This window comes from Rhopilema esculentum, chromosome 15 (assembly GCF_057945365.1).
Source record: "Rhopilema esculentum isolate cy_ngs chromosome 15, ASM5794536v1, whole genome shotgun sequence".
NCBI classification, from domain to species: domain Eukaryota; kingdom Metazoa; phylum Cnidaria; class Scyphozoa; order Rhizostomeae; family Rhizostomatidae; genus Rhopilema; species Rhopilema esculentum.
Genome location: NC_142829.1, coordinates 10,942,390 through 11,013,731, shown reverse-complemented (window position 1 = coordinate 11,013,731; position 71,342 = coordinate 10,942,390). Strand labels below are relative to the sequence as shown.

The window sequence follows — 71,342 nt, the reverse complement described above, 5'->3', positions numbered from 1 at the left end:
TTAAAAGGTACCCCAAGTTTTGCATTCAAGATTTCTTACGATATTTTTTGTTCCTTTTACAGCTTTTTAGACAGCGATTCAACGTCACAGCTTTCTAGACAGCGATTCAACGTCAATTCTCCTAATCTTTTACCTTAAGAAAACTTTTTACGGTTGCAAACTATTCAAAGCTACTTCTTTGCCAATAGATTGCTTGACTGGGTTGACAGAGACTCAAAGCGAAGCAAATTTGATCGAATTGTTATCCTGAAACATATGTTTAACGACAAGGAATTCGAGGTATGACAATTGTCTCCACTTCACAACTTTTCACGAATTCCTTTATCACGTCTGTTGTGCGTACGATAATCTTCAATCGCATTTTGATTCACGATAAATGGCTCGTACACCATTGTTTTTCTGCAAAAATGTCATTCTCCAAGTCGTTGATTTTCATATTAACGATTTAGATTTTTTTTTCTGCATGCTTTTTGTTTGTTTGAGATGTTAATGTCAGATTTTAAGATGAAGTAACTTTCATAAAGCTACTTTTCATTTTCATGCTTTAATTACTACCATATTTAATTTTTAGCACCCTTTTGGTACTTCATATATTAATTCTTATACATTCTTACAACTATTTGTTTTTCCAGAAAGAGCCACAACTTATTATTGACTTGCGTGAAGAAATATCCTCGGAGTGTGAAAAGTTTGGCACTGTTAAGAAAGTGTTGATTTTTGACGTAAGCCAGGCTGATGACGTTATAAGATGTCTTCTTGCTAATGAATAAGCACCTCGTTTGTCCTTAACTGCTTTTCTCTTGGCTTGTAGACCTAAAATAAGGAGCCTGTTTTGAAACATGAAAAAAACATTACAATCATTGATTGCTTCATGTCTCCTTTTGTTTGGCCCAACACTTTCATGAATGTTTGCTCTAAGACCCGTTTACACTGTGCCGGATAAATTTTATCCGCATCAAAATTAGTTCAGATTGGCCTCGCGTTTACACTAAACCCACGCTTTCCACGCGAATTTGAGAGCGGCTATCCGAACAAAATTAGTTAACCTAGGAAAGTTGATTAAATTAGTTCGGATAGCTATGTGGTACAGTGTAAACGGTTTTATACGGATAAATTCTATCCACATCGTATCTTGCTCGAAAGCGATTGGCTATTTCTTCGTATTTAGTTTTCACTGTCTCCCAATCTAGACCTTTTGCCATCTTGGCTGCAATACTCTTGTTAAATATGCAGCATCTTCATCAATCCACGTAAAACTGACATCCTTGTCAGCTTTCCCCACTTTCTTTGCTATTTCAGCGTCATTTTGTTTCAGAGAACGAATTATCTAGACAAACTTTGCCTAATTTGTTTCGACAATATCTTCGGACTATGTCTGAAAGAGAAGCAGATGATTCTGAAGAGAGAATTAAAAGTCTTTTTACGTTGGCTGGAATTTAGTTGTTATTTTATTGCCCAGAGATGAGTTCATTTTGGGCGTTCTGTGCACAATTTAGGTCACGTGACTGCAGTTATCCGGCACAGTGTAAACGGGGTCTAAATGTTTAAAGGTATCGTTTAATCATTGCTCTGAGGTTGGCACTTTTCGGAATAGTTTTGTGTTGAAGATTAACTCTCTAGTTGGGGTAATATTCTATATTTAGTTTTACTGATTATACCAATCTTCAGCCAATGAGACTGATTTGATACCCCATTCAACATTTTACTGTTAATTTTTTCACTAATTTACATTTACTACTAATTTATGTTTGGTTTAATTTTGAAATATCAGGAAGGACATATTACCTACTTATTGATACATTAAACATCCTTGTCACTCTTGTAAACATCCTCAATTATTTTCAGAGGCATCCAGACGGAGTTTGTTCTGTCCTCTTCCAAGAGCCCGAAATGGCCGATGCGTGTATTGAGGTAACTCTTTAGGTTTTTTGCATGTTATGATTGGCCTTTCTCGAACCGCAACTTGGTATATATTTTCTTTCTTGATCTTTTTTGCCCTTATTCTATACTCTGAAGAGTTTCAGACGAAAATTCTTGCTGTAAAATGTTTTCAAAATTTGTACTGCCGAAAACTTTGGAATTTTGATTTATTCGTTATTTTTGATGCATATGCGAATTGGCTGAACATTTGAACTTCTCGTTACAAATGGCCATGAAAATTACATCGATAGCAACGGCAGGACACAACTGTCAGAAAACACCATGCTCTCCACTGGTGTTAACCACTGTGGAACATGCCTTGCTTGGGAAATCAGTTTTACGTAAAAGGAAGGAAAGTCTCCTCAAATAGGGGAATAACCATTATAGAAACTGTGATGTAAAGAAAACCACTGACACCTCAAACAGTCGACTGTAGACTGGTTTCGCCCCATGTCAGGGCTCATCAGCACAGCTTGACTGAATGAGGACCCAATGCTGACCTAGGGCCAGCAATTAGGCTGTCAGTGGCAATGCATGTAGGAAGTAGTAAAGTGTGAAAAAAAGTACGCAAGCGTCTTAGATACTCAACAGTCCCTTTAAAGCAATATCACCAAGAACCGCACCGCAAAGCATTGCTAGGGCGGCTTTAGGTCCTCATTAAGTCTAGCTGTACTGATGAGCCCTGATATGGGGCAAAACCGGTCTACAGCCGACTGTTTGAGGTGTCAGTGGCTTTCTTTACTTTACACTATTACTGCAACTTTGTGGGATGGCATACAGTCCGCCAAAACCTCAGCACTGCTTTGCGGTGCGGTTCTTGGTGATATTGCTTAAAGAGACTGTCGAATCTTTAAGACTCGTGCGTACTTCTTTTCAAATTATAGAAACTCTTTGCTTGGTTTATCAAAGATTTGCTGATTGAATCCTACATGTTAGATTTTATAAATATAACTTCTATTGTTTTAAGAACAAACATATGTACAAATATATAGAGATTGAGGTAAAGATGAAACAACTTCATAATAAGCATCTATCATAAGCAATAACAAGCGGAGTTTGCCAAAATGCTAAGCAATTTTCTAAAAATGTCCTCTCCATATTGAAATGCTATTTAAAAAGGTAAGTGATGCAGTCATTGACATAATAAATCAACTTAAGTTATTGTTGTTTTAGTGTCATATAGCCGCCCAATAAAAATAAACTGGCCAAACAACGCAATAGAAATTTAAAAAAATGCTAAACATTGTGGGTCTTGGCTTCGAGCCGGTGTCTTTTATGAAAAATGTGTATCTTGGTCACTTTTTCACTTCAAGAACTAAGATAATGATTTTGAAAGGTGCCCTTTCTCGTTAAATTGCAAAATTTTGAAGTTGTGTCCAATGTAACCACCATTACTGAAAACCGCTATTGTCTACTTTTGAATTCTATAACATTCTAACATCATTAAATGTATTTGAATATCTTTGCATGCATTTGAATATCGTTGCATATATTTGAATATCATCACAAACAGTTCAATATCATCGCAACATTTAAATATCGTTGCCTAGACTTGAATACCATTGCGTACATTTAAGTAGCATCGCCTACTTTGAATAGCACTGCATACATTTGTGTATGCTCTAATCGTTGAGAGGGAATGAAGTTTTTAACGTTCCTATCTAGGCTTTAAACGATCGATGGTTTGGAGGGCACAAAATCACCGCAGAAACCTATGATGGTGCTACTGATTATCAGGTGAAAGAAACAGATGAAGAAAGAGATAAAAGAATTAAAGAATGGGAAGACTTTCTTGCTCATGAGTCTTTTGGAAACGAAACCCAAACGACCAAGGCGCAAGAATTGAAAACAGCGGCGGAGGTAGTTATTTTTGCTTATGTTCTCCTCTTCGCACTGTTATTTGCTTTTATCAGTTTTGTCAATCAATGTTGCAACATTGTCGAAAAGTATGTCGCCTTCTTGGAAAGCTGCATATTGTCACTGACACTGCCACATCATAATATAATGAACTGCCATATGTATATCTTGATTAGTCCCTTGTATATTATATGACCCAACATGAAATTTGCGCAGAACCGCAGTTGGATACGCAATTACAAGGAAAATTTCAGACCACACCTCACCAATGAGTGCTGCAGGGTGTTGCAAAGTGTCGCTGGGGCTAGAAAACTGTTCTCATGTTATCAAATATAGTTACAGCTTTTTTACCATTTGCAAAGGGTACTTTTTAATCCAGCAATGCATATAATTTAAGCATTGCAAGAAAATGAATAAGCAATGCATGTAATTGATACGAGTCCTTTCTTTCGGTTTTAGCAGGCGCAAACTACTGACCTGGGGATGGTATAACCAGCAAAGTTTACGCTGTGCATCGCTTAGACTCAGGATCAGAGCTGTAAAGACGTCTGTAAATTGGATTCAGTGGAGGGATACCTTACAACTGCTTTTCACCTTGAAAGATTGATGAACCATTTTAACCCTGAATTTACAAGGCAAGTTTTTCGAATCCATATCATCGACACAGAATTATGATTTCTTGCAGAAAGTATCTGTTTTCTAGCCAATGGTACTTCTCTGGATTGTTTTTGAGTATGTATATAATCGCTGAAAACGCAAATCGATAATGCTGAACCGAAGTTGTCGTTTTTCTTTGCATAATCCTGGCAACCATCCACAGAATGGATGCGGCAAATTCATCCAGTGCTAATCGTATTAATTACATTTATAAACATTAATTTATGCCCTTAAAGATCGAGAAGCCGTGCCCAGTTATTGCCGAAAATTGAATTAACCGATTGATAGATATAGCTTGTTGTAAAAGAATTTCACAAATGCAAGCAACAGAAATATTTATACATTTACTGTTGCTTTGTCAATTACCTATGTCATGAAGGTTTAAAAATAGCTTTTTGTGGAAAATGATGCCTGTAATTTGTTGATATTTTCAATTTGCTCGGCTTTTATCAAGCTGCTTCCATAAACCCGTTTGCTGTTTTTTCAAACAAGACAGTTTCATTCATATTCTTCCAAATCTCTCACGTCACACTCCTTGGCTGCCTCCTCTAGAACAATAGGATTTTTTTCTCCACATTTCTCCTCCCCACAGCAGACATATTCTCTTCTCGAGGCTCCGCTAACAATGTCAGTTTTTCGCCACTGTACTCAGTACGCTGATGTGGGCTATCGTATTGAGTCCGAACCTCTTTTTAATTCTCCCCTCTATTGGATCTTTTCCGAAACAGTTCATCCCTTCGGATGCATACCTGTTTACATTTTCTTTGTCTTCCATTTTTAGTAATTGCCCACACAGTGATCCTTGAGTACGCTGGAAGTATTGTTGTATTTGCATATGAACTTTATACTGGTATTTCCTTCAGTCTTCTGAATTTGTTGTTCTACAAAAGTGAGGAAAAGTTTACAAAACTTGACCAGGCTCTAGATGCCACTTTCTGGTGGCGACATCTTGACCATGTTATTTGGATAGCAATATTTGTTGGTTCCGATTTTGCTCGAAACTGTTAAGAACTTAAGCCAAAGATGCAGTTATTTACATGTATTCCTAGACAGCGAATGCATGTGGTGCTTTCAATTTCATTCCATGGCTTGATAGTAGGAAGATGAGCTAGAAGACTTCAAAATGTTACCAATATTGTGATATTTTGAACTAATGACGTAATTTTATATAATGTTAAAATCGAAAGCATTTCGCAAAAATGATGTAAGACTTGTACCCTTCGTCATTTGACTTGTACCCTTGGATTTCAAGTCTCTGTTTCCAGGAAAGTAGTTGAAAGCGGACTTAACACTGTAGCTCAAATACTGTTCAATTCTAGAAGGTTAATAAATATTAAGTTTGAAAAACACGACCAGTTTTTTACTGACAGATTTGTGTCAAAAACTGATTGTCTGTTTTTCAAAGATTGATTCATTATTGACCGTCAGTATGTGACTGAAGAAGTTAACATGTTCAACTTTGTCAGTTCTCAACTGATGGGTTTTCTGTTCGTTGGTGCAGACTCTCCTGTTTTAAGCTGGCGCCGCTATGATGCCTTAACGCAGGTGCATGTTAACAACAAAGTAAAAGTTTTAGATTCGTGGAGATAGGACAAATTATTATGGAATGTATAATCTAACCTAAGAGTAGATTTCAGAGGGCGAATAATTTATAAAAGATATTTGTCCGCTTTTCGGTATCTTCGCCTTTTCTTGACAACACATGCAGAAAAAATACGGTTGTTAGTTACCTTTTGGTGGTACAAAACTTGAAAATGGCTTTGAAAAAAGCAAACATTTGAGTAAACTAAAACTTTTCGCCTGACACCCTTCAGAGTTTAAACGTCAGAAAATAGATCGAAAACTCTATGCTAAGATATATGCTAAGAGACAACGCAATCTGGAATGCTAAGATATATATATATATACCCAGTTGTGGATCGAATCCAAATGCTTTCAGTCAAATACTGAGCGTGTATGAAGGACATCAGTTTTTAGACTGATTGCTGAGCTTAAGAAGGCTGTCATCGATGTCATTTCAAAGTTTTGCTTGATTTACATTAATAAATTAATTTCTTACAGATGTCACTTCCCTTATTGACCTACATGAGCCAATCAATAATGTTCAATAAAAGAAAAAAAATTAAAGACAAAAAAACTCTGGATCTATAGTTAAATTCTAAAGCTGATGGAGAAAATAATATATTCCATTGTGAAAAAATTCAGGAATGGAGAAACTAACGAAGTTTAAGGGAGCAGAACCCGTTATTACCAAAAGTTATTTTGCCACAAAACGTGCACAAAACATGAAAATAGGGTCCGGAATAAAATCGATAATGTCATATAAAAATTGAAATTTCAATTATGTAAATAAGACTAAATTAAAAATGGAAATGCGCCATCTAATTTTACTAACATTAATTTCTCTACATCTATTTCCCCTTTAGTATTTCGATTCGTCTACACCTATTTGTCCCTTCAGTACTTTGAGATTCGTCAACATCTATTAGCCCCTGTAATATTTTAACTCGTATACATCTATTAGGTCCCTCAGTATTTTGATTCGTCTACACCTACAGCCTCTATAATATCTTGATTCGTATACATCTATTAGGTCTCTCGGTATTTTACTCGTCTACACTAATTGGTAGTATACTAATTACATGACTGCAAATTCACAAATCATGTCTCATATTCTGGCCTTGTGAATCAGTTATTCTTCAAAAAAAGGAAAGTATTTCCTCTGTTCAGAAAGGGATACCCAGAGATCACAGACTTGTTAATCCGCTGTTGCTACTCAGTACATTATATGAAAGATTGATGCACAAAAGATTATTCTTTTATGACTTCTAATGAGATAGATTATGTAAATGAGATAGAGCGTGGATTATCCGTATTGTCAAAAAATTAGCTGGAACTTGTGGAATCATTTTAAGATAAGAAAATTTTTCATACTGTTTCCTTAATGTGCAATTTGCAATTCTCTGCTCATATACTTTCTGAAGTATAGTAAAACTGTATGCGGGCAGATACTTGACATACATAGTGCCAATATTTAAATTACAAAAGGGAGCTCTCAGAGCAATATCAAATCAAACTTACTTTTCTCATACTCTCCCATCTTCCCACTTGCAAGTCTTCTAATGTAGGTGACACTTTCAAGCTTATAATTTTTACTCTTCTCTATAGTACAACCAGAAATGTTAACAACGACCTGATTTTATAACTATTTCCTGTTTAAGTCGTCCATTCAAATGAAACTAAGCAATCAAGACGTGATGATTTGCTTTTGGCTAACAGACGTACCACTAAATATGGTCTAGATTCCATTCGTTATTTGGAGGTAAAGCTTTGGAGAGAACTACCAGTGGGAATTAAAAATCTTCCCTCTAAATTTTAACTTAGAAATAAACTAAAATCCCATCTTCATAATGACGTGTAACATATTTCACAACACGTTGTGTGCATCCAAAGTTTCTTTCATTTCCCGTTGACTTAAGTTTTTAAAGTAGACGCCATATTATATCACAGATATATGGGGTCTACTTCTTGTTAGTTAGCCTACTTTGAGAGTCCGGGGGACTCTCCCTTACGTGACCTGACGGGATATGCCGCGGAACAGGGTGTACTTTTCCAATAAAAGTTATGGGACAGGGTATCAAGAACCGATCAAAACTCTTGGACAGGGTAGCAAAGTTAGGGATATTGTTTGGGATTTGGTATTCAGAAGCGGAAGCAGAAGATAGAAATTCTTTCAATTATCTTATCCCACAAACAACGCGCGTTAGGTACAGTACAGATTCTATTTCTTCTCAGGTATATTTCGGCATAATTGTGCCATAAATTTTGCTTTTCTTTTTTGTGACAGGGTATGCTTTAAGCATATTTTTTATGGAAAACGGTCAGAGTGTAAAAAGCTTCTCAGCGTACCCCAATCACCTTCTGGAAAAGTGTCCCTTGGGATTCCTTTATTGCATGAAAACAGCACGGTATATTAACACGAATTGAAAAATCTCGCGTTAATTGAAACCCCGTTAATTTCATGTCTGCATAAATTTCTCATCCGTTATGAAATGTCTAGCGTTAAATAAACGTTTCAAAACTACTGAAAATAGCCAGATTTTGCAATTACATGAGAAAAGTAGAAATCTTCCAAAACGGAAGGGCCGGAATGTGTTCTTTTCATAAGTTCTATTAAATATAAAACATTTTCTCTTCCTTTCTATTGATCATGTTTTTATCAAGGTACAAGGGAAACTAAAAAAACTTTTAATAACATTTGAATGTCCTCATTATCAACTTTTTCTGCCCGAACTTTCACATCTCCGTAATCAATTTAAACTTCCTCAAATTCCTAGTACTCTTCAAATCATCAACATACTCTCCGGTCAGGGGATACTCAACCAATTTTTCAGGCTCTTCCAACGTGACTGATTCCTTAATTTGAATCACTAATCCACCTTGACTTGAAGTTTTTATTTACTTTTCTTGTTTTCTCCGTACTGAATTTGAAGTTATTTTAATAAAAAGGTTTTGCTGACATTAAAAATTCGCGTTGATTAAATACCAATTGAATATTTGAATTTCATTGACTCGCGCTCATTAGGCCTACCACACATTTTGAAATCCAATCTCATAATTCGCACTCATTTGCGATCGCATTAATTTGTTCCGCAGTATGATCAGAAAAACATTTTTTAGACATTTTCCATGTATATTTACCAATTTCTTCCAAAAACCTAATGAATTCCTGTTGAAAGCCTCAAAAAAGTAGCTTGCACCAGAAGCAAAATTGTATTAGATAAATCATATTGCATGGATCAACCTTTGCATCTTTTGTAGATATATCTTTGGTTAACTTATATTCAATAAATTGTAAATATGTTGCTGAATTACTTGAATTCAAATTTGGTGTACCGCGCTATTTTCGTGTAAATTAGGTATTTAGTAGACTTTCCCAAAGTCTATTTTATGTTAAATCCGTAAGGCATTCGTACTACTGCAAGGGCATATCTAAACTGTGGATGAGACGATAGATAATTTCTAGATAGAAATTATTATAAAAAAGAAATTACCCTAATTACAATTCAATATTTACAATCTGAAATAATCGTCGTCGAGACAAATCGGTCGTTTCATGAGAAATGAAGCAATGAGACAAAATCTACTGACTCACACATGAGCAAGTCTCTAAAGGCCAGCAGAGCCAAAGAGACACATCGAAAATCAAAACTTTCCCTGGAAGGGGGGCATGAGTCCGGAAACCCTAAGCACAGTCTGTGTGCACTGCTGTGTTATCCACACAAAAGAATTTAACTACACTAGGTGAGCAAAAGTATTGCACCACCGTTTGGGTGGGAAATCATGGTAAATTTATCAAGTTAAAGTAATGAAAATTAAAAATGCAAATACATCCTTTGATTCTTCTTATTTTCAAGCCCTATCCAACACTGCAAAAACATGAAAACTGAGCTATGTCGATAGGAGAACCTGATATATATTTGCAACAAAAAAGGTTTCACTTTGCACAAACCTGTACGATTTTAGGAGGCGAACTTGGAAATACTTACTTTTTGCTTGGTTGCCCAAACTGTTAATTTTTCTGACTCGTATTAAAATATTTCTCAAAAGTTTTGGTCGCACGTTTTTCGTTCTGCAAAAGGCCTAATATACCATTTCGTAGCATGTTGCAAAAGGCCTAATATACCATTTCGTAGCATGTTGCAACAGAATACAATTGATAAAACATGTCAGTAGCCTTAACTCCATGTCTTCCAGCCAATTGCGATGTTGTTTAGGGAACAAACATTACAGCAATATGTTCAAAACAGCATTTCATCTCTTCGTTGAATGAAAATACCAAATATTTTGTGATAAAAAGTCGTGAAGAGTGACCCGCCAGTATTAAAAAAATTAAAGAACGTCTATAAAAGTGTCACTTTTCGATAAATTCAAGGCCAATAATGATCTTCTGGGATCTCAAACACCTAAATGTGATCTTGTCAATGTTAACTTAAATTTATCATGTGGCGTTTAAAAATTACCTGGTGCAAAAGTTTTTGATTTCAAAATTAAACTGAACTGAACTGAACTGATTGAATTTAGCGATTGTCTAATGAAAAATATGCTTTTTTGATATTTTGAAAAGACATTTTTCTCAAAATTAGAATAGTTGCTGACAGTTTATGGTTTTATTTGATTGAGTTTTAATCATGGTATGCCGCCTAATGGTTTCACAATAGTGGTTTGAATTTCAAAGGTCATGTTGTTCTCAACGCTGACGCCATTATTAATTCGTCGAAGTGGTGCAATACTTTTGCTCACCCCACCCAGTGTACGTGAGTTTCCTGACAATCCTCTAAAAAATTGATTAATTTTTTCGCCCCTGCAAACTGTACAAATGTTTTGTCTGGATAATAGAGTACTGAAGGGGCACAAAGACGTGCCCTTGAAGTGAGAATGTTCTAGGGGGTATGGGGGCGTGCGCCCCAATAAAGTTTTGGATTTTATGGCGTAATTTTGGTCTTTGCTGGCCTCCTAGAGACCTAATAACCAGACAAGTCGGTCGTATCAAACTTTTTATGAGTTTTCGACGCCCTATACAAGCGTTGGGGCCCCTATAAAAATGTCAGCTGGGGGGGCCCAGGCCGCCACTGTTAGGCACTCGATTGCATACATAAGACGTCATAAACAAACCAACAACAACAACAACAACAAATTGTTATCAAAAACATTTCCTGGCAGAGTGTTTCAAGGTGCACGTCTGTGCAGAGTTTGGAGAAATTTGAACCCCACCCATTTGCTCGGCTGATTGTTTTTTGGTTCGAATAGCGTAGCGAGCGAACAGAAACGTCCGGAATAAAAGGTTGGCAGTCTATTTTCGCAAAATATTTTCCAACTTGACGGGAAGTTTCCCTGTGAAGCAGCTGGCACATTAATTTTCTAGAGAGGGCAAGAAACTGGCTTTATCATGCTCAGAAACCTAACTTTTAAAGGCGCAAGATTACAGATCAACGCAGGAAGTCATGTCTGGAAGTTGATTTTTCCTGTAAAAAAGGGACAGATACCTTCAGAAAGAGTTCATGGCTGGCGGCAAGTAACCTCTTGTGCAGCTTTCTTCCAGGCCAGCAAAAATGGTGGGTAGCTAATTTCTCTAGGTTTCTCTTTGTAAATATAAGACATAGTAGAATAGCAGTACCTTTTTGGGGTATCTTCTAAGCTACATCTGTACCCATTCTTTGAGATGGTTGTAGCTCGGGTTACCCCTCGGTTGAAGCGCGAGAAGCTCGCAAATTTTGTAACTGTTTCTCTTTTACCACTCAGAAATGGCGGAACATTTCATTCTTGACCACCCAGGCGATAATCATAAAAAAGTAAGAAAAATTCCTACTGTGAGAGGAGCTGACATTATGAGAGACCCAAGACTTACTAAGGTTTGTCTCTTCAAACTTAAAACAGTTTCTGTTCATGCTATCTTGATTTAATTTCATTTACTAGGTATGTCTTCGTATGTCTAATTTAAATTCTTATCATTCAGCAACATATTTACAATTTTTCTAATACATATTAACAAAAGATATATTAATAAAAGATATAAAGTCCATGTTCTATCCCATTATCAATGAGAATTTGTATTTTGTTTTTTTTTTCGTTTCTTTTTTGTTTAATTTTAATTTTCACTTTGATTTTAAAAAAATTAACTAGCAGGTATCTTAATCCTTAGTTTTATCATATTTTTCTAAATTCATTATTGCTTAGTTTTCTTTCTTTTCTTTCTTTCCTTTTTATTGTTTTCCTTTTTTATTCTGTTGTTGTTATGTTATGTTATGTTTCTCTTAACATAATTCATCGATAGCTTTTCTGAGTTTTTTCAAGTGTCCTAAGCCTTACTGATTTAATATACAACTTTATTTTAAGTATATTGTAATTAAAAGCTTGAATTTGAATATGAAATATATTGAATTGAAAGTTAAAGATTGATGAATACAATAATGCTCTAGCCCATTGTTATCCAACTCTATTGTACAGGGGGCAAAAATCCAAAACACAATTTACGCTGTGGGTCAAACAGGATAAAATTTATTGAACGCACTATATAAGCACAATAATATAAGATTATCTCACAGGGGCCAGATATAATTGCCTGCTGGGCCAGATGTGGCCCGCAGGCCTTGAGTTTGACACATGCTCTAGCCCAATCAAATTTGTAGTAAGTTTCCCATGACACTGAGAGAACTAAAAAGGTTTTTAAGCCTAGTGCCCAGTGCCTATCATGAATTAGTTGAAGTTGAACTTTCATGGTGCCACATTTCATATTCTGGTAGTTTTTGCTAAAGATTGATGCAAGGTCTCTTGAAAAGTTTCAAAGTTCTGAACTGGAGTGCAGTGCTATGAAGAAATAAGGATGAGAATAAGGATAAGGATGAAGAAATAAGGATGAGAATAGGGATAAGGATCAAGAAATAAGGATGAGGGAGCTCTCATTGCAGGATAAAACAAACATGTAGAAATTGTTCACCTTTAGTTATTAACAAAAGAGTCTTTGCCCCCTGCCATTCCAAGCCTATGGCTGGAAAACTTGCATAGCAAGCAAGTTTAGCTTCTTACTGGTTATGTGGATTTAAGATATCACTCACTTTTTATATGAATGCAAACATCGTAAGCGGTTGAAAACTAATGACCATTTTGATAGATTACATGCTTTTGCAGTGGCTCTGTGTAGCCCTGTTTTCTATTCCCATTATTTTAACACTCCATTTCATTCACATACTTCAACACAGGCACCCTCTATATTTCAAAACAGGAACAAAATTTTCAAATTCAATTTATAGCAAAAAAGGCAATTAAAGATGATGAGAATGTTTTTTCCATTGTGTATGCCTATAACAGCTTTTAGGCCTAATAAGGCTGAGAGTTAGTAGGGATCAATAAAAGACTAAATGCTATATTTTGTAAAAGAAGCTTTTTATAATGCAAGTAATTGTAGAGTGTTTTTGTGTGTCAGAAAATGGTCCCCTTCACATGCATGGCCGGTAGCTTATTGACAAACTTTTTAAAGTAAATCAAAAAAGTTTTAAAACTAGTGAGAGGAGAAAACAGGTTGTTAGCCATAGACATATTGAAAGACTCTTCTTTTTTCAAGCATCAAGATTTGCTTACTGGAGCCCTATGCATTTCTTTCTAGATCCAAACAAGTCAAAAAGTGGTGTTCATCTATCTAATATAATGAAGATGACATGTCTTTACCTCTGTATGAATGATTCCTAATGTTGTCATGGCTTTGCTACACTTTTCTGAATAAGCAACATGTATTTTGGCTGCCTTTTGATAAAATACTTCCATCTAAACTTCAGAGTACTGGCTTTACCATTGAGGAAAGACAGATACTTGGCATTCATGGGCTGCTTCCACCTGCCGTCAATACCCAAGAGCTGCAAATGCAAAGGGTGATGGATGAGATCAGGAGTAATAAGACTGACATGCAAAGGTATATACAGTTATGTGCGCTCCAGGCACGAAATGAGCGACTTTTTTATAGGTGTCTGATGGAGCACACTGATGAGCTGATGCCGATTGTGTACACACCTACAGTAGGCCAGGCATGTCAAGAGTATGGGATGATATTCAGAGACCCAAGGTAATATTTGTGTACTTTGGTTAATTTCATGTAAAAGCTTCAGAAAGTGTATTTATTAAAAGTGTTTGGTTCATTTTGCTAAACATCCTTTTTAAAAGATTATTCAGATAACTAAAACCTTTTTTACAAAAACTTCACAAGTTATTCATTGTGTGGTCTAAAGGGAGGTAACAGCCTTTGTAACACAAGAATAAAATGGATACATCTGTATAAAAATCAAAGTGATTGGAGTTGCTGCCAAAGAATTGAAAGATAATTCTGGTAGAGCAGCAGGCAGAACAGCTGTTTAGCTTTGTTAGAAAAAAATGACTGACAGCCACTTATGCCTGAAGCACTGCCCTTAAAAGTGTAGAAGATGGCTATGCTGTAGGGAACTTCTAGAAGCCACACCCAGGACCACACCCATGGTCACACCCTATATATTTGCATTTGTGTAAAAATTTCTTTGTTAGGTATATGTAATCATTCATGCTCTTCAAGGACCCAAAAAAATTGATCAGAAATTGCTAATTGACCAAAAATCAATAGCAGAATAAAGGGATAGCTCACATTTTCAAGTAAGGAATTTGTTTAACCAAACATAACTGGTGGATTTTGCACATAAATTTTTTAAAATTCTCCCTATTTTTCTCTAAAAATCTTGATATCTCCCTATTTTATCTAAGTTCAGGTTGGCTGGTCTGACTTTTATAGCCTGCATTTCTGCAACTTTTAAACATTCTCTTTATTTCATCAGCTCTTTCCTTTTTGTTTCATTCAGGTTTATGCCATTTAATCTTCCCTTGTTCTGTTTTGTTGAAGAAAGTAAACCTGTTAAGCTCTGATGTTTTTGTGCTTTCATGATATGCTAATATGCTTTTAATTATTTTCAGAGGTTTATTTGTCACAATTCATGATCTTGGTAATATCCGGTCCATTGTTGCAAACTGGCCAGTCAGCAATGTTAAGGTATATATTATTTTCATGCACTATGTTCTTCAGTCTTTGGCATTCACTTCTTTTCACACCGAAATAGGATACTAAGCCTCTTTTCACAAGCACTTTTTTACAAATCTTTGTTGCAGGCTATCGTTATGACAGATGGTGAGAGGATTCTTGGTCTTGGGGATCTTGGGTGCAATGGAATGGGAATACCAATAGGGAAGCTGTCTTTGTACACTGCTTGTGCAGGAATTGATCCAAGTATCTGTTTGCCTATAATGATTGATGTTGGCACAAATAATGAGGTAAGTTGTTGCATCCATATCAGCAATGCATTGTTGATTGTTTTTGCTTCAAATATTGTTGAAAACTGCAGGATTTAACTGCCTTCTTATTTTCACAATGCTGTGACTAAGTTTCTCTCCGTGTCTACCAGAGAATTTTTGTTGTATGATTAAACAATGTTTATGCCTTCTGCTCCAGTGCAAGCCTCTCATATCAAGGAGTGTGATTGCGGGCCCGCGTCTATTCATGCACCTAGGCGAAACTAGATGTGAATTTTGTCACGCACATGCATCTCAAAAAGAAGGGATATCGCGCACCTCATCCATAGGCATTGAAGATTATGTTTTAATCAGAAACATTCTCTTGTTGCTCCGGGAATCATTTCAATTAACAGCATTCATCATTTACGGAATCACATGATACGATATGCATGTTAAACACTTGAAAACTGATTGTGTCAGTGGAGTGTGATGAAATAACCACTTTGAATCGGCATCACCACTGTTATCATTGCAGGAAGTGATTTTTAGATCGAAACATATTAATAGTCTTGGTGCGCCTGTTCAATACAGTAATGTTATGAATTCATGTTGGGACCAAAATGATAAAAGTTTTTTGTGGGTGTCTATAACACTTGAAAGGCAATAGTTATAAATTCTTTAAGCGCCACAAACATTAAATCAAACGGAGAAGCTTTAAAATCAATAGTACTGATATTACCGCTTTTCCGTGCGATTTAAACTAGAAGCTATGAATCGAGCGTTTCGATGAAAACTGTTGCTTCGAGGCGCGCGATGAGCATGCTAAAATTTTTATGGAGAGGCTTGCCAGTGAGAATCTTACTGGCACATGGTTATGGAATTTTAGCAACATTGTATCAGAGATTCGGAAATCTTTGTGAATATATTGAAGCTTTGCTTAGGTGCTCCGTCAATTTGGCTTACGTTGTTATTAGAAAATCTGCTTTTTCTTTTTTAGAAATTACTAAAAGATCCGATGTATATAGGTCTCAGACAGAAAAGAGAGCAATCAGAGAAATATGATCAACTTATTGATGAATTAATTGAAGCCTTGAGGGAAAGGTGGGTAGAATGCTATGTCGATTATAATAAGGCAAAATTATTTTCAAGAGAACACGATTTGAATTTATTGTGGATTCTTTTTCCTTTTTTTCTTGATGTCAAACCAAACACTTTCATTTTTCATTCATTTTAAAATCTTTATACACAAATTCCCTATCAGCTATAATATAAATAAACTACTTCTACTACAAATTAATTCTTTAATATATATTAAATAAAGATGTTGCTGTTCTACCTAGGGATGGTGTTTTGTTTTGGGAACTTATTAACTTTGTAGGAATCCCTCCAAGTTTCTTTTAAACATGGAAATTGTGGGGCTCATTCTGATGTTTCTTGGAATCTCATTCCATGTTTTAGCCCCAGAGTGAAAGAAACTTCCCTTTGAGAATTCCAAATTTTGCCTTGGGATGTCAATATCAAGCTGATTTCTTGTCGAAAATCTGGATATCTCTGATCTAGTGATAAATTTACCTCTAAGGCTGTCAGGGCAAAGACCATTCATCATTTTGTACGTCATTGTAGCCCTGTCGTATTGAGATTCATGTGTTTTTTAGACACCGTTCTCAGCTAAAGGGCGTTGTCACAAATATTTCACTTTTGCGTTTTTTTTTAATTTTATTACTGCACAAAACTACTAAGGCCTTTGCAGGATATCTAGCTATCTTGTTATTTCTCTCTTTCCAATATTCGGTAAAATTCTTGAAAAGCTCATATTTGATACCCTTTTTAAGCCTTTAGATGACATTAACTAAACCAAAACCAATCTGCTTTTCATCCGATGTGACTAAACAGTTTACCAAGTCCTGTCTGTAAATGGAGCATGTCCTTCAATCCAGGTCCTACTAAGCAAGAAGCCGAGGTGATTGTCTCTAAAGAGGGATTTCCCGTGAATCACCCATCCATATTCTTCAATATTATCCCTGTAAAAAGCGTGCCGGAGCTTAACCTCCTTGGCATTATGATGGACTTCAAATTTTTCTTTGCTAGTCACATCAAAGCTTTCATTTTAAAAATCTAAGCACGGAATCCAAATACCGCGACATACCCTAGAGGAATTGTTCAAACCGAATGTTCGACCATATCTAGATTATGGTGACGTCATATATAAAATCCCACATCACAGATTACGCCATTCCTCATCTGTAAATGTCTAGTTATGATTTTCGCCGACGCGCAACAAGAACTCTAGATTTCAGAGCTGCGTATCGGAATGGGAAAGGGTCGACCCTGAGATTAGGCTAGCCAGCTCTGTAAATATTTTAAAGAAAAAAATAAATTTTTCAAAAATAAAGTTGCTAAAAGTCATCCTTTATCGTCACTAATAGTTACTATTTGATTTAAATGCAAAAATTATTCTGGCGACCTGGAGTATATCCAGGCCTCCTAACGGTTTGAATAATTCAGGAACAAACACCTTTAAATCTCATCTCTATTTCTTGTGTGTTTGTTTATTTATAAATCATTTTTTGATAAAAATTTGTAATGTACGTATATGTCTAGTGCTAGGGGGCAGTCACGATATATTGCTCCTCCTCGCCGTCCTTTTAATATAGTATTGTAGCTTTTGTTAGGCATAGTTTTGTATGATGTGTTTGTACCATTTTATTTCGAATAAAAAGAGGAAAAAAATAATCTAACATTTGGGTCAATATTTGAACTTCTTGTTTGGAAAAATGCTAGGTGTTTACACAATGTTAATCCTGACATTGTTTGACAATTACCTCTTTGTGCGATATTAGCTGAATCACACCGATATCTGAACAAATGTTATGTGGCACAGACGTTAGAAGAAATGGCAGATCATTTGCAAACTAAATGTGAACAATTTTTTCTGTCTGAACCAGAGGTGGAATTGCATTTGTCAGATTGAGGGGGGAGCAAAATGTACTCCAAAAACAAGAAAATTTGCTAACAAATGACGAAATGTACTGACAAAAACACTAAAAACTACCTACAAACGAACAATTTAGCCAAAGCTGGGGCTCTCCCCCCTCACACTCCCGCAATTTATGCCCCTGCTCTGGACAGCCAATCAGGTATTGAAAAATTTTTCTCCACAATAGTAAAGAAAATAACTTTGATAAGGGATTTTTTTATGATCTAGAATTGAAATTCCTAGCAAAGTGCTAAATAATTTAATTGCGGCACATCAGTTTTATAAAAGTATTGAAAAATTTATTTTTCTTTCAGGAACGGGAAATAAGTAAACTATGGTACTATAGTGTTGGAAAATTCCAAGCTTATTGCTAAACCTCTTGAAAAGAAAGAGCTGTCAGTATTAAAAAGTATAAGTTGAACAAATATGGAACGTTGAATCTTGTAAATCTTGCATACCTACAAAATCTCAATCAATATTATTTCAGAGTATTTTACTTCAATCTAGAATCAACAGTTTGTGTGGTGACCAAATTAATTGATTCCTTTGTTTATATGGTAATCACATTTGAATCAGATGGATCCTTGCCCTTTTAAGAATCTGCTACAGTTCAACTAAAATTTAATCCAAATTAAATGTTCTCCCATTGTAAAACACTGGTCAGGTAATTTCTCCCACCAATTGAATACGAAAAATTGAAAACGAATCCCATTCGTCTACACAATAGCGGAATTGAAAACCCGAAATTCCATTTTTAGAAATTGTAGCATAATCTAGAAATGTACACCTAACGTAAACTGCCTAAAATGTTCTTAAAAAAGTCTGATCAAGCCAAAGTTCAAGATGGTATGTCGTGGTGTATTAAACAAAGTCCAAAATTAAACGTTGTCTTTTTCTCATTGGCAGATTTCCATCCACCTCTGGGAATGCATTTTGTAGCCCTTTGTAATTGTCCAGTGTTTTACGAGAGAACTGCACTGAATGTATTGAATGTCTCTGCCTCTACTTTCCTCTTCATCATTTTTATTTTTCTTTTAGGTTTGGACAAAGTACCTTGATACAGTTCGAAGACTTTGGTAACCACAATGCGTTTAGGTTTCTAGAGCATTACCGAAGCAAGATATGCACATTCAACGACGACATTCAAGGTTAGCTACCAATTTTGAGATGTTAATGTCCCATAGAACTATTAGGAACTAGACTTTGCATAGATGTTTGTACGAAATTCGTTTTTTCTACATGTTGTATGATAAAATCACCACACAGTGTACTTATTCTTTGTACACAAAAAGGAACGAAAACGTAAAATTGCTCGTCGTTTGGAACAAAGATCATGCATTTGGCAATTGGCAATGATAAGATAGATGCACGTGTTAAATCTGAAGACATTTATTGCACGCTGTGACCGAAATTATATCGTTAAAAATAGTGTCATTTTTAGAATTTTACTCCTTCCTTATTAATATACTATCTAACATGCCAGCTTCTTTTTTAAGTGTTGTTTCAATAACACTGTCGCTGTCGTTTTAAAATTCTTTTTCCTGTTTAATTGTTTTTGCTTAAATTCATTGTTTCCAAATACTCGCAATAAGATTGTTTTAAAACTGGGTTAGCGGAAAATTCTAATAGTTTACAAAATTTATAACTAGAATATAGGTCTCCTTTGACTGAATTTATCGCGATAGGTTTGTTATGAATGAAGCTAGTTTCTCACTCTATCAGAAGCAAAGGAAAATAAAATTCATCGTATGATCTGTATTCAACGATATTGAAGGATTGGTTTTAATGACTTGAAAAGGGTTAGAAAATAATGGAGCATTTCATGTAAATATGGATCCAAAGTCGGTCCTTTGCCATTTAGATTTGACAGTTCCTTCAAGAACTTGTTAAACCTAGCTAGGAATCGCAACTGCGTCCCGGAATCGCAACGTTAATTGAGGTTTACTGCAGTGGCTGACTTTATTGCTGAACGTTTCTATTTTCAAGGTACCGCAGCAGTGTGTGTGGCAGGAATCCTGGCCAGCTTGCAAGTGACCAATAGCAAATTGTCAGAACACACATTTATGTTCCTTGGTGCTGGGGAGGTTTGTTAAAATTGCTACGGTGATAGTGTCACACGTCGAAATTGTTCGCCCCCTTTATCTTTCATCATGAAAGGCAGCCATCCATTGTTTGCTATTTTATATAGCATCGTTTAGATTGCAAGTCTTTTCCATTGCCAAGTTTCTGTCATTGCTAGAGGATATTTCATATGTATACAAACTAGTTTTCTTAATGTTTCCCCGGCTGGTTCAAAGAGACAACAGACTATCTGTTCCCATGATGAGCTTCTATGTTAAACTTTTCTTTCTACGCCAACTCTCTGGCTTAGCGCATCCCGGCCCACTAAACCCTTTTTTCTTCCCGACTAGGCTGCTATAGGGATCGCTAATTTGTTGATTCTGGCTATGGAAAAGGAAGGAACTTCAAAGTCTGATGCTGCAAAAAAAGTCTGGATGCTAGATTCTCGGGGGCTTGTTGTCAAGGTAAGGTAACCTCTGATAGTCAATAGAAAAGTAAATAGACATTTATTTCTATAGCTTAGTCAATTGACTATGATCTGATGCAAGCTCTTCATTGTTTTGGGCATCATTGTAAGCTGTCGGAAGGTTGTAAAATGTAAACTGCAATGCAGCTCTGTTTACCTGTATTTTGTAAATTTACTTGATGTTATGTTCTTATATATTTGTGCGCTGTCATTCTTGCAAGGCCTATTTCTTGCAACAACCAGGCATATATAGCTAAAAGTTTCCAGCTAAGAGTTTTCGATCTAACGCTTTTTACTCATGTGTTTTAGTACACAAGCATGAATTCTTTTGAAGGATCGACCGACTGGTGGTATCACAGAACAAAAAGTTCCATTTGCTCATGAATATGAGCATATAACTGATTTTGGAGAGGCAGTAAAAAGGATCAAGCCCACATCAATCATAGGTAATATTTTGCGTCATTTGTTTTAATCATTTTTCTCTTGGTATATCATTAAAAGGTTTTTAATCCATGATAAGCTTTCTAATGTGCAGTAATCTGTTGATTAAACTATTTTAATAATACGTTGCTCTTTGCAACTCTAGGTGTTGCTGCTGTGCCTGGTGCCTTCACAGAAACTATAGTCAAAGACATGGCTGCGTTCAATAAACGTCCGCTCATTTTTGCGCTGAGCAACCCAACATCCATGTCAGAATGCACTGCCGAGCAAGCATACAATTGGACTGAGGTTTGAACCTTTCTTACATTGAGTGATTAAAAGTTCCCCGTTTTTCTTCAATTTGTCACTTTGCCTCAAAAACAACAAAAACGCGGCATTAAGGTTGTAAATGAACTAATTTTTGGCGACAAGGAACTCGTACGAATGTCTCAGGCCACTGGCTGAGAATGTAAACACCCATTTCTGGTCACGTGACATTAGAGCAAATTTTTCTATTTTATTTGGGTCGAACTTAGACCCAAGAGGAAACACTAAGCAATTGGTCTTACTTTACTCGCAATTCAGTAGGAAGGAATCTTTATTCAATGTAAGAGGTACATTATTTTGCTTAAATATTGCTTTTTCAAAACTTGAAGGCCTTCTACAGGAATTACAGGGGACAGGGGTTCCCCAGCTTCCCGTTACCTCCTGCGACCTCCCGAATAATTCCTCAAAATACCGTTCGATGTCTTCCATGCTTCATAGCTATGTAATCTTTTGGGGAGGTATTCGTCTCCTTTTCTTGTTCATACATAAATCAATCATTGTCTGTCATTGAATAGAGGGACACCAAAAAGTTTGTTTGGATGAGAATTTCAGTCATTTTAGCTTAGTTAACACGGGCTGTGAGATTTGGATCCGTCGCTAATTTTGCTGTCGTCTACATGAAAGGTCATTGTGCGTCGTGGTCATTGTATCTCTTTGTGTTTTTTATCTTTTTTATCTACAAGTTGATTTTGCTGTGCAATATTCATACTGTAACCTTCTTCGTGAAATTTAACAGCCCTTGTTCTATCCACAAAACCTAATCAATGTTTGGGTCTTTTGCTATCTTAAATACATGTATAAACGAATATCAAAAGAAAATTTAAAAGTTTGGGCTAAAATTTGCTGTCAGTGTTACTACCCGCCAATAAATCTCTGTGCTGCAGAAACGGAGGAAATGGAAGCAAACAGCAACAACACTTTTGCGCACTTTGTTTCGCGCTGCTTTTGTTCAGGTTCGATTGAAATGAATTGAGCTGCCAATCCGCGCCAAAAATATGTCAATCGCCTGCCAATCGCCTCGCCCTAATATTGTTTGGCCTTCTGGTGGTGATATAACACAATATCTTAGCTTTGAGAAAGAATCAGTTTTGATTAGTGTTTTCATCATGTTTTAATGGTTATTGATTTATTTTGACGAATGGTTCGGTCAAAATCAAGTGACTTAATTTTAGATTATAAGCCTTTCTAAATAAATAATATACTAAGCCTTACTAAATTTCCAAAACTGATTGCAAATGGGTATGTTAAATACATTGTTACTTCTTTCGCAGGGTCGCTGTCTGTTTGCTAGCGGCAGTCCTTTTGACCCAGTGAGTTTAGCCGACGGTCGGAGATTCATCCCAGGCCAAGGTAATAATGCGTATATATTCCCTGGCCTAGCCCTTGGTGTTATCTCATCTGCAACAAGACACATGACAGAAGAAATGTTCCTCACTGCTGCACAGGTTTGTTCTCTCATTACCAGAGTTTACCTTTACATCCCTGACGCAATCAGATTATCATTCGTAATCTTACCTTAATCTTATCTTAAAATGTTGCATTTGGAATTAACGTCTTCGATCCAAATTCCCATGCCTGAAATGTTCTAGTCTCGTAATTCAAACGCAACATTTTTCCTTTTCAAAATTTAAATATTCTCTATTCTTGGATTTACAAGCCTTTATATTCTTGCTTGGTGATGCTTCAATAGTTTCAATTTCTATTCAGGCCCTAGCTGATCAAGTGACAGAAGATGACCTGAAATTCGGCCGACTTTATCCTGCCTTGTCAAAAATTCAGCAAGTCTCCTTCAACATCGCCTGCAAAGTTGCAAAATGTGCCTATGAGCAACAGCTGGCTACTGTTCTTCCGGAACCTGAAGATATAACTACTTTGGTGCAGAACAATGTCTATGACCCCCGGTATGACTCTTATATTCCACAGACGTTCTCGTACCCGTCCGTAGGACAGTATATGCCTACTCAGGAGGCTTAGACATTGAAATAAAGTTCTAGTAAAAGTTTGTCAAATTTGTCTGTTGTGAAAATAATTGCTTATGAAAAAGAGTGGAAATTATGTTGCGAATGTAAATAAGTGCAAATAAATCGAATGTTCAAGTGACTGCTTTAATTTTTAGATAAATTGTTTTGAGGAATCTTTTACTTTTGTATAGAGATTTTGATAAGTTTTAACTGTCGACTCGCTACCTTCACTTTCTTACATGTAAAAATGTTTAAAGCCAGATTGTTAATTGCGATTATTCTGTTTGAGATAAAGTATAATAATCATAGAAAACGCTTGTTGAATTCTTGTTTGCTCTTTAATCACAATCTTATAATTGAACCATTTTTTTTATTTTCTATGTCGTTTTATCGTTACCTGTTTACAACCTAAACGCTGGTAAGAAACGGCCCAACGTATTCTCATACAACTTATTCTCATACAACATATTATCGTACAACGTATTCTCATACAACATATTATCGTACATCGTTTTCTAATACAACATATTATCGTACAACGTATTCTCATACAACATATTATCGTACATCGTTTTCTAATACAACATATTATCGTACAACGCATTCTCATACAACGTATTCTCATACAACTTATTCTCATACAACGTATTGTGAACGCTCGATCCCCTACAAGTCAGACTGCTTGCATGCTAGGATATCGTCTTTTGTCGTTCCAAACATCTTGAATATTGCATCCCGGAATGGTCTTGGTGATAACGATGCCCGACGTCTTCCGAGCCTTCCCATCTCCCGGCTAACTGCATTGGATCTTAGCACTTCTTGGCAAAGTCCAACAATCGCTTCGCAAATTGTTTGATAACCGCTGGAGTATACAGCTGCGGAGCACTCGAGGAAGGAGCACCCCCAGCGCTTTGCTAGCAACTGCCCTTCGCTGCTCGATACAGTCCTGTTGTGTCTCAAGTCGATCTTATTTGCAATCAGCACAATTGGTTTCCTTTTCTGTGTACAAGTAGTATCTATAATGTCTTTTAATATATTAACTTCTTTGAAACTGTTCTTGCTTGTGACAGAGTAGACGAGAACTATTCCATCAGCCCAATCTATTTTACCACGAATATTTTTCCTTGAATCCTAAATGACAAAATTGGGCTATATACAAGTTTATAAAATTTGGTTACATTTTGAAAAGTGTTTATCTACTTCGAGATTAATGCCTGGCTGCTTGTTATTTTTATGCAGTAGCTAGTTTTTAAAGCCAAGATTTGTTTACCTGTGACTGGGGGTCCAGCAGTTCCAAAGTTATATCTTGCGTATTGATGGATATTTGCTTCATGTAGCTTGCATCTTGAAAACAATTTGGTAATTTTGAAGACACGAATGAATTTAAGTTTACCACACATGAGAATAAGGATGTTATACCCTGAACTTAAACTAGAAAATATATTGAAATAATGGTACGACTTTCAATGGCAATGCAAGCTAGAATCGGCAGCCTATTGGTCAAACTGTGAAAGGTATAGTGGAGGTGAAACTGCAGTCCTTTTGGGCCGGCCTAGTTTTTGAGCATTCAACAGTTGATTGCAACGTCCAATGCAAATAGACTTACTTGGTGAACAAGCGAATACCAATAGGTTGTCTTTGAAGGTTTTTGAAAACATTGGGACTCGAGGACAATCGACTGGAAGCGGGAGCCTTTCGAAAATGACAGAGCACAATTGCAGTCTAGAGATAGGGTTAAAGTATATAATCGCAAAACAATCTATTGAACCCAGAGTTGTTAAGAACAGTAATACCCAACGTAGACCGTTGTTTCTTATAAAAAAGTGACTATAAACATTCATTTTGAAAAATCTGACTAGGAGAACTTGAGATACCTGCCGAGTTGTCGTATTCCCCAATAAATCTCTTTGTTAAAAATCGAACAAGCAAAGCTGAAACGAGAAATATAAATGCAGCCTTTTTTATAAGAATATTGTTTTTAAAATATCAGAATCATCCAATTTTGAAGAATATTGTAACTGCTGCCTAGCATCGCAGCTCGCATATTTTTGTTGTGCCTCATTTCCCTGTAGCTGTCGGTTTTGCGATGATCATAACAGAGAACAACAGGGCTGACATATATCGTCCTTTTCAAAAAGCATGGTTTCTATTCGAGGGCGAGTGATGTTTCCCTGAAACCATATCAGATTTGAAAAAATAAGGATGCTTTAAAAAACTATAAGTATTCTTATAAAACAATAAGTGTACGTTAAATTGGATTTTAATTGGTTGACATATTATTCTGAAAAATTCATAGGCGAAGTGATAACAGTTTGCAAGCTTCGGCACGTTAACCCAGCATCAAGTGCACGTGCAGAAAAATCTTCCTCATTGGCTTGACGGCTACAAACCTGGTTTCGTTCGAATATGAAACAAGCTTCATATAAAATGAGCAATCATTATGTCTTCATATAAAATGAGCAGTCATTGTGGAAATTACTAATGATTTTCTTCGAAATAAATACAGACAGCCCAGCCGAAGATAAATCTAACGGCTCTTGAGTAGTAGCGGTTCTTCTTGACTTGAAGCCCGCTTACATATTCTCTGTGTTCTATCTCGTTTACTGAATAAGTCGTATCTTCTAACTTAGTTAGCCTGATGTTTAATTATCGCCATGCTGATTATATCTCTTTTCATTGTAAGTGAAATCTTCTCTCAGGTCTCATTTGAAAGGGACATTTCCCGTCGTTCTCCAGGGCGTGGTTCCAAAAACACTTTTAAGACATGCCCCTGAGCCCTTGGTTCAGCCCCAACTTTTAAACTAGCGTACAGTGTGCATTTAAATTGTATCGAATTTGTTGGCAAAAATTAAAAACATTGCATGAAAGTACAATAACACCCAATGTAGGGATGCGTGTACAAAAAATTTGTAATAAATCCTCTTTTTTACATCCACCGAGGCAAAAGTGTACCTAATAACAACTTTTTACAAAATTGCTACCAGATATTTCTTAGACTATGCCATTAACGTATTTTCATATTTTTGGGGTTCAAGTATTGGTTTCTCATTGCCAGCTTCTTATAAAGAGAGTAGTTGCAATTTGCTGCGATTAAACATACGTAACGAAAAGAGGAAAGCTGAGTACAAATTAAAGGGACACACACTTCGTGTCAACGTGTAAAAGAACTATATAAACGTATTTATAATATAATCTCTTGATAGAGTTTGTGACAGGACATCCTTGAGACAATGATCCAGATCGGAGGGGGCAAAAGTCCAGAAGTCAAGAAAATTTGCCAAAATGAACAAATTTGCCATTTTAGAAACGTGAATCGCACGTTACACTTCCATAAGAACCAGTAAATATAAATTCAGGTTGACTGTTCTTAATTTGTTCTTAAATTAATAGGATGTAAGCACTGCGCTTGTTACCTTTTTCGTTCTAGGAAGATGTTCAGGCCTCATTTGCCAACAAAATGAGTAAGATAACCTTCATTTGCCGTCAAGTTTGAATATTCACCGAAAAAGCATCAACAGATGGATAAAAATCCTCATTTTTGAGATAAAGCGTTGTTCAGAATTGCTTTTAACAGTACCTCAACCTCAGCTTGCTCTTAATTTGTGCTTAACTTTGGGGAAATTTTGAGGCTCCTGTACTTATAAAAATTTTCTTATAAAAAGGAGTGTATACCCGTTGGTCGGCGTGCTAGATTTACTGGGTGGAAAACGTATTATTCATACCTGTTTTGCCGACATTACGGCCGCCTAGAAACAATATCCTGACATCTGGACACCTGCAAAAAATATCCTTTTTTGAAGGGACATTTAAGAAGTGGCGCCTATCCACAGAACTTGTGCTACTGGCGCAGAACCTCTTTGATGTCCTATGACCATTCTCGTTATGCGACGGGTTCTCCACGCTCATCACTGTGCCACACAAATAGGTTGAATCTCGTTTCTTCGTGTACTTGTTCCTTTATCAAGAGTTTTGATTTAGCTGTTTTTCGTCATGAAATCCTTTAAGTTGGATTTTGCACGTAAACATCATTGTAAGCAGGATGTTCGTACTAGAAAGGACGCATTGTCAACAAAATAGAATTTACTCAATTGCCCAAACGTGCTTGAAAGCTCTGCAGAAACCAACATCTCCGGTGCGTCAAGAGTACAGCGTCCTCTTTGATTTTCTTCAAAATACCTTACTAACACAATTCCAACATACTCCTTGTGTTTGAAAACTTGCGAACGCACCTCCACCGGAATTCGAGATATGCCTTTCATTTGCATTTTTTCATTCTACGCACATTTAGAATAGTGCCCGGATATTTAAAAACAACCAAATTTTGTTGACAACTTTTGCACGTGCACTAAAGTGTGATTTCTACGTATAAACATGGATGCGCTGCACATATTTCATGTTCAGAGGGCACTTTCTATTCAAAAGAGAAATTCACAACATCAAGTCAAATTAAAGAACAAAACCCCTATCAAGAGTTCTTATAAAACGTCGTCGGAGCCACAAAGAATTAGCAAAACATCTTTAGAACTAAATTAAGTACCAAATAACCCAATGCCAAAAAATTTCGGTCGGTTTATTTTTGGGGGAGAAAAGTTTGGTCATCTTTTTCGAAATTTCGGTGTAAATTTCGGTGAGAACATTTTTTCCAAAATTCAGATTACCTGCCCCTTTGTTGCTCATCGAGTTGCTGTTTTTGCCAACTGCATAACCAAAAGGTGCCCTTGAATTGCTTAGGTGCTGTACGAAATGAGCAAAGGTGTAACCTCTTATAAGTGTAGCGTATTAATTATGATCAAGAGTGCGTGGTCATTGACAAGCTATACAATTAATTATGATCAAGAGTGCGTGGTCCCTAAATGGAGTACATAGCCATCTATCTACTTTAAGTGAAGATAGTTCTTACTATGCCCAGCGTGTTTCAATATTTTTATAAATGTCTAAATTACCATGAGATCTGTACCATTTTTGACACTTACTAATGTTTCGAATAAAAATATTCGTGCCCTTTTAGTTCCTTCTGCCCCCCCCCCCCACGCCCCTGTTCAAACCTGCGGCCGGCAGCCCTATATTCCTATTCAACGCCTTAACGTACCGACTGGTTGGAAATTTATCCTAATGGGCCTTTTGGCTTGTCCTAGTGTCACCACTAGTTGAAATCGGTAAAAAATATCCTGAAGACTTTGTTTGAATTTGGTAAGCAGTGCTAGCATGCACGTGTATTTCTATGAGCCAGTATTAAAAGCTTCTGAAAGATTTTTAGCGATTTGAGTTCCTTATGAGATCCTTACGGGAACCCTGGTACAATCTGAAGTTTCAAAAGCAAGTTTTTGAAGCCTTTTTAAAGCCGAATTGCCTCGCTTCAGAAGAAACAATAATAGAGTGATATAATTCATTTTGCTCTCAGCAATATCTTTGTTATACAGATCTAGCCAAATATGAATTTCAGTTCCAAACGAAATAAGTACTCCCCAACTTTACAACTTATAAATTTTCAAGAGAAAATCTCAGAATTTTCATCATTCAATTGTACTTTTGATTTTTGCAAGGAAAATGTATGCAATATCAGTTAAATTTGATTTAAATCATATTGAGCGTTGGTAAATTAGTTGGCTTTGTTTAGCTTTAAAAAAACTACAGATTGTACCAATTTTAAATAAAGAAAGAAAAAAACAGTATGTTCAGAGGAGTTATATCCAAAAGTTTTATCAAGCCATGTAGATGGTCGTCAGAACAAATTTCGAAAATGAAGTTTGACTGTAGCCTTGATTTGAATGTATTTTTATGGGTGTTGCCTCCATTTCTGAAAGTCTTTAGGGCGTAACAACGCAAAATTTTCCTAAGGGCTACGCCCCTAGACCGACCCTCTCTCAATAGTTGGCTAAACGACGATTTCCGATCTGTCGTGGATTGTCGGTGATATTCCAAAGACCAGGCTTGTTTTCGTAAATGTGTCCACTTTTTTGTTGGGGAGCAGATTTTTTCTCTTTCTTTTCGCCTCTTTGTTCCGTCGACTTAGTGGCTTTCGTTTGCGAGTCTTATTTTTTGCTGCTAGCATCATTAATATTTCCTTGGCTTTATCGTCATCAAGGCCTTCGTCGCTGCTTGAAGAGCATTGACCTTTCCTTCTTTGTAGACATCTGAACGTTCATCGTAAATGAGGTCGAATTGACTGCAACTTTCCATTTTCAAATTATCGAAGCAAAAAACAGAAATCCGAAGATATCACGAAACAAAATAAACACAACTTTAGTGGGCAAAATTCAGATACTGCATATTGCGCATGCGTTGATTCGCAAAAGTCGAGCAGAATGTTGAGAGCCTGGCCAAAAGCATTCGACAACCTTCGACAACACCTGAAACAATAGAAATGTCGAGCGTTACCACTCGACAATTTTAAACTCGACAATTGATCAAATTTGTCTCGACAACGCTCGACAAGGCTCAACAACACCCGACAAGTTGGCCAAACGCTCTCGACATATGATTCGACAAAATGTCGAGCGTTGTCGAGTGAAATGTCGAGAGTGTTTGGCCGGGCTTGTCAAAAAAACTGAACATTTCACTGAGCAACGCTCAGTGTCTGCTCATCCTTGCTCAGTGAAAAGTTCAGTTCGTTTGACCACTTGCTCAGCCCTGCTCAGTTCAGAGATGTTTGACGGCGATCAAGGTGTTGTTGAGCGATGCTCACTCAGTTCATTTGACCACCCAACTGAACTTTGCTCAACTCGCGCTTGCCTAACATGCGTGGTGAATTCAAGTTTTGCACCTTCTCGATATCCGCACGCTTATTTGAATAAAGAGACTGGGGGGGGGGGATATTGGGTAAAAAGTGGCCACAGGCCTATGTTTACATATAGATATGGCGTTTACTGGCAACTAAACATTGCCCGAATTGGCATCAAAAGAATTCGGAAATTTGTTTTTAAACATCTTTCGTAGTCTTTTATCTCGAAAACAGGTTTTTTAAAAGCTTCTATAAATTATGGTGCTCTAACAGGGTAGGGAAATCGCCGATCGAGAAAACAGCGCACGATGAATCTCGACAGGTTTTCCTCAGCCTGAGAGGACTTAAAATTATGGGAAGTAAACACGGGTTAGCTGCAACAGCATTCGTCGCTTATGAAAACAAGGCCCCAGTCGTGAAAACAACAGCAAGTACTGGCTTCTAAATGTTCATGCAGACCATCGCAAAGAATTTCTGATGCGCCATATAAGCTTTGGATATGCAAAGAGAAAAAATCAGAGAAAATTGTTTCAGCAGGTCCCAAATATGCAATCATCCATAGCAAGCATGTCCCAAATATGCAATAATGTTACAGCTTAGATCAGAACATCTACACCATGGAAAGGGTGGGGGAACTTCATCGCAAATGAGGGGGGAAAATGTTTAAATTGCTCAGGGGTTCAGTGAAAGCCACCACCATGGTTGGTTCTGATTTTCATGAATTTCTCCGAGAAAGAAAGTCTATTCCCTCAATACAAATTCTCAGATTCTTATTTGCATCTGCATTTCATTTTGTATTATTTTGTTTCAAAGCGTTCACACTTTCGAGCTATGGATATCGATATCGAATATGCTTTTTAGCCACCGAGAAACATATAGGCACCGGTTTTCACTAATAGCCACTGGTTTCAATTTTGGCGCATAGATAGCATACTCCAAACTGTCACATCGAGTGGCTGCTGATTTCCTCGATTTTGAATTCCTTGGATACTTTGAGATAAAGATGAATTAGGAAGCTGGGCAGTGGCGGACTGGCAGAGATGCAACCCGGGCCCTCTCAACTTCATAATAACCGGGCCCTCCGTAGATAAATTCGAGAAAATAACTCTGTTAATTTCAAAGATATCTATGTTCAAGAGAATACAAGTCACAGAAATGAAGATAAAATTCTTAGAAAGAAAACATTTTAATATTGCTTACATTATCAGAACAGCTCCCAGAGCTTATCTAGTCTAGACAAACACAAATTACAAATAAAAAAATTTAGGGTCATGGATCGGGCCTCTAAAACAACCCCGCCTAGGATGGCGCCTACAGAACAAAAATATTATCTTTGAAACTACAGTGCCTGCCAAATGTCCTTGGACTACATTGCATGTGTACAACATGCATGTCTCGTCGTATCCTGCTCTTTACGTTGCTATAAAGTTGTTATGACGCTGAGCTGCACGCAAGTTTCATGTGAACGAATGTTCAGTAAGCCTATAACAGTGCCGTCGAAACGAAATTCATATTGGGGGGGGGGGGGGGGGGGGGGGGGAGGGTGGCTGCCCATTGTATTCCTTCTCAGTTAGTACACTGTTATAAAGGAAATATACTACAATCTTACAATTACTCCAGCCCCCCAGCCCCTCCCCAGTTCCGACGGGCCTGCATAAAGAGTAGACTTAGAGCAACCATTGGTCAGCCACACCTTGAATCACTGATGATTCTTTCAAGTGAAGAGAAAAACTTCCCGTTAGACTATAAACACGTAATAAATCAGTACGTACGCGTGCTCTTCGCCCGCGCTTCAAAGAAAACTGATATTTTAATGGATTTTATTTAGAGCAAGAACTTTTAATTTTGTTTTGTTGAAGTATCGGTAAATCAGTTACGATTCTTTAGAATGTAGGTAGGACTGCAAAACAAACTGATCTCAAGCAGTGGCGGATCCAGCCAAAAATCTGACTACCGCCGAAATGAGATAGAGGGTTGACCACACCCATTTCTTGGTCACACCCGGTTTTCTAAAATGATTATTGCTTTCTTTAATTTCTTATGTAGACCATTTCAAGAGACAAGCGGTGCTTTACTGAAATTTCATGTATCCTTACAACAAGCTTGGGAAGAAATAAATAATCTTATTCAATATTCTGAGGATGGACATTCTGAAAAAATTTACGGAATTTAGACGAGGAACACCATAGAATTATAAAAAAAGATACATTTGGCAGAATTTTGAAGTGTCGCCTAAAACTCGCATTTAGTCGGACAATTACTTATGAAAATCAGACCTGTTGGAAATTACAAGTTTAAAAAGCTGGATAAAATCTGCAATTATTGAGAGCAACTTTTGTTAAACAAAGAATCATATTTTTTGCGAATATTGTGGGCCTGACTTTTAATCCTGATGCCTTCTTAAATTTTAGAATATTTGAGTCTTAATATTCTTTTAAAATATATTCCTACGAATAGTTGTGTGTTGTACAAAATAATGGGTCACATCGGCTTTGAAGTTACAGTTTGCCCACTTGCAGAATATGTAGGCTTCCCCCCATCTTTCTGTAACGTTTGAGCCGTGTTGAGCGGCAGTACTACTCAACCCCCCATCTGAGCGGTAGTCAACTCGGTTGTTCATTGGTTGTCAACAAAATTTGTATGCATCCCCCCAGGTTGGCAGTGATTTCTGACGATGTGATTGGTTAAGGCAGGCTGACTACCGACTCAACCCCCCTAGTTAGCAAGCCATGATTTCATGATCCCCCCATGCTAGCCTTATATTTGCAAACATGTAGCACGCAATTTCCATAGCGATAAGGATTAAAAAATATTTCTGTCTCTGTGGAAATTTCAGGCATGTTCCTAGGAAGAAAGGCTTGGTTTGCAGCGCGATCAAATATTTTCAATAATTAAATATGGTTTAATTAAAGAAGTAGGATAAACATGATAATGATCCTTGTTTCTATAATTTTTTGAATAATCTGACTACCGCTCGAGCGGTAATGGCGGTAGTCTGGATCCGCCACTGTCAAGTGTTGTGTCATATGACAAGACAAACTCATAGCACTGATGGACTGTTGTATTGCTATTGCCCCTACTTCGCCGCTTAGCACATGCGCCCGGAATTGCTTTTTGTGGTGATAATAATTAATTCTAATGATTTGTTTTGAGGTATGGCTAGTAATAAAACTTTTGGGTTTGTAGCTCGGATAGTACGGGCTTCTGAATATAGCAACCCGACAGATTCGCTGCCAGTCCGCCTCTGAAGCTGGGAACTTTGTAGGAATCTTGTGGGGGTTCAATTCAGTATGTAAGCAGAACGACTGTAGTCAGTCAGGGAGAAATTCAGCAATTGTTGCAATTGAAATTTAGATAAAAAATCCAAGATTTACGGAGAAACATAGCTCTTAGAATTTGACTGGTTTTTTGAAACCTGTACAACCGGCCTAGATCCGCGCCTGCATTGGCTGGATTTGAATTGACACATTTTCTCTCGTGTTAACAAAACAGAAGAGATTTTAACAGCTAATGGCCAGTGCTACTAAAAATGCCACACAGAACTGTTACAGTAAATGCCCGCATATAAGAACCTACAAAATTAAGAACCTAGAGGCTGTTCTTCCAAAATTATGCACCTTGTAATAAAGAACCTGTTTCAGTGTGATGAAATATAATAGGTTCTTATTCCAAGGGCAAAAAAATAGAGTTTTGAATGGTCCTTATTTACTCCCAAATTTTTGAAGATGAGGTAAAATCACAATCGATATAAAAATTTTCAGTTGTGCATTTTCAGCATTTTATACACTTTAACGAAAGAGAACTTTAAAATCACTTTGACTTTTTAAAATAATTATATATAGCAAAATTTGAAATGTTGAAAATGAAATAAAAGCATTAGAATTTTCAATTCCTGAGGACATATGAGATCATCTCCAGATCAATCCACTGTTATAAGACAGCCAGTGCACTCAAATGTCTTCCTGTAAATATCTTTGTAATGTTGCATTAATAACATTGCCAAAGGGAAACAAACAGGGTTGAATGCATATCTTGGTAATAAATCATAAAGTTTTAAACATGGGATCTTTCGAATAAGAACCTTCTTACCCTGAAATTGATGCAAATACCTTTCCAATAAGAACATACTTCAGCCTGAACCTCAAAAAAGTAGGTTCTTATATGAGGGGGTTTACTGTATACGGTGGACTTAGAAAATTTTCATAGTTTGCAGACATAGAACATTGAGTGTTAACAAAAAAGTATAGTTCTTATAAAAATGAGCGCAGTACATGGAATATTAAAAGTAGGGAAGGCAGACTAGAATAATAGCAATTAACCCCATTTCAAAATGCAAAATTTAAAACCAACTCTCTATTCAAAACTGCAACTAAACGTACTCAATAAGAAATTACTCAATAATTTTATATCTATAAATCTCAAACTTTGTGTACATTTTCATTCATATTAAGCTTACAGTGCATTTAAACATGTCTGTTGTTTCCCTTTTTCCTTTTCTGGTTTAGTTGTCAAGGGCTGACCTGTTGTGAAGTGACAATTCTTTACATCTTTCTTTGCGTTACATGATTTTTGGCTGTATCAAAAAACAGACGATGAGGGGGGCTGAGTCGCTCCACTTTTTTCGAAAATCAAACAAGGAGGGCTGCGCCCCCCTGAGCCCTCCCACCACCACTACATCCCTGCAATCAATCTTCTGTCTGTTTAGATCCCATCCCAATAATTAGTACCTTCTTGGTTCCCTGTACACATTTATGATATTACAAAATGGCGTTGAGGTCCATGTTCAAATTTTCCCTGCCACGGCCTCCGAAGAAACGCCCAGAAGATCACGGAATCCTTCTTGTAAGTAGCTTATTTCCTTTACCAGGCTGTCTTTAATCACTTCGATCTCGTTAAGTTATTAATTTTGGTGCCGTTTGTCAAAAAAAGGAAGCAAGTTTAGTCCAGACAGCTTATAACTTTAGGACGTTGAACCTCCTTTTTAGGCCTATATGAGTATCAAAGGCATATGACAAAGAAATGCTTATTGCTCAGACCTGTCAAGTTAAGTTTTCAAAATGAGTGAGTTCTTTAAGAAGGAAGGGAAATGTTTGGTCGTTGCCCCGGCTGAATTTCGGCGCTACTGTGTAACTGCTACTCAATTCAATTCAATTATAATAAATTCAAGCTTTTTATTACAAGCTACATGATTAAACATGCTTATAATTGATAAAGCTTAGGGCAAATAAAAAGAACTCCAATGAGCTATCGAGTTATTTGCCCTATTATATTGCATGCATAATATTTTATTGAACTAGAAAAAAATTTCAACATTAAGACAAAGGTAAAATAAAGTTACTACCTGAGGCGACACCATGGTTGCTGCAAAAGGGTAAATTTTGTATAATCTTAATGCTTCAAGCTCGCCGAAAATTGCATTCTTTGGAACAGATTTTGATAGTAAAATTTTATTCTTAAAATGAATATTCACTGGCGGAAAATGATGGTATTGACCGACTTCTTCCTGGTTTTACCTTATGCAACATTATGCCTTCCCTGCTACTGTAATGCTAAGACTTGCAGAGTCTCAGAAACTTGTTTTGGCAAATGTTTTGAGTTATTACATGCTAAGGTGGAGATAGTTGGCGCTTAGTTAAGGGTGAGCACTTTTTGGCAATCTAATGAATGAACGAAATGCATCATTATTGAGCAAAAATATCGGGAGACTCCCACAGTTTGCAGGAGTGTTGGCATGTATGTTGCTGCTCTTCTGCAAGCAAATGTCTCCACAGCTTTCCAACAACAATCATAGCCGTTGATATGCAAGCAAGGTTTCTAACTGCTCATTTTCCAAGGTTCTCTCCCTCAACTGGCCGCCGAACATAGTTCGCATCTACCATCGCCACATTCGCAAAAAAAATTTGTGTGTCTTCAATGTACCTGAAGTAAAATCACATACAAATTGACCGGTGGCATAGCTTGCGGTCATGCTTGTCATGCGGGGCATGACCATCTTTTTCCAGAGAAAGCATTTTTCAAAATAATCTATTTTCGTAAGATTAAAGTCCTATTCTCCTTATGTAATAGATCAGGCCATTCGCCTTTGGAGCCCTATGGTTCCACGCAAGAGTATGGAGCCCTCCAAAGGCGCTCTTCTATTGTCGGGCATGACTAAAACAGAGGGTCTCCAATTTAGTCATGCCCATAACTATGAGCATGACCAAACCCTGTGTTTTAGTCATGCCCATAACGCTGGTTCCCTATGTTTGGTCATGCCTAACAATAGGAGTGACGCAGGAGAGAACAAAGGCTAGTCATGCCATTTAGAGAGGGCATGACCATCATTTTAATCATCAGAACTGTCCTGTGGTCCTGTGTTATTTCGTGAACGCGAATGCAAGGCATCAATGGCGGCGCTGTGCCTAGATCCACGAGCTGGGAGGTAATTCTCTGTAAGTAAAATGCAAGCAAAAGCTTATTGCCAAGCAGCCATGACTCATGTTATTCTCCAAAGCATTTTATGGCAATGGCAGGATTTTTCAGCCTGAATGGTGTTGCACTATATGGGGAAGTGAAAGGCACGAAAGGCCCTTTTGGACATAAAATCAGCGAGCAGGATCATTTTATGCAACCAAACCAAACTCTCAGCCTTTTCAGTAATCAATTGTTACGAGTTGAACATTTGCAGAGAATCTTCTTGATTTAATGAATGCCAAATCTTGGTGCTGTTCACTGGAGATGGATGGAGGAGATAGCAGTGTTATTTTCCAAACCAACAGATTTGAGAGCTTAAACTTTCCAGACATTTAGCAGCATATTCAGAAACTGTTAAGCCCTTTAAAAGCATTGTTACCATATTATGATTATGACAATAAGGTTGTAGTTAATGGAAAGGGAATGCCAAAACTTGCTTAAAGCTATTCTTCAATTTTTTGTTTATTATCACATGCAATAACACTGTTTTTACACACAATTAAAGTCAAACTCAAAGCTCTACTGACTTCACTTATAGTTGAAAGTACCTTTTTACTACTTATAGCTGTTTAAATAAAATGACCAGAGACAAGTCAACTTATGTTACTGACCTTGTTAGTTAAACAGTTTTATTTCTTTATTATTGCTTTTTTATGTATTTGAAATTTTACAAGATCAAATTATTTCTTTTAAAACCCTTGTTTGCTAGATTTAGTAAGGACAATCCAATCATGTGGATATTTACCACAAGTATACATCAATGTTTTTGTTAAGCTAAACTTATTTTGCAAGTACTTTTTCTATTAAGTTTAACTTTGCAAAAATTTTTACATTGCATATTCATTTGCCCATTTGTTTTATTCATCTATCAGTTCTATTGGGGTTGTTAGTTAATCATGATGGCTTTAAAATACCTTCAATAGATTGATAATAAGACTATTTGTGGAAAAGATGACCAAAAAGCTCCCATTCAGTTTCACGTGATTTATTGTTTCATTTACAAATTTTAGCTTAAATCTCTAATGTATTTCAGCCTGCAAATTGCGAGAAATTAGGAGAATAACACAATTTTTTGTTTAAGCCAAGTTTATATACTATACTAAGCTAATGCTTTTAATGTCTTTTGTTTCGAAATTGTCAGATCTCTGTCTGTATAAATTAGCAACAAACCAAAACAGTGTCACAGCTATAAGATACAAAAGTCATTTCATGGTGTAACAAGATGATTCCTATATAATAAGAAAAGCTCATTCCAAAGGTTCATCAAAAAAAATTTTTATAAGTTATAAGCCTTAAAATTAAAGTTCTCATCAACTCAATTAGTTCTCAAAAGTTCTCAAAAATAAAGTTCTCAAAAAAACTCATCAACTCAAAAATTGGGCGTGGCAGAATTTGGCCACACCCATATTTTTTCAAATTTGAGGGGAGGGCATGACCACTGCTATTTGGCTAGCTACGCCACTGAAATTGACATACTTATATACAAACAAATGTGCTGAGTAAGGATGTATTGGGATAATGTAATGATGATGCAATGGAGAGAAATAATCTAGGCTTTGAACAAGAGAAGCTTAGTCAACAATTTAAGAAGTTTTAAGACCATGGTTTAATTGGGTGAAGTGATTTGATATGGAATGATACTTCCACTGACCATTCTTAATAGATTGCTATTAGAATGCCACAGGTTGGGATGTGATGGCTATTTACTTGTTATAACTATGTTTTTTTCAGAGAGACCCTGCTATTGAAAGATGGGCAAAGATGAGAGAGACAACCCATCTATACTTCAAGCTTAGACCAAAAACAGTGTTATATGGAGTCATCTGGGGTATCATTGTGCCAGGTGCTTTCTACTATGCCCTTAAATGGGACCTGGTATGTGCTTACTTTCAAAATAGTGAATTGGATCATCTTTTTTGTACTAGACATTTGATCTTAAGTTTTTATAGAATTGTAAAAATAGAAAAGCAAGCTGTGAGCCCTAAAATAAAGGTATGCATTGAAAGTATAAGAAAAATTAAAGAGTTTAAAAATGGCAAAAATAATTAGATTTTCAAATTGCACACTTTTGATGAAGTCTCTTGCCAGAAATAAATAAAAAAATTTGTTTAAGCGTTATTTTCGAACAAAGTGAAAAGTGTTAGTAAAGAGTTCATAGGAAAAAATATTAATTATGTATGAATTATTTTTTTGATGTATCCAAGCTGAAGGCTTTTGGCAGCAACAGTTTTTGTTGTATGGGTTTGGTTTGGTTGTATTCGTTTGGTTTGGTTTGGGTTGGTTTGGTTTGTCTGGTATTGGTTGTATCTGTTTGATTTGGTTTATCTGTTTGTATTGGTTTGGTTTAGTGGTATTGGTTTGAATTTGTTTTGTTTGGGTTGGTTTTGGTTGGGCTAGGTTTTGTTTGGTCTGGTTATATTGGTTTGTTTTGGCTTGGTTTGGTTTGGTTTAGTTTGGGTTGAGTTGGGTTGAATTGGGTTGAGTTGGGATGGTTTGGGTTGAGTTGGGATGGTTTGGATTGGGTTTATTTGGGTTGGGTTGGTTTGGTTTGGTTTGGTTTGGTTTGGTTTGGTTTGGATTGGGTTGAGTTGGAATGGTTTGGTTTGGGTTTATTTGTGCTGGTTTGCTTTGGGTTGGGTCGGGATGGGTTGGCTTGCTTTGGTTTGGTTTGCTTCATGTTGGTTTGGGTTGGTTTGATTTAGTTTGGTTTGGGTTGATTTGGGTTGGGATGGTTTAGGTCAGAGGCGGACTGGCAGCAAATCTCTCGGGTTGCTATATACAGAAAAGGGGCCCGTACTACGTATAATGTAAGCAACAGGGGCGTTGTGGCTCCTAGGAAAGGGCAGGGAGAAAATTATCATAAGGGGGCCCAATCTTGTGAATGATATCCCCAATCACAAACCCAAGTCGCCAAAAATGATACGTACCTGGAAACCATGCACCTATGAAATATTAAAAAGATACCAGTTTTTATCATTTTTAAAGGTGCATCTGCTATATTTGTTGGGTGTAGCCCCTTTTCTCTAACCATAGTTACTTTAAGACTGCAAAAAATGAGGAACAAATTCAATCATAAAGCCTAGGCAATCATAAAGCCTAGTTTTGTTTGGAAAATACAATATTCCCAGGTGATGGCTGGGTGATTTATTTGTACAAAATATCAGGTAACTTAAATCTTAAAAAAAATTCCTTGTTTAATTAACAAAAACTTCATAAGAAATAAATTAGGGGGTGGGAACTTTTGGCGGTAGGGCCGAAGTAGAAAATAGGTAATGTTTCACTGCAGATATTTTACCAACCGTTTGTGTTCCTGCTTAGGGCTCCTAGATTCGTACCAAAAAAATTACTCTAGAAAGTAAGTTTCAAAAATCTTCTTTCGTAGAAAAACGTAAATTTTTTCCCGGGCAAAAGTATGGGGGTAGGTTTTTCTCCACAGCAACTGTGTTTTGGTTTGAAATATTGAAAAATCAAGCTCGAAATGGAGGCAGGTGATTGGCTAATGACATTTTGTAAACAAACTCGCTGATTGGTCTAGAACAAAATGTGCTCTTGTTTGGTTTGGGTTGAGTTGGGATGGTTTGAGTTGGTTTGTTCTGGGTTGATTAGGGTTTGTTTGATTTGGCCTCGTTCTATTGGTTTGGTTCCAGTTTACGGGTTTGCAGACCTGGCCGTTTGAGGCGGGCGATCGCCCGTGTGCTCCTCCAGGCTTGCCTCAACTCAATTTCAGTTTGCACGTTAACCGCCCGCCTTGGTCTTCCTTTTATTTCATGACACCTCTTGAAACAAAACTAAAATATTGATAGGAACTTGATCCCCTATGTTTTCACTTTAAAATAATATAATAATCTTTCAGGAAGTAATCTTCTCCTGTAAACTCGTTAACTACTTAACAAGTCACGTGAAGAAGAAACGAAGCACTTTTAAACTAACTGATTCAGAACCAGATTCTTCCGATTGTGAAACAGTGATGAACTAACAATAAAATGGAAAACTTACGATACATGTCATATTACTTTCTTCGTCGTCTTTGCCCCGTATTTTCTTATGAGAAACTTGAAACTAAACTCTCAGATCACCAAAAGATTGAGAAATCAAGCACTGAGTTTTACCCCAGATCCCAGAGACATCCTTTATTTCGTCTGAAGCATGCACTTGTTTGTCGCAGCTTTAACTAATTTATGAACAACTGTGGTTTTTTTTATAACTGGCTATAATGTTAATAAAAGTATACAGGAGATCCCCTACTTAGATATAGCATGACTTTAAGTCGCTTTTTAAGGACCGGTGCGAAACTGTCAGCTCTCAAAATCTTTTACGCTTAATCTGTTAGTTTCGCTAAAATAAATACATGTATGTTCCTGTGACATACACGTTTTTGTTCTATTGGTTTGGTTACAGTCTACAGGCTTGGTTTCTTTCTATTGGTTTGGTTGTATTAGCTTAATTTTGGTTGTATTGGTTTGGTTGTATAGGGTTGGCTTGGTGGTATTTATTTGTTTTGGTGGTATTGGCAATTTCTTGGAATAACAGACCTTTATGTTGCTAGGTTCTCAGCACATGACGGTTCCCTCATAGGGGATTGAAAAAAATTCATTGAAAATGTAAACTAGTAATGGAAAAATATGATAATGAAAATTCTCAGAGACACTGTGAATCCGGGACCTTAACTGCTTTTTTGCCTATGTTTACACATTGTTACAAATAGAATTGCTCCAAAGGGACACCTATTCAAGGGTGGCTGTTGAAAGAACAATCATTAAAAAAGCTTTCGATTGCTTTGGCCCACAAACTCTGATGTGTCAATTTTTTGTAGATCTACTTTGTGTATTATTGCCATTAACATTGAATGTGTTTCTCTCTTTTGATATTCTATTCTATATCTTTTATCCCATATTTATCATTTTAGCACCGCCAAGACAAGGAAGCTGGAAGGCCTCCAAGAGATTTTCTTTAAGAAGATGGCGTATTTTGCCAGTGTGAATAGACTGTTTGGTTTATGAGAATAATTATATTGAATAAATTTGTTTACCTCAAAATGCTTGTTTTTGGATGCCATGTTTTTAGACTTCCACTTTTGTAATTCATGTCTGATATATATCATTCTAGAGCCAACCTAAAAGCACATTCTTACGTTCTTTGTTGGTGCACCAAAACAATATTAGTTTTCTGATAAAAAGGATTTGGTCTACCAAAAGAAAACAATTCGCCGTGCACATACTATACGCTCATAGATGTTTTATTTGATGATGACTTATATTGAAATGGCGACATATAGCACAGTTAGGCTGGTATGGAAGTCTTGACAGGAGCGAGGACCTCTGAAAATCTTATACCGGAAATAAATTTGCAAGAACTAAATTTTCATAGTTAGGGTACTTTGTGCCCTTGTGTCCTTTATTTTAAATCATGGTTTGGTGCATCACTGAAAAAATGCACCGACGTAATGCTATAAGTTAAAAACGCAAGCTCTATATTTGCCACATACTGGGTAAATGATCCTATCTATCCTTTCTATCCAAACTATCTTTCTTTCTGATACATAGATGTTTAAGATATTGCTGCGTTAATAGCAGAATAGCAACTCCTTAAAACTGATATTTGCATAACTATACAAAATGCGATCAGAACACAATGTTGCAATGACCCGCATCGTTACAGGCTATGAAGCAAGTAAATATTTCAAATAGATTACCTTAACCCTTAATTGCATTTCAGAAAGTGTACTATGCAATCATAAACTTTAACGAAAACTGAATTGGGTAAAGAAGTTTTCTGCAAACTTTGTTAAGTTTAATTTGTTTGTTGTATAATACACATAGTGTCTAACAGTACTATATCAACACCATTTCCTCAATATCATCATCTACAAAGCTGTTAACTGCTTTTAATGCAGTGGTCGTAATAGATTGTTCCTTTCTCTCATTTTCTCCGTTAGGCAGTGACTTTACTCCGGAATCTGATCTCGATTCATTACTTGCAGTAAAGGACACTTCGTCACCAAGAATAGATTTCTTCTGTTGTCCTCTCCGGCGACCATACTTTGGTCCATCTTCAGCAAAAGGGTCCGAGGATGATAAAATGTCTGCTGCTCCATTATTTTGGTTTCCAAAAGTTGGAACATATGCACCAAATGGCGCTTTACTTGAACCTGGTGAACTGGTTTTTCCTTTTCCACTAAATTTTCGTTCAATTTCGGTTACCCCTGCATTTGAATATCTGCCGCCTTCAAATGAATTGCTCTTGGTATCCGCTTGTGAAGCAGGTGTTTCTTCCTTGGAGGGAAATTTTTGTTCAGTTGGTTTCTTAGTGTCAAAAAAAAGATAATTTTCAGAATTATTCTTCTTTTTTGTCGAAGTTTCAAAGGATAATAGGTCGTCATTGTCATTTTTCTTTGCAACTTCTTTTCTAAATCTTGATGTTCTGTCTTTGCCAGCTGACCCTATAGTTGGATTATACTCGCCAAACATCAAATCACTTTTTTCTCTCTTTGTGCCACCAATGCCTTCAGTTAAATCTGATTGAGATGGAATTCCTTTGTGAAGATTCTCATCTGTCTTTTTAAAGCTGTACTCCTTACTGCCTCTTCTCTTGTTATCTGGGAACCGAAAATCCAAAGGTGGATGCTTAACAGGATTAGCTTCTGTCTCATCGTTTCCGCGACTACTTTCTAAAAATATTGGTTTGCCTTTTACCTTGCCTGTCTTGCCGCTTTCTTCCGGTCTCGGTGATCTGGGCACGGCTCCCGTACTTTCTGAATGATCTCCAAGATTTCTTCCAGTATCAATAGCCTTGAGTCTTGCCAAGAGATTTTCCTTCTTCTGCTCCTTCGCCTCTATATCGTCATTCTTCTGCATAAGTGAATTGTTACGCTCCCGTTGATCATCAAGCCTGTTAATTAAATTTGCCCCTACATCTTCGGTCAATTTATACATGCTACTTTTTTCATTTGATAGTTCCTTTTCTAATCCTTTAATTACTTCTAAATCTTTCTCTTTTCTGTTTCTTATTTCTTCGACCTCGCGTCTCTCTCTTTCCTCCCTTCTTTTTTCCTCGTCCCTCAGCCGCTCCAAATCTAGTTGTTTTTCAGCATCAATCTGTTTCTGCGCTGCTCTCAAATCATCTTGTCTCTCTTTCTGCACTTTTCTAATTTCCTCTTCTTTAACTCGTATTTTCTCTTCCATTTCCAACAATCTCCTTCTGTCTTCATCTAATTTTCGCCGGCTCCGTTCCTCTTCAAGAATTTCATTTAGGTCTTCCTCTTGCTTCCTTAAAGCGCTAACCATTGTTTCTATTTGCGAGTCTCCATTTCCCTGCGAGTTTGCACCGTTCGAATCTTCTCTCGCTTTTTCACTGTCAGTAATCGTTTCGTCGACACGCGATGTTGGACTCGAGGACTTTCTACTTCTCACTGAAGTGAGGTCACCGTCTGCTCTAGAGCTCGGCAAAGGCTGTGTCTTGTTCATCCTTTTCTTTATTGGTATTCTTTGGGAATATATGTTTTGGACTTCAAGTTCCTTTTCTTTTTCCTAAGAATGAAAAAGCTGTTTTAGTCACCGACAGAAAAGCAAAATGAAGGCTATGAGTGAAAATTGTAACTTTTTTAAACCTAGCGGTCATGGAACGAGAAATCAATGCCTCTAAAATAGAGAAATATATTTAAACTTCTTTTAGGACTACCACGAAAAATATGTTTGCTGTTTAATGAACCAATTAGGCACTATAAAGAAAGAGACTGGGCGAAAATATGGAGAAATGACGCACGATTAAAGACAAAGGCAGAATTAACTAGTTGTTGTATTTTAAAAAAGTGGATAATTTGAGATGAATTGGATAAAAATGGAATAACTTGAATAAAAATTAAAAACAAATGAAAACTGCGACTAACGACTATGTCTATTGGTAAAGAATCCAACAATTCATTGCATCTATAGGGCATTGTTCTAGGTAATAAGAACCAGTGTTCGTTATTTTTAAAAAAACAGCTGGTTTCGAAAAGTACTTCTTTCATAAATACTGGACTCAACTTTTTCACTCTTTTGAATGTTTCTGTTGCTAGTAGTTAGAGGTTCTTTTGATGTATGCTAACATCCTTTGCTTTTGATAGAATATGTTCAAAGCTTGATTCGAAATCATTGTAAGCTACTCTCAGTGCCCTTTTATGGATATTCTCAGTGTGTTTGCCAGATTTTCAGCTACATTGCGTCCATAAACGCGATTTATTAAAGGTAACTAAGTATAAATCGTGTTCATCGATCTCAGCAATAGTGCTCTTTTACAGTAAATCATGTAAAAGGCTATTTTGACTTGGCCATTTATCTTTTTACCTTCTCCTTTATATACAGCCCATATTGCATTATCATCTACAAAGTTATAGAGGTTTTCGGTTGTCATGAAGTTCAATCACGAGTTTATGCTGCAAAATTCAAATTCAATTTTAATAAACCAAGCTGATCTTAAGCAGCTGTTGGTTAAAAGCGAAGCAAGCAAACTAAATTCCATTTACTTAATTCTTTGCCTTGAAGATTCATAATTTGAAAACAATCATCTTTACCTTGAACCGATTTTGAAGATCCTTCTGCATCATTTCCAATCGTTTCAGTTCCTCCAAAGCTCTTTTATACTTGTCATTTTTCTCTTTCAACTCTCTTGAGCGTGCCTTCTCATTCAGTTTCACGACCTTGTCAAGTTCCTAAAGCAAAGAAGAACTGTTTCAAAGCAGAAGGCGATTATTCACCAAAAACCACAAATGAAACAAAACTTTTATTAATGGTTTAAAGTTTTATGTGCCTGTATCAGACATTCGCTCACCACTTGACCACATTAGAATAAAATATCACTCTACATAGGAGGAGCTCAAAACCACGCCTCAGTTACAAATCTGTTGTTTATTTTGTAAAGACCAAACCATACAAATGAATTTTACCACTGCAGCAACGGGCTTGATTCACGCTTAGCAATGACCTGCTTAAACCGAACGCTAAGTATAAAAACTTCCAAAAAACTCCATCTTTCCCATAAGCCCCTTTCCAAAAGTAAGAAAATGAATTTGGGGGTAATGAAACATGAAAACCAAGCAGGGATGTAAAGCTAGGAGGCTCAGAGGATTCATCCCCTTGTTAATACCAAAAAGTAGCTAATTTCTACTTTAGCAATGGTTTTGTGCAAAATTTTGCAAAAGCGCCCCCTTGTTATTGTGATAGCACTACACCCCGGTATGCAAGCACCAGCGACATGCAGGACGGTATTGCATTCAATTGAATTGCTTGAATGGCTACTTTGATATCATAGCCAATGAAAGTAGCAAGTAAAATAATGTCAATACGCCAGAAATCTTCCTTTAGACTCAGAAGGCCTTCAAACATGCAGGATTGTGGCCACTTGAAATCTACATTATTCCCGAAAGGCGACCTATTGTGGACAAGAATCGCCACTTTAAGCACCTGGGTATACCTAGCTTCAGCACTCATTGAACGCATGACATTCAATAATAGATCTTTGAAAAGCTAATGAAAAAGAAGGGACCACCATGCATATTCCTTAGCAATGCCGTCCTACAAGTCGTATGTTCATGGATGCTTGAATATATCACTGCCTTCATGAGGTAATGCAAATTTTAACAAGAGCAAAATAGGACAGGAGTAAATTCACTAATAAATGAACTGGCTTATTCAAGCAGAGTTTTTTTAAATTTAGACCGTAATATGCACTTCTAAATTCATACCATTATCTTTGCTTCTTTTTCTGCCAGTCTCTCTTCCAGACTAAAAACTTTCTGTTGCAAAGCCTCCCTTTCATCAAGGCGCTTGTCTCTGATGATATCTTCATACTTTTTGATTTTATCCCTTAACCTTTGGATCTCGATGTCCTTTTTCCTGACTTCCTCCTGTGATCTGTCCATCGAATTTCTTTGTTTCTTTAATTTCTCTCGTAGAACTCTGACCTGGGATTAACAAAGATTAAATGTAAAGTAAAAAGTGGTCGACTTTCATGACTTTGAGAAATAGCAACATTATTGCTATAACATTAGTACATATTGTATTGGTTTCTGCCTAGCATGCGAAGATAGTTTTTAGGACACTGAGAATCTATGCTTAACGAGCAGTGTCCTGGTCCCTCCTCTCGATGTGACCACACCTCGTGATTCCTACGCCTGGAAATACAGAGAGCTAGCGACTTTCCTTATTTTGGGTGAATGTTTGGTCACGCCAGTGACTCGAACCATGGACCTATGGGTATGTAGTCAGCAACTCTAGCCATTGAGCCATCCTCGCACATTAGTACATACTAGCTCCTTTCGAAATTATTTTCAAAAATCTTCCGAATGTTAATATATGGCCAGCAAAATGCATTAAAGGCCTAGGAAACCTCAATCTTTTTCTGAAAAAGATTCCTTTATCCAGAAATATGCAGACATACTGAAACGCCATATAAAATTTCACATTTAAGGGAAACACAAGTCCTTCAATGTGTTCCTTGTTAATAATCGCATTCTTAGATTACTGCAGCAGAAAGCCCAGGAAAACATCAATTACAAGTACCTAAAGCTCAGTAGCGGGAGATATTAAAGATCTTTTAGAGGAAATTCAAGGGATAAACACAGTCATAGTGGTGCAAATGATGGATGACAAATGGGTTGATATCCTAATGAAAAGATGTCAAAAAGCCCAATTATGATGACACCAATTAAAAGTGATGGTTTGAAACTCCCTTGGTGCAAAACATGGGGTCATGATTTTATTACCTCAGAATTGTGTTTTTGAATCAAGAATGGAACTTCAGCCTCCTCATTGTCATATTTCCTGATAGTTTTTTCATGAATGCGTGACTCTCTTTTCAAATCACGATTTTCTTGTCGTAGCTGCTCAATTTCACTTTCTAGTTCCATAACTAAATTCTGAAGGGCATTAACTTTGTTACGGTTTGCAGACATTACTCTTTTGACAACAACTCTGTCACTTTTTGGTTTGTCATATGTCATCCTTGTTAAGCCTAAAACAAAATAAAATGCATTATTGATACCATAAAAAGTCATTATTTGAGATCAATAATCAATTTTTAAAGATGTATAACATTGTCTTTCACAGCAACAACAAACTGCACTTTCATAGTATCACTTAAACAAAAACAAAACTGAAAACATAGCAATAAAAAGTGAACCTTCAATCAAGTGTAAGGTCACTTGACTTGATTACTTTTGCAAATTTAAGGTGATTTCTTTAGATTTATCTCTGATTTTTCTTGGCATAGCATGTCTGATTAGCAATTTTGGCTTAGAGTATGACATGTGGTTTAGAAGTCTGAAGTTTTACCGTGATGTTCTTAACACAGCATTCAAAACATCATTATTTATTGATCAAACCCTTGTTACTACATTCAATAGTCCTCTAAGACAATTCAGTTCTTTGAGTGCTGAGGGTTAACATGAAATATGTGATTTATGTTTCAGATGAACGTAAACATTTCAGATGAAGCATATTAATATATATTTTGCTTTTGTGAGCTGTCAAATGTCTGTTAATTAAAGTGTTGGAATGAAGCAATCAGATTAAAACAAACATTTTTTCAAACATGTTAGCAAAGACTTGCAACTATTTACATAGCAATCTAGCAGAGATTCTAGAAGAGGCTAAATGAGCTATAAACACCTAGTTAGTGAATCTATCACTTAACAAATAGCTTCTACTAATCGCATTTTTTAGATTCCTGAGGTGACAAATCATATGCATATAAATATCTAATTAAATATCAAACATGTTCCCTTCAAGCAAAGGACTGTGTCTTATTGGAAATGTCTTTTGAAAAATTAAATAGTTTTGCCTTACTTATCAAATTTATATCAATTCTGATTTTATATAACATTCAAGGAAGCCTATTTTAGGTTTGAGGCTTCATTGCTTTGACCAGATTTTTAATTGCAGTTCAAAGGTTAACGATTTCAAATTATTTGCAGCTCTACCAGGAGGGTAGATACATATTCTACAGTTGATATACTATGGTGAAAGATGGCTAGATGAAATGGTTGATACAGAAGTCACGGACGTCGAATGGAAATATACAGACCTCAGAGTCTATGAACAACTGACAATGTTTTGAATCTAGGTTTCTTCAAATGATTGCAAAATAATTTATAATTACTTCTTGGTATTTATCAAATAATTTTTGAATTTAACAACTTTATGGCAGCTTAACAGACATGGTGTTTTAAAGCCTTGTACATGGCTGAATTAGTGGCTTTGATGATAGTGCTTTTCATTGCTTTCATTTTTCATAGTGCAATCATTTGAAAGATGTCATGTTAGCCAATCAAACATTGATACAGCCACCTAGCAGTGGGACATAAGGCTGTGCCCCTCCAAATGAAAATTTTGACCACAACTTGCCCCCTCTGGCTACAGTTACTCAAAATGAATTTTTGGCATAATTATAATTTTGTAAGATAATTGCTTTTGAAAGGGACCCTGTGTTATTGAAAAATTAAGAAACTCTATCATCTGCTCTTTAGATTTATACACTTGACTACTTGTGAAATTAGCAATGTTTCAAAATACTCAATATTCATATTGTGATGATTACAGCTTGGGTGCATCAGAATAGAGAGAAGTCAGCTAGCTTCCTGTTAACATAGTCATTTGAAAAGAACTATGCTAGGAACAGAGTTGTAACTTCAGCCTCAACCTTGTTCATGCCAAAAAGTAGCCAAGTTTTACATTTGTTATTGTTTTTTTGCAACATTTTCCACAAAGGGCAGCTTTGGAGACACCAGGGAGGCATGTACAATCAAATCTCTGAAATTTACCTGATTGACAAGGGGAATTTGGAAAGCGATTGAATAGTTTTTAAGTATGTTTTCTCAGCCAGTGTAAGAGCAAGCAATTGGAAAGGTGTGTGAGTTTATGCTGGAAAGTTCTGAAGTAGCTTCTCTCAAATTATAGTGAACAGCATCCACAGAATCGCACTGGTGTGTAGTTATAGTTCAGCAAGGGCTGGATGTCATATTGTCTATGATGTATACATTGATGAACCAAGAAGGCGACATAGCACAACTTTTCGTCAGCATGCTTTTTGTTCACATTTTCTGTGGAAAAAGCCTTGTGAGATATCTTTTGAGGAGTTTTCAATTAAGTGGCTACAGAAATCTCAAAATTTGTTTTAGAATTTTGTATGTGTTCTATTCTTAACTCATAGCTCTATGTAAGCTTGATACTTCAAATAAACATGTCATTCATTGTTATTAATTTTTTTTTATTAAAAGCCTGCCTCCTCAACGTATGATTGTTGCTCAAGTTTGCCAACCCCAGCCAATTTCCACAGCTACATGGCTGCGTATCATGTAAACTTAGCACCTAATTATTTACCAAAGACGGTCACTACTCCCCCTTACAATGTCATGCACTGGTGAGTAATTCCGTTTTGATAACAAATTTTTCCTTTCTTAGTCACTTTTCTTTATTATTTCTCTCTCATTGCTCATTTCATCCCTGACTATCATTGTTTGTGAACAATTCTTTAAAAAAAAGAGCTTATTAACAATCAAATTTCTTATCCTTGTTTACAATGAAATTATAAACAATGGAAGATACTAACCTTTTCCTTGACTGGAACCTGCTACTGTTCGTGCCTTTCTATGTCTTCCATAACCGGCTGCTGACTGCTTATCTCGGGCTGTTAGTGGTTGACTACGTGTATTTCCTCGTGCGGTATAGCCAGTGCTCGATGCAAAGCTCTGTTCCTTTCTCTTTCTGAAATTAAATGTTTCCTGAGTTGTCTCAGTCATGTCCCTTTCAAAAGAATCCGATTTTTTTCCAGCTAAGGGTTTCGTTTCCAGTTTCCCGTTCCCGAACGTTTCACCGTCGGAATTATCTGCCGATTCTTCAAAATCTTCGCCATAGTCATCATATTCATTTGCACTAGATTTGTAGAAACTGCTGAGGATGTCTTTCGCTTTGCTGGACGTAGGCATTTCAATTTGTCAGAGCGTTCGGTGACAGAAACTTGAAGGCGACAGAAACTTAAAGGTGAGGCACTGATTTGTCAACAGCGACCCTTCACATAGCAACGTTTTGGTTTTTAGTAAATAAACAAAAGCAAGACCTCTGTTTAGAACACCAGGAGACTTTAAAATCCTGCCTCACAAAATCACTCTCAAGGCTAATATTGGACACTGTGTTAGAACATCAAAGTTTCAGTTAAGGCGTTCCATAACAAAATCGCGAATTTTGATACAAATAATATCCACGCAATGCAATATTGATCACTCAGAGTGTTCTTTTGATAATGGTCCAAAATTCGAATTCCCCTTTTCACGACTAGGCTTTTCTGCGTCTTTTGTGTGAGAAAAATATTGGTAGAGCTAATTCTTTGACAGTAATTTTCAACACAGTTCGTTGACGACTTCGTCATTAACAAGCAACCTAATTTTGCAACTGGCCTAATGGAGTTCTTATCGCTGCCTCCTATCGGTGAGATTCCATGGCAACAAAGATTACAGCATTAATTATTTATCAAAAGACATTGACAAATGTCAACAAAATGGTTTTTTTGTTGTATTCAGTTCTAAAAGATTGTGCTAAATGTTAAGAAACATACAATGAGATATGCTTTCATTCGTCTTTGGAAATCAGGGAGAGAAAACATCGAATCGGATAAGGCATTGGGTTTCAACTAGGCAAAAAGCTAAGAACCAATAAACAGGATTGAAGAATTTTTTTGCGGTACAGAACTTGAAAATGGCTTTGAAAAAAACAAACATTTCACAACATATTACTGAAAGCTTTTTCGTCTGACAAACAGGATTGAGCTTGAGAAATCAAAATTACAACACGTTTAGGAGGTGCAGAGAAATTTCGATAACGGGAAATTTGGTGTTGATTTTTGTTAAGTTTTTATGATATTGTTTCCTATGTAAGTTCTTGTCATATTTTATCATACCAAAAACTGTAGACCAATGTAGATTTGTAATAACTTTATAGTGGAAATATCCTTTGGTTCATGTGGTGACAAGATAATAATAACATACATGTCGGAGAAGATGAAGTTACCAGCGATGTTTTCCCAGGGTTCAGTTGAACTTTTTGTATACAGCAAGGTCCATTCGATAATTTTGGGTAAGAATTTTCCTTGTGATCTGATACTTTTTGGTATCTGATTTAACAATGTACCTTTCTGGTACTTATGGGTTCAACTAACACATAATAATGTCAAAAACATGAATAAAAGAACAGAAACTGATAATTATTACTATATAGTCTAAATTACACTCAATTTTTTATAAGAAACAGGCTATAAGAAACGAGTACTGGACAATCAGAAAAAAATAAGAAAATTCAGTACTCGAAGCAAAAAAATTAAGAAACTATTAAATCGTGATAGAACCGAGAACAACGGAATTTCGCAAAATCCAAGAACATGATTGCCCTTTTGCCCTAGAACTTAAGACACAAGGAATAAAAATATACTTCCCACATCTATGCACATAGATACAGCATCAGAACGGAAGCGAATCTCTTGACGTGAAAAAAAGGTCACGAACATTTCATAACATCATTCATGGCATCATAATTAAAAAACTCTTAAGAAACAGTGAGTTTTGAATCGACCTTTGTTTCTTATAAAAAATGAATGTACTGTGACTAGTGGTCACTTATGTGCTCATCAAAAATATTTTGTATTGTAATTTGTTTGGCTATCCACACATTTAGCTGATAATTTTGGGCTTATTAAATTTGTTTTTGATAATTTTGGGTGGATTTTGATAACTGCGGATTGACCTCCCCGTTTATAAAAGGTTCGAGTGACTCCCCTGGGAATGTTTTTTGATATGGAGATTGAGTTAAAAGAAAATTTTGAATCGAATGAAAAATGTTTGTTTCAACAATGTGTCGTAATATAGAAAACATTTTAACAGAAAGACAGAAAGATTCAATACAGTTTCTTAATAAGTGAACAGGGTAATTAAGTCAATAAGACTGAGGGCACAGTTGAAACCAACAACAATTTCATTGAGACAACCATTGTACAGGTAGTAAGATCCTTCTCTAAAGAGAACTAAAAATGGTCATGGTGGCAAAGAATAATGGAAGAATAAATCAATGGAGTAAAACAGGGTATTAACATTTTTGGCAGTTGGCAGAAGTGGACAGAAAAGACTGAAGCAAAGGTTGCAAAGATACAAGCAACGGAGGAGCAATATCGAGTCAACAGCCTATACCAATAAGATCAGGGGGAGTCTACGAAGAATTGACTGGAGAACAAATAAGTGGGGGAGAATGTTATAAAGGGGTAGAGAGTAAGACCCTGTTTACACGAGACCGGTTCCAAAAAGATCCATATCCATTTGAGTTCACTTAGGCGTTCTGTTTACACGAGACCTGCCTAACCGTACTAATTTGAGATCACCTAGCCGTACTCATTTGAGCAGGACCGTCGAGAGGGGGGGGGATGGGGGGTAGCCAGGGTAGTTACCAGGGGGCCCGGGGCCTTGAGGGGCCCGTAGAAAATAAGGTATGTATTTTTGGCTATGAGTTTTCAATTAGCAGCATTGGCAGGGCGGGCCCATGACCCGATTGATATTCGAAGTTTAATCTTTCAACATGGGATCAACAAGCTGGTCTATGACGAGGGCCTTTTCTTGTTATGGTTTATAATTAAAACATTGCCGATACGATCATAATATACTTCTCCGGAAGCCGAAAAATTCGATTGCACTTACATATATCTACTTTTAGCAGGCCCCCAACGAAGGAGGGGGGTCAGGGGGGCCTTGGCCCCCCATTTTTCGCAAAACAATAGAGTTTTTTTCAAAATCTTTTGTTTTGGGTGTTAAATTTTTCCTTGGCCCCCCACTTTTCAACCTTTGTCAGAGCCCATGTTTAGGTCAGATGTGTTAGTTATTCCTTGTGTGGACTTCCTATAAACGTAAAAGTAAATCTTCCATTCACGGTGTAGACCAGAGAGAAAGCACATGCGAAGAACCAAGACAAATCCAAACGCTATTAAAGTCTTTATCAAAATCACTAAACGGGAACACGATCCAATCAACCCCTGCGATGTCATCTTACAGGCACAAGTCTGGTGCTCAGAAAAGGCAGGAAAAAAAGATACGAGAAAAAGAAGCAAAGAAGGCCTCTCGCACATTGTTTGAGGTAGGTGCTTACAAAAGAGACAAGGAAGGTGATTCAACTTTAAATAAACCTGGTGAAAGCTCTGTTCAAAGCATTGCTGAAGAAGAAGAAGACACAGACGGCTTGGCTGCTTCGGTAGACCATGACACCACAGAAAGTAGAGAAAGCACTACCGATTTGTCATTAAATCAAGATACTGTTCATAGTGGATCATCTAGTTTCCAAACGCTATAAAAGTCTTTATCAAAATCAGGTGCACAGAAGCACAACAAGACCTTGATAAGTGCACAGAAGAAGAAGAACAAGACCTTGATAAGTGCACAGAAAAAGAAGAAAAAGACCTTGATAGGTGTACAGAAGAAAAAGAAACAAGACCTTGATAAGTGCACAGAAGAAAAAGAACAAGACCTTGATGAGTGCACAATAGAAGAAGAACAAACCTTGATAAGTGCATAGAGAAAGTAGAACAAGCCTTGATAAATGAACAGAGGAAGTAGAGCAAGACCTTGATAAGTGTACAGAAGAAGAAGTACATGACCTTGATAAGTGCACAGAAAAGAAGAACAAGACCTTGATAAGTGCACAGAAGAAGATAAACAATAACTTGATAACTGCACAGAAAAAATTATATAAGACCTTGATAAGTGCACAAAAGAAGAAGAACAAGACCTTGATAAGTGCACAGATAAAGGAGAACAAGACCTTGATAAGTGTACAGAAAAAGAAGAATAAGACCTTGATAAGTGCACAGAAGAAAAAGACAAGACCTTGATAAGTGCACAGAAGGAAAAACAAGACCTTGATAAGTGCAAAGAAAAAAAGAATAAGGCCTTGATAAGTGGACACAAGGAAAAGAACAAGACCTTGATAAGTGCACAGAAGAAAAGAACAAGACCTTGATGAGTGCACAATAGAAGAAGAACAAACCTTGATAAGTGCATAGAGGAAGTAGAAGAAGCCTTGATGAATGAACAGAGGAAGTAGAGCAAGACCTTGATAGGTGCACAGAAGAAGAACAACAAGACCTTGATGAGTGCACAAAAGAACAAAAACAACCCTTGATAAGTGCACAGAGGAAGTAGAAAAAGACCTTGATAAGTGCACATAAGAAGAAGATCAAGACCTCGATAAGTGTACAGAAGAAAAGAACAAGGTCTTGATAAGTGGACAGAAGAAGAAGGATAGGACCTTGATAAGTGAACAGAAAAAGAACAACAAGACCTCGATAAGTGCACAGAAGAAGAAGAACAATACCTTGATAAGTGCACAGAAGAAGAAGAACAAGACCTTGATAAGTGTACAGAAGAAAAAGAACAAGACCTTGATAAGTGTACAGAAGAAAAAGAACAAGACCTTGATAAGTGCACAGAAGAAAAAGAACAAGACCTTGATGAGTGCACAAAAGAACAAAAACAACCCTTGATAAGTGCACAGAGGAAGTAGAACAAGACCTTGATAAGTGCACATAAGAAGAAGAACAAGACCTCGATAAGTGTACAGAAGAAAAGAACAAGGTCTTGATAAGTGGACAGAAGAAGAAGGATAGGACCTTGATAAGTGAACAGAAAAAGAAGAACAAGACCTTGATAAGTGCACAGAAGAAGGAGAACAATACCTTGATAAGTGCACAGAAGAAGAAGAACAAGACCTTGATAAGTGTACAGAAGAAAAAGAACAAGACCTTGATAAGTGTACAGAAGAAAAAGAACAAGACCTTGATAAGTGCACAGAAGAAAAAGAACAAGACCTTGATGAGTGCACAATAGAAGAAGAACAAACCTTGATAAGTGCATAGAGGAAGTAGAACAAGCCTTGATAAATGAACAGAGGAAGTAGAGCAAGACCTTGATAAGTGCACAGAAGAAGAACAACAAGACCTTGATGAGTGCACAAAAGAACAAGAACAAACCTTGATAAGTGAACAGAGGAAGTAGAACAAGACCTTGATAAGTGCACATAAGAAGAAGAACAAGACCTTGATAAGTGTACAGAAGAAGAAGAACAAGACCTTGATAAGTGTACAGAAGAAGAAGAACAAGATCTGGATAAGTGTATAAAAAAAAGACAAGACAATGATAAGTGCACAGAAGAAGAAAAAGAAGTCCTTGATATGTGCACAGTAAAAAAGGATAAGACCTTGATAAGTGCACAGAAGAAAAAACAAGACCTTGATAAATGCAAAGAAAAAAAAGAATAAGGCCTTGATAAGTGGACAGAAGAAAAAAAAACAAGACCTTGATAAGTGCACAGAAGAAAAAGAACAAGACCTTGATGAGTGCACAATAGAAGAAGAACAAACCTTGATAAGTGCATAGAGGAAGTAGAAGAAGCCTTGATAAATGAACAGAGGAAGTAGAGCAAGACCTTGATAAGTGCACAGAAGAAGAACAACAAGACCTTGATGAGTGCACAAAAGAACAAAAACAACCCTTGATAAGTGCACATAAGAAGAAGAACAAGACCTCGATAAGTGTACAGAAGAAAAGAACAAGGTCTTGATAAGTGCACAGAAGAAGAAGAACAAGACATTGATTATTGCATAGAGAAAGTAGAACAAGCCTTGATAAATGAACAGAGGAAATAGAGCAAGACCTTGATAAGTGTACAGAAGAATAAGTACATGACCTTGATAAGTGCACAGAAGAAGAAGAACAAGACCTCGATAAGTGTACAGAAGAAAAGAACAAGGTCTTGATAAGTGGACAGAAGAAGAAGAACAAGACATTGATAATAGCACAGAAGAAGTAGAACAAGACCTTGATAAGTGCACAGAAGAAGAAGGACAACACCTTGATAAGTGCACAGTAGAAGAAAAACAATACCTTGATAACTGGACAGAAAAAAGTATATAAGACCTTCATAAGTGCAGAAAAGAAGAAGCACAAGACCTTGATAAGTGCACAGAAGAAGAGGAAGACCTTGAAAAGTGTACAGAAGAAAAATAACAAGACCTTGATAAGAGCACAGAAGAAGAGGAACAAGTCCTTGATAAGTGCACAGAAGAAGAAGAACAAGACCTTGATAAGTGCACAGAAGAAGATGAACAAGACAGTGATAAGTGCACAGAAGATAAAAAAGAAGACCTTGAATAGTGCACAGAAAAAAAAGAATAAGACCTTGATAAGTGCACAGAAGACGAAGAGCAAGACCTTGATAAGTACACAGAAGAAGAAGAACAAGACCTTGATCAGTGCACAGAAGAAGAAAACCAGACCTTGATAAGTGTACAGAAGTAGAAGAACAAGACCTTGATAAGTGTACAGAAGAAGAAGAACAAGATCTGGATAAGTGTATAAAAAAAAGACAAGACCATGATAAGTGCACAGAAGAAGAAAAAGAAGTCCTTGATATGTGCACAGAAAAAAAGGATAAGACCTTGATAAGTGCACAGAAGAAAAAGAACAAGACCTTGATAAGTGTACAGAAAAAGAAGAATAAGACCTTGATAAGTGCACAGAAGAAGAAGAACAAGACCTTGATAAGTGGAAAGAAGAAGAAGTACAAGACCTTCATAAGTGTACAGAAGAAGAAGAAAAGGCCTCGATAAGTGGACAGAGGAAGAAGAACAAGTCCTTGATCAGTGCACAGAAAAAAAAGAATAAGACCTTGATAAGTGGACAGAAGAAAAAGAACAAGACCTTGATAAGTGCACAGAAGAAAAAGAACAAGACCTTGATAACTGCACAGAAGAAGAAGAACAAGACCTTGAGAATTGCACAGAAGAAGAAGAACAACACCTTGATATGTTTACAAAAGAACAAGAATAAACCTTGATAAGTGCACAGAGGAAGTAGAACAAGACCTTGATAAGTGCACAGAGGAAGAAGAACAAGACCTTGATAAGAGCACAGAAGAAGAAGAACAAGACCTTGATAAGTGCACAGAAGAAAAGAAGACCTCGATAAGTGCACAGAAGAAGAAGAACAAGAACTTGATAACTGCACAGTAGAAGAAGAACAAGACCTTGAGAAGTGCACAGAAGAAGAAGAACAACACCTTGATATGTTTACAAAAGAACAAGAATAAACCTTGATAAGTGCACAGAGGAAGTAGAACAAGACCTTGATAAGTGCACAGAGGAAGTAGAACAAGACCTTGATAGTTGCACAGAAGAAGAAGGACAAGACCTTGATAAGTGCACAGAAGAAGAAGAACAAGACCTTGATAAGTACACAGAAGAAAAGAAGACCTTGATAAGTGCACAGAAGAAGAAGAATAAGAACTTGATAACTGCACAGAAGAGGAAGAACAAGACTTTGAGAAGTGCACAAAAGCAGAAAAACAAGACCTTGATAAGTGCACAAAAGAACAAGAACAAGACCTTGAGACGTGCACAGAAGAAGAAAACAAGACCTTAATAAGTGCACAGAAAAAAAATAAGACCTTGATAAGTGCACCGAAGAAGAAGAACAAGACCTTGATAAGTGCACAGAAGAAGAAGAACAAGACGTTGATAAGTGTACAGAAGAAGAAGAACAAGACCTTGATAAGTGGACAGAAGAAAAAGAACAAGACCTTGATAAGTGCACAGAAGAAAAAGAACGAGACCTTGATAACTGCACAGAAGAAGAAGAACAAGACCTTGAAAAGTGCAAAGAAGTAGAAGTACAAGACCTTCATAAAGGTACAGAAGAAGAAGAAAAGGCCCGATAAGTGGACAGAGGAAGAAGAACAAGTCCTTGATCAGTGCATAGAAAAAAAAGAATAAGACCTTGATAAGTGGACAGAAGAAAAAGAACAAGACCTTGATAAGTGCACAGAAGCAAAAGAACAAGACCTTGATAACTGCACAGAAGAAGAAGAACAAGACCTTGAGAATTGCACAGAAAAAGAAGAACAACACCTTGATATGTTTACAAAAGAACAAGAATAAAGCTTGATAAGTGCACAGAGGAAGTAGAACAAGACCTTGATAAGTGGACAGAGGAAGAAGAACAAGACCTTGATAAGTGCACAGAAGAAGAAGAACAAGACCTTGATAAGTGCACAGAAGAAAAGAAGACCTTGATAAGTGCACAGAAGAAAAAGAACAAGATCTTGATAAGTGTATAAAAGAAAAAGACAAGACCATGATAAGTGCACAGAAGAAGAAGAACAAGACCTTCATAAGTGTACAGAAAAAGAAGAATAAGACCTTGTTAAGTGCACAGAAGAAAAAGAACAAGACCTTGATAACTGCACAGAAGAAGAAGAACAAGACCTTGAGAAATGCACAGAAGAAAAGAACCTCACCTTGATATGTTTACAAAACAACAAGAATAAACCTTGATAAGTGCACAGAAGAAGAAGAACAAGACCTTGATTAGTGCAAAGAAGAAGAATTACAAGACCTTCATAAGTGTACAGAAGAAGAAGAAAAGGCCTCGATAAGTGGACAGAGGAAAAAGAACAAGTCCTTGATCAGTGCACAGAAAAAAAAGAATGAGACCTTGATAAGTGGACAGAAGAAAAAGAACAAGACCTTGATAAGTGCACAGAAGAAAAAGAACAAGACCATGATAACTGCACAGAAGAAGAAGAACAAGACCTTGAGAATTGCACAGAAGAAGAAGAACAACACCTTGATATGTTTACAAAAGAACAAGAATAAACCTTGATAAGTGCACAGAGGAAGTAGAACAAGACCTTGACAAGTGCACAGAGGAAGAAGAACAAGACCTTGATAAGTGCACAGAAGAAGAAGAGCAAGACCTTGATAAGTGCACAGAAGAAGAAGAACAAGACCTTGAGAAGTGCACAGAAGAAGAAGAACAACACCTTGATATGTTTACAAAAGAACAAGAATAAACCTTGATAAGTGCACAGAGGAAGTAGAACAAGACCTTTTATAAGTGCACAGAGGAAGTAGAACAAGACCTTGATAAGTGCACAGAAGAAGAAGGACAAGACCTTGGTAAGTGCAGAGAAGAAGAAGAACAAGACCTTGATAAGTACACAGAAGAAAAGAAGACCTTGATAAGTGCACAGAAGAAGAAGAATAAGAACTTGATAACTGCACAGAAGAGGAAGAACAAGACTTTGAGAAGTGCACAAAAGCAGAAAACAAGACCTTGATAAGTGCACAAAAGAACAAGAACAAGACCTTGAGACGTGCACAGAAAAAGAAAACAAGACCTTAATAAGTGCACAGAAAAAAAATAAGACCTTGATAAGTGCACCGAAGAAGAAAAACAAGACCTTGATAAGTGCACAGAAGAAGAAGAACAAGACGTTGATAAGTGTACAGAAGAAGAAGAACAAGACCTTGATAAGTGGACCGAAGAAAAAGAACAAGACCTTGATAAGTGCACAGAAGAAGAAGAACAAGACCTCGATAAGTGTACAGAAGAAAAGAACAAGGTCTTGATAAGTGGACAGAAGAAGAAGAACAAGACATTGATAATAGCACAGAAGAAGTAGAACAAGACCTTGATAAGTGCACAGAAGAAGAAGGACAACACCTTGATAAGTGTACAGAAGAAAAAGAACAAGACCTTGATAAGTGCACAGAAGAAAAAGAACAAGACCTTGATGAGTGCACAAAAGAACAAAAACAACCCTTGATAAGTGCACAGAGGAAGTAGAACAAGACCTTGATAAGTGCACATAAGAAGAAGAACAAGACCTCGATAAGTGTACAGAAGAAAAGAACAAGGTCTTGATAAGTGGACAGAAGAAGAAGGATAGGACCTTGATAAGTGAACAGAAAAAGAAGAACAAGACCTTGATAAGTGCACAGAAGAAGAAGAACAATACCTTGATAAGTGCACAGAAGAAGAAGAACAAGACCTTGATAAGTGCACAGAAGAAAAAGAACAAGACCTTGATGAGTGCACAAAAGAACAAAAACAACCCTTGATAAGTGCACAGAGGAAGTAGAACAAGACCTTGATAAGTGCACATAAGAAGAAGAACAAGACCTCGATAAGTGTACAGAAGAAAAGAACAAGGTCTTGATAAGTGGACAGAAGAAGAAGGATAGGACCTTGATAAGTGAACAGAAAAAGAAGAACAAGACCTTGATAAGTCCACAGAAGAAGAAGAACAATACCTTGATAAGTGCACAGAAGAAGAAGAACAAGACCTTGATAAGTGTACAGAAGAAAAAGAACAAGACCTTGATAAGTGTACAGAAGAAAAAGAACAAGACCTTGATAAGTGCACAGAAGAAAAAGAACAAGACCTTGATGAGTGCACAATAGAAGAAGAACAAACCTTGATAAGTGCATAGAGGAAGTAGAACAAGCCTTGATAAATGAACAGAGGAAGTAGAGCAAGACCTTGATAAGTGCACAGAAGAAGAACAACAAGACCTTGATGAGTGCACAAAAGAACAAGAACAAACCTTGATAAGTGAACAGAGGAAGTAGAACAAGACCTTGATAAGTGCACATAAGAAGAAGAACAAGACCTTGATAAGTGTACAGAAGAAGAAGAACAAGACCTTGATAAGTGTACAGAAGAAGAAGAACAAGATCTGGATAAGTGTATAAAAAAAAGACAAGACAATGATAAGTGCACAGAAGAAGAAAAAGAAGTCCTTGATATGTGCACAGTAAAAAAGGATAAGACCTTGATAAGTGCACAGAAGAAAAAACAAGACCTTGATAAGTGCAAAGAAAAAAAAGAATAAGGCCTTGATAAGTGGACAGAAGAAAAAAAAACAAGACCTTGATAAGTGCACAGAAGAAAAAGAACAAGACCTTGATGAGTGCACAATAGAAGAAGAACAAACCTTGATAAGTGCATAGAGGAAGTAGAAGAAGCCTTGATAAATGAACAGAGGAAGTAGAGCAAGACCTTGATAAGTGCACAGAAGAAGAACAACAAGACCTTGATGAGTGCACAAAAGAACAAAAACAACCCTTGATAAGTGCACATAAGAAGAGGAACAAGACCTCGATAAGTGTACAGAAGAAAAGAACAAGGTCTTGATAAGTGCACAGAAGAAGAAGAACAAGACATTGATTATTGCATAGAGAAAGTAGAACAAGCCTTGATAAATGAACAGAGGAAATAGAGCAAGACCTTGATAAGTGTACAGAAGAATAAGTACATGACCTTGATAAGTGCACAGAAGAAGAAGAACAAGACCTCGATAAGTGTACAGAAGAAAAGAACAAGGTCTTGATAAGTGGACAGAAGAAGAAGAACAAGACATTGATAATAGCACAGAAGAAGTAGAACAAGACCTTGATAAGTGCACAGAAGAAGAAGGACAACACCTTGATAAGTGCACAGTAGAAGAAAAACAATACCTTGATAACTGGACAGAAAAAAGTATATAAGACCTTCATAAGTGCAGAAAAGAAGAAGCACAAGACCTTGATAAGTGCACAGAAGAAGAGGAAGACCTTGAAAAGTGTACAGAAGAAAAATAACAAGACCTTGATAAGAGCACAGAAGAAGAGGAACAAGTCCTTGATAAGTGCACAGAAGAAGAAGAACAAGACCTTGATAAGTGCACAGAAGAAGATGAACAAGACAGTGATAAGTGCACAGAAGATAAAAAAGAAGACCTTGAATAGTGCACAGAAAAAAAAGAATAAGACCTTGATAAGTGCACAGAAGACGAAGAGCAAGACCTTGATAAGTACACAGAAGAAGAAGAACAAGACCTTGATCAGTGCACAGAAGAAGAAAACCAGACCTTGATAAGTGTACAGAAGTAGAAGAACAAGACCTTGATAAGTGTACAGAAGAAGAAGAACAAGATCTGGATAAGTGTATAAAAAAAGACAAGACCATGATAAGTGCACAGAAGAAGAAAAAGAAGTCCTTGATATGTGCACAGAAAAAAAGGATAAGACCTTGATAAGTGCACAGAAGAAAAAGAACAAGACCTTGATAAGTGTACAGAAAAAGAAGAATAAGACCTTGATAAGTGCACAGAAGAAGAAGAACAAGACCTTGATAAGTGGAAAGAAGAAGAAGTACAAGACCTTCATAAGTGTACAGAAGAAGAAGAAAAGGCCTCGATAAATGGACAGAGGAAGAAGAACAAGTCCTTGATCAGTGCACAGAAAAAAAAGAATAAGACCTTGATAAGTGGACAGAAGAAAAAGAACAAGACCTTGATAAGTGCACAGAAGAAAAAGAACAAGACCTTGATAACTGCACAGAAGAAGAAGAACAAGACCTTGAGAATTGCACAGAAGAAGAAGAACAACACCTTGATATGTTTACAAAAGAACAAGAATAAACCTTGATAAGTGCACAGAGGAAGTAGAACAAGACCTTGATAAGTGCACAGAGGAAGAAGAACAAGACCTTGATAAGAGCACAGAAGAAGAAGAACAAGACCTTGATAAGTGCACAGAAGAAAAGAAGACCTCGATAAGTGCACAGAAGAAGAAGAACAAGAACTTGATAACTGCACAGTAGAAGAAGAACAAGACCTTGAGAAGTGCACAGAAGAAGAACAACAACACCTTGATATGTTTACAAAAGAACAAGAATAAACCTTGATAAGTGCACAGAGGAAGTAGAACAAGACCTTGATAAGTGCACAGAGGAAGTAGAACAAGACCTTGATAGTTGCACAGAAGAAGAAGGACAAGACCTTGATAAGTGCACAGAAGAAGAAGAACAAGACCTTGATAAGTACACAGAAGAAAAGAAGACCTTGATAAGTGCACAGAAGAAGAAGAATAAGAACTTGATAACTGCACAGAAGAGGAAGAACAAGACTTTGAGAAGTGCACAAAAGCAGAAAAACAAGACCTTGATAAGTGCACAAAAGAACAAGAACAAGACCTTGAGACGTGCACAGAAGAAGAAAACAAGACTTTAATAAGTGCACAGAAAAAAAATAAGACCTTGATAAGTGCACCGAAGAAGAAGAACAAGACCTTGATAAGTGCACAGAAGAAGAAGAACAAGACGTTGATAAGTGTACAGAAGAAGAAGAACAAGACCTTGATAAGTGGACAGAAGAAAAAGAACAAGACCTTGATAAGTGCACAGAAGAAAAAGAACGAGACCTTGATAACTGCACAGAAGAAGAAGAACAAGACCTTGAAAAGTGCAAAGAAGTAGAAGTACAAGACCTTCATAAAGGTACAGAAGAAGAAGAAAAGGCCCGATAAGTGGACAGAGGAAGAAGAACAAGTCCTTGATCAGTGCATAGAAAAAAAAGAATAAGACCTTGATAAGTGGACAGAAGAAAAAGAACAAGACCTTGATAAGTGCACAGAAGCAAAAGAACAAGACCTTGATAACTGCACAGAAGAAGAAGAACAAGACCTTGAGAATTGCACAGAAAAAGAAGAACAACACCTTGATATGTTTACAAAAGAACAAGAATAAAGCTTGATAAGTGCACAGAGGAAGTAGAACAAGACCTTGATAAGTGGACAGAGGAAGAAGAACAAGACCTTGATAAGTGCACAGAAGAAGAAGAACAAGACCTTGATAAGTGCACAGAAGAAAAGAAGACCTTGATAAGTGCACAGAAGAAAAAGAACAAGATCTTGATAAGTGTATAAAAGAAAAAGACAAGACCATGATAAGTGCACAGAAGAAGAAGAACAAGACCTTGATAAGTGTACAGAAAAAGAAGAATAAGACCTTGGTAAGTGCAGAGAAGAAGAAGAACAAGACCTTGATAAGTACACAGAAGAAAAGAAGACCTTGATAAGTGCACAGAAGAAGAAGAATAAGAACTTGATAACTGCACAGAAGAGGAAGAACAAGACTTTGAGAAGTGCACAAAAGCAGAAAACAAGACCTTGATAAGTGCACAAAAGAACAAGAACAAGACCTTGAGACGTGCACAGAAAAAGAAAACAAGACCTTAATAAGTGCACAGAAAAAAAATAAGACCTTGATAAGTGCACCGAAGAAGAAAAACAAGACCTTGATAAGTGCACAGAAGAAGAAGAACAAGACGTTGATAAGTGTACAGAAGAAGAAGAACAAGACCTTGATAAGTGGACCGAAGAAAAAGAACAAGACCTTGATAAGTGCACAGAAGAAGAAGAACAAGACCTCGATAAGTGTACAGAAGAAAAGAACAAGGTCTTGATAAGTGGACAGAAGAAGAAGAACAAGACATTGATAATAGCACAGAAGAAGTAGAACAAGACCTTGATAAGTGCACAGAAGAAGAAGGACAACACCTTGATAAGTGTACAGAAGAAAAAGAACAAGACCTTGATAAGTGCACAGAAGAAAAAGAACAAGACCTTGATGAGTGCACAAAAGAACAAAAACAAGCCTTGATAAGTGCACAGAGGAAGTAGAACAAGACCTTGATAAGTGCACATAAGAAGAAGAACAAGACCTCGATAAGTGTACAGAAGAAAAGAACAAGGTCTTGATAAGTGGACAGAAGAAGAAGGATAGGACCTTGATAAGTGAACAGAAAAAGAAGAACAAGACCTTGATAAGTGCACAGAAGAAGAAGAACAATACCTTGATAAGTGCACAGAAGAAGAAGAACAAGACCTTGATAAGTGCACAGAAGAAAAAGAACAAGACCTTGATGAGTGCACAAAAGAACAAAAACAACCCTTGATAAGTGCACAGAGGAAGTAGAACAAGACCTTGATAAGTGCACATAAGAAGAAGAACAAGACCTCGATAAGTGTACAGAAGAAAAGAACAAGGTCTTGATAAGTGGACAGAAGAAGAAGGATAGGACCTTGATAAGTGAACAGAAAAAGAAGAACAAGACCTTGATAAGTGCACAGAAGAAGAAGAACAATACCTTGATAAGTGCACAGAAGAAGAAGAACAAGACCTTGATAAGTGTACAGAAGAAAAAGAACAAGACCTTGATAAGTGTACAGAAGAAAAAGAACAAGACCTTGATAAGTGCACAGAAGAAAAAGAACAAGACCTTGATGAGTGCACAATAGAAGAAGAACAAACCTTGATAAGTGCATAGAGGAAGTAGAACAAGCCTTGATAAATGAACAGAGGAAGTAGAGCAAGACCTTGATAAGTGCACAGAAGAAGAACAACAAGACCTTGATGAGTGCACAAAAGAACAAGAACAAACCTTGATAAGTGAACAGAGGAAGTAGAACAAGACCTTGATAAGTGCACATAAGAAGAAGAACAAGACCTTGATAAGTGTACAGAAGAAGAAGAACAAGACCTTGATAAGTGTACAGAAGAAGAAGAACAAGATCTGGATAAGTGTATAAAAAAAAGACAAGACAATGATAAGTGCACAGAAGAAGAAAAAGAAGTCCTTGATATGTGCACAGTAAAAAAGGATAAGACCTTGATAAGTGCACAGAAGAAAAAACAAGACCTTGATAAGTGCAAAGAAAAAAAAGAATAAGGCCTTGATAAGTGGACAGAAGAAAAAAAAACAAGACCTTGATAAGTGCACAGAAGAAAAAGAACAAGACCTTGATGAGTGCACAATAGAAGAAGAACAAACCTTGATAAGTGCATAGAGGAAGTAGAAGAAGCCTTGATAAATGAACAGAGGAAGTAGAGCAAGACCTTGATAAGTGCACAGAAGAAGAACAACAAGACCTTGATGAGTGCACAAAAGAACAAAAACAACCCTTGATAAGTGCACATAAGAAGAAGAACAAGACCTCGATAAGTGTACAGAAGAAAAGAACAAGGTCTTGATAAGTGCACAGAAGAAGAAGAACAAGACATTGATTATTGCATAGAGAAAGTAGAACAAGCCTTGATAAATGAACAGAGGAAATAGAGCAAGACCTTGATAAGTGTACAGAAGAATAAGTACATGACCTTGATAAGTGCACAGAAGAAGAAGAACAAGACCTCGATAAGTGTACAGAAGAAAAGAACAAGGTCTTGATAAGTGGACAGAAGAAGAAGAACAAGACATTGATAATAGCACAGAAGAAGTAGAACAAGACCTTGATAAGTGCACAGAAGAAGAAGGACAACACCTTGATAAGTGCACAGTAGAAGAAAAACAATACCTTGATAACTGGACAGAAAAAAGTATATAAGACCTTCATAAGTGCAGAAAAGAAGAAGCACAAGACCTTGATAAGTGCACAGAAGAAGAGGAAGACCTTGAAAAGTGTACAGAAGAAAAATAACAAGACCTTGATAAGAGCACAGAAGAAGAGGAACAAGTCCTTGATAAGTGCACAGAAGAAGAAGAACAAGACCTTGATAAGTGCACAGAAGAAGATGAACAAGACAGTGATAAGTGCACAGAAGATAAAAAAGAAGACCTTGAATAGTGCACAGAAAAAAAAGAATAAGACCTTGATAAGTGCACAGAAGACGAAGAGCAAGACCTTGATAAGTACACAGAAGAAGAAGAACAAGACCTTGATCAGTGCACAGAAGAAGAAAACCAGACCTTGATAAGTGTACAGAAGTAGAAGAACAAGACCTTGATAAGTGTACAGAAGAAGAAGAACAAGATCTGGATAAGTGTATAAAAAAAGACAAGACCATGATAAGTGCACAGAAGAAGAAAAAGAAGTCCTTGATATGTGCACAGAAAAAAAGGATAAGACCTTGATAAGTGCACAGAAGAAAAAGAACAAGACCTTGATAAGTGTACAGAAAAAGAAGAATAAGACCTTGATAAGTGCACAGAAGAAGAAGAACAAGACCTTGATAAGTGGAAAGAAGAAGAAGTACAAGACCTTCATAAGTGTACAGAAGAAGAAGAAAAGGCCTCGATAAGTGGACAGAGGAAGAAGAACAAGTCCTTGATCAGTGCACAGAAAAAAAAGAATAAGACCTTGATAAGTGGACAGAAGAAAAAGAACAAGACCTTGATAAGTGCACAGAAGAAAAAGAACAAGACCTTGATAACTGCACAGAAGAAGAAGAACAAGACCTTGATATGTTTACAAAAGAACAAGAATAAACCTTGATAAGTGCACAGAGGAAGTAGAACAAGACCTTGATAAGTGCACAGAGGAAGTAGAACAAGACCTTGATAAGTGCACAGAGGAAGAAGAACAAGACCTTGATAAGAGCACAGAAGAAGAAGAACAAGACCTTGATAAGTGCACAGAAGAAAAGAAGACCTCGATAAGTGCACAGAAGAAGAAGAACAAGAACTTGATAACTGCACAGTAGAAGAAGAACAAGACCTTGAGAAGTGCACAGAAGAAGAAGAACAACACCTTGATATGTTTACAAAAGAACAAGAATAAACCTTGATAAGTGCACAGAGGAAGTAGAACAAGACCTTGATAAGTGCACAGAGGAAGTAGAACAAGACCTTGATAGTTGCACAGAAGAAGAAGGACAAGACCTTGATAAGTGCACAGAAGAAGAAGAACAAGACCTTGATAAGTACACAGAAGAAAAGAAGACCTTGATAAGTGCACAGAAGAAGAAGAATAAGAACTTGATAACTGCACAGAAGAGGAAGAACAAGACTTTGAGAAGTGCACAAAAGCAGAAAAACAAGACCTTGATAAGTGCACAAAAGAACAAGAACAAGACCTTGAGACGTGCACAGAAGAAGAAAACAAGACCTTAATAAGTGCACAGAAAAAAAATAAGACCTTGATAAGTGCACCGAAGAAGAAGAACAAGACCTTGATAAGTGCACAGAAGAAGAAGAACAAGACGTTGATAAGTGTACAGAAGAAGAAGAACAAGACCTTGATAAGTGGACAGAAGAAAAAGAACAAGACCTTGATAAGTGCACAGAAGAAAAAGAACGAGACCTTGATAACTGCACAGAAGAAGAAGAACAAGACCTTGAAAAGTGCAAAGAAGTAGAAGTACAAGACCTTCATAAAGGTACAGAAGAAGAAGAAAAGGCCCGATAAGTGGACAGAGGAAGAAGAACAAGTCCTTGATCAGTGCATAGAAAAAAAAGAATAAGACCTTGATAAGTGGACAGAAGAAAAAGAACAAGACCTTGATAAGTGCACAGAAGCAAAAGAACAAGACCTTGATAACTGCACAGAAGAAGAAGAACAAGACCTTGAGAATTGCACAGAAAAAGAAGAACAACACCTTGATATGTTTACAAAAGAACAAGAATAAAGCTTGATAAGTGCACAGAGGAAGTAGAACAAGACCTTGATAAGTGGACAGAGGAAGAAGAACAAGACCTTGATAAGTGCACAGAAGAAGAAGAACAAGACCTTGATAAGTGCACAGAAGAAAAGAAGACCTTGATAAGTGCACAGAAGAAAAAGAACAAGATCTTGATAAGTGTATAAAAGAAAAAGACAAGACCATGATAAGTGCACAGAAGAAGAAGAACAAGACCTTGATAAGTGTACAGAAAAAGAAGAATAAGACCTTGTTAAGTGCACAGAAGAAAAAGAACAAGACCTTGATAACTGCACAGAAGAAGAAGAACAAGACCTTGAGAAATGCACAGAAGAAAAGAACCTCACCTTGATATGTTTACAAAAGAACAAGAATAAACCTTGATAAGTGCACAGAAGAAGAAGAACAAGACCTTGATTAGTGCAAAGAAGAAGAAGTACAAGACCTTCATAAGTGTACAGAAGAAGAAGAAAAGGCCTCGATAAGTGGACAGAGGAAAAAGAACAAGTCCTTGATCAGTGCACAGAAAAAAAAGAATGAGACCTTGATAAGTGGACAGAAGAAAAAGAACAAGACCTTGATAAGTGCACAGAAGAAAAAGAACAAGACCATGATAACTGCACAGAAGAAGAAGAACAAGACCTTGAGAATTGCACAGAAGAAGAAGAACAACACCTTGATATGTTTACAAAAGAACAAGAATAAACCTTGATAAGTGCACAGAGGAAGTAGAACAAGACCTTGACAAGTGCACAGAGGAAGAAGAACAAGACCTTGATAAGTGCACAGAAGAAGAAGAGCAAGACCTTGATAAGTGCACAGAAGAAGAAGAACAAGACCTTGAGAAGTGCACAGAAGAAGAAGAACAACACCTTGATATGTTTACAAAAGAACAAGAATAAACCTTGATAAGTGCACAGAGGAAGTAGAACAAGACCTTTTATAAGTGCACAGAGGAAGTAGAACAAGACCTTGATAAGTGCACAGAAGAAGAAGGACAAGACCTTGGTAAGTGCAGAGAAGAAGAAGAACAAGACCTTGATAAGTACACAGAAGAAAAGAAGACCTTGATAAGTGCACAGAAGAAGAAGAATAAGAACTTGATAACTGCACAGAAGAGGAAGAACAAGACTTTGAGAAGTGCACAAAAGCAGAAAACAAGACCTTGATAAGTGCACAAAAGAACAAGAACAAGACCTTGAGACGTGCACAGAAAAAGAAAACAAGACCTTAATAAGTGCACAGAAAAAAAATAAGACCTTGATAAGTGCACCGAAGAAGAAAAACAAGACCTTGATAAGTGCACAGAAGAAGAAGAACAAGACGTTGATAAGTGTACAGAAGAAGAAGAACAAGACCTTGATAAGTGGACCGAAGAAAAAGAACAAGACCTTGATAAGTGCACAGAAGAAGAAGAACAAGACCTTGATAACTGCACAGAAGAAGAAGAACAAGACCTTGAGAAATGCACAGAAGAAAAGAACCTCACCTTGATATGTTTACAAAAGAACAAGAATAAACCTTGATAAGTGCACAGAGGAAGTAGAACCAGACCTTGATAAGTGCACAGAAGAAGAAGAACAAGACCTTGATAAGTGCACAGAAGAAGAAGAACAAGACCTTGATAAGTGCACAGAAGAAGAAGAACAAGACCTTGATAAGTGCACAGAAGAAGAAGAACAAGACCTTGATTAGTGCAAAGAAGAAGAAGTACAAGACCTTCATAAGTGTACAGAAGAAGAAGAAAAGGCCTCGATAAGTGGACAGAGGAAAAAGAACAAGTCCTTGATCAGTGCACAGAAAAAAAAGAATGAGACCTTGATAGGTGGACAGAAGAAAAAGAACAAGACCTTGATAAGTGCACAGAAGAAAAAGAACAAGACCATGATAACTGCACAGAAGAAGAAGAACAAGACCTTGAGAATTGCACAGAAGAAGAAGAACAACACCTTGATATGTTTACAAAAGAACAAGAATAAACCTTGATAAGTGCACAGAGGAAGTAGAACAAGACCTTGACAAGTGCACAGAGGAAGAAGAACAAGACCTTGATAAGTGCACAGAAGAAGAAGAGCAAGACCTTGATAAGTGCACAGAAGAAGAAGAACAAGACCTTGAGAAGTGCACAGAAGAAGAAGAACAACACCTTGATATGTTTACAAAAGAACAAGAATAAACCTTGATAAGTGCACAGAGGAAGTAGAACAAGACCTTTTATAAGTGCACAGAGGAAGTAGAACAAGACCTTGATAAGTGCACAGAAGAAGAAGAGCAAGACCTTGATAAGTGCACAGAAGAAGAAGAACAAGACCTTGAGAAGTGCACAGAAGAAGAAGAACAACACCTTGATATGTTTACAAAAGAACAAGAATAAACCTTGATAAGTGCACAGAGGAAGTAGAACAAGACCTTTTATAAGTGCACAGAGGAAGTAGAACAAGACCTTGATAAGTGCACAGAAGAAGAAGGACAAGACCTTGGTAAGTGCAGAGAAGAAGAAGAACAAGACCTTGATAAGTACACAGAAGAAAAGAAGACCTTGATAAGTGCACAGAAGAAGAAGAATAAGAACTTGATAACTGCACAGAAGAGGAAGAACAAGACTTTGAGAAGTGCACAAAAGCAGAAAACAAGACCTTGA

General features: G+C 36.8%; 5 protein-coding genes across 5 annotated transcripts in view; 3 read left to right on the top strand and 2 right to left on the bottom strand.

The window, feature by feature from the left end:
- Nucleotides 1–4,556, top strand: part of LOC135685651 (17S U2 SnRNP complex component HTATSF1) — a gene marked incomplete at its 5' end in the record, with an annotated part of 11,310 nt that extends 6,754 nt beyond the window's left edge. Inside the window, 5 exon segments of the mRNA XM_089112738.1 lie at nt 189–279; nt 633–722; nt 1,846–1,911; nt 3,586–3,780; nt 4,237–4,556. Coding sequence (XP_088968864.1) covers nt 189–279; nt 633–722; nt 1,846–1,911; nt 3,586–3,780; nt 4,237–4,269 — 475 coding nt within the window.
- A 6,581-nt stretch (nt 4,557–11,137) lies between these two features.
- On the top strand, nt 11,138–23,773 carry LOC135685649 (NADP-dependent malic enzyme). Its single transcript, XM_065201642.2, has 13 exons — nt 11,138–11,549; nt 11,737–11,846; nt 13,767–14,050; nt 14,923–14,998; nt 15,115–15,276; nt 16,235–16,338; nt 19,253–19,362; nt 20,201–20,298; nt 20,626–20,739; nt 21,076–21,187; nt 21,328–21,470; nt 22,760–22,933; nt 23,196–23,773. The coding sequence occupies exons 1-13, from the start codon at nt 11,384–11,386 to the stop codon at nt 23,460–23,462; spliced, it is 1,920 nt and encodes a 639-aa protein (XP_065057714.1). The 5' UTR covers nt 11,138–11,383; the 3' UTR covers nt 23,463–23,773.
- Nucleotides 23,774–23,994: 221 nt separating this feature from the next.
- Nucleotides 23,995–28,096, bottom strand: LOC135685652 (ras-related and estrogen-regulated growth inhibitor). Its single transcript, XM_065201645.2, has 4 exons — nt 27,172–28,096; nt 25,324–25,380; nt 24,720–24,793; nt 23,995–24,580 (listed from the first exon to the last, which is right to left on the bottom strand). Exons 1-4 carry the CDS (start codon nt 27,353–27,355, stop codon nt 24,116–24,118), a joined length of 780 nt encoding a protein of 259 aa, XP_065057717.1. The 5' UTR covers nt 27,356–28,096; the 3' UTR covers nt 23,995–24,115.
- Nucleotides 28,097–34,872: 6,776 nt separating this feature from the next.
- LOC135685327 (uncharacterized) lies at nt 34,873–41,694 on the top strand. Its single transcript, XM_065201237.2, has 3 exons — nt 34,873–35,012; nt 38,355–38,498; nt 41,530–41,694. Exons 1-3 carry the CDS (start codon nt 34,935–34,937, stop codon nt 41,575–41,577), a joined length of 270 nt encoding a protein of 89 aa, XP_065057309.1. The 5' UTR covers nt 34,873–34,934; the 3' UTR covers nt 41,578–41,694.
- A 138-nt stretch (nt 41,695–41,832) lies between these two features.
- Nucleotides 41,833–51,081, bottom strand: LOC135685326 (uncharacterized). Its single transcript, XM_065201236.2, has 5 exons — nt 50,208–51,081; nt 47,365–47,612; nt 46,345–46,563; nt 45,175–45,312; nt 41,833–44,149 (listed from the first exon to the last, which is right to left on the bottom strand). Exons 1-5 carry the CDS (start codon nt 50,581–50,583, stop codon nt 42,455–42,457), a joined length of 2,676 nt encoding a protein of 891 aa, XP_065057308.2. The 5' UTR covers nt 50,584–51,081; the 3' UTR covers nt 41,833–42,454.
- Nucleotides 51,082–71,342: the final 20,261 nt, after the last annotated feature.

Excerpts from the sequence above, each read along its gene's own strand:
- LOC135685649 (XM_065201642.2), top strand. The coding sequence starts at position 11,384 with ATGCTCAGAAACCTAACTTTTAAAGGCGCAAGATTACAGATCAACGCA. Across the intron at positions 14,051-14,922 it reads ATGATATTCAGAGACCCAAG|AGGTTTATTTGTCACAATTC; the intron begins GTAATATTTGTG and ends AATTATTTTCAG. Across the intron at positions 16,339-19,252 it reads ATTGAAGCCTTGAGGGAAAG|GTTTGGACAAAGTACCTTGA; the intron begins GTGGGTAGAATG and ends TTTTTCTTTTAG.
- LOC135685652 (XM_065201645.2), bottom strand. The coding sequence starts at position 27,355 with ATGAGCGTGGAGAACCCGTCGCATAACGAGAATGGTCATAGGACATCA. Across the intron at positions 24,794-25,323 it reads GGAATACGACAACTCGGCAG|ATGCAAGCTACATGAAGCAA; the intron begins GTATCTCAAGTT and ends ATTGTTTTCAAG. Across the intron at positions 24,581-24,719 it reads TGCTGGACCCCCAGTCACAG|GATTCAAGGAAAAATATTCG; the intron begins GTAAACAAATCT and ends TTTGTCATTTAG.
- LOC135685327 (XM_065201237.2), top strand. The coding sequence starts at position 34,935 with ATGGCGTTGAGGTCCATGTTCAAATTTTCCCTGCCACGGCCTCCGAAG. Across the intron at positions 35,013-38,354 it reads AAGATCACGGAATCCTTCTT|AGAGACCCTGCTATTGAAAG; the intron begins GTAAGTAGCTTA and ends TGTTTTTTTCAG. Across the intron at positions 38,499-41,529 it reads ATGCCCTTAAATGGGACCTG|CACCGCCAAGACAAGGAAGC; the intron begins GTATGTGCTTAC and ends TTATCATTTTAG.
- LOC135685326 (XM_065201236.2), bottom strand. The coding sequence starts at position 50,583 with ATGCCTACGTCCAGCAAAGCGAAAGACATCCTCAGCAGTTTCTACAAA. Across the intron at positions 46,564-47,364 it reads TTCAAAAACACAATTCTGAG|GTCAGAGTTCTACGAGAGAA; the intron begins GTAATAAAATCA and ends TGTTAATCCCAG. Across the intron at positions 45,313-46,344 it reads AAAAAGAAGCAAAGATAATG|GAACTTGACAAGGTCGTGAA; the intron begins GTATGAATTTAG and ends TCTTTGCTTTAG.